Source organism: Syzygium oleosum, unplaced genomic scaffold (genome assembly GCF_021117445.2).
Source record: "Syzygium oleosum isolate NSW1041296 unplaced genomic scaffold, Sole_v2.1 Sole_v2.13, whole genome shotgun sequence".
Classification (NCBI taxonomy): Eukaryota; Viridiplantae; Streptophyta; class Magnoliopsida; order Myrtales; family Myrtaceae; genus Syzygium; species Syzygium oleosum.
This window is the reverse complement of record NW_026607497.1, coordinates 4,531,454-4,603,542: the sequence shown is the minus strand read 5'-3', so window position 1 is coordinate 4,603,542 and position 72,089 is coordinate 4,531,454. Positions and strand designations below refer to the sequence as shown.

General features: G+C 40.1%; 4 protein-coding genes, 1 long non-coding RNA gene and 1 pseudogene across 5 annotated transcripts; all 6 read right to left on the bottom strand.

The window, feature by feature from the left end:
- Positions 1-5,103: 5,103 nt before the first annotated feature.
- LOC115662706 (pentatricopeptide repeat-containing protein At4g18840-like) lies at positions 5,104-7,310 on the bottom strand. The gene has a single exon (XM_030584813.2). The coding sequence runs from the start codon at positions 7,068-7,070 to the stop codon at positions 5,142-5,144; it is 1,929 nt and encodes a 642-aa protein (XP_030440673.1). The 5' UTR covers positions 7,071-7,310; the 3' UTR covers positions 5,104-5,141.
- Positions 7,311-13,069: 5,759 nt separating this feature from the next.
- Positions 13,070-16,008, bottom strand: LOC115662707 (receptor-like protein 6). The gene has a single exon (XM_056317380.1). The coding sequence runs from the start codon at positions 15,998-16,000 to the stop codon at positions 13,076-13,078; it is 2,925 nt and encodes a 974-aa protein (XP_056173355.1). The 5' UTR covers positions 16,001-16,008; the 3' UTR covers positions 13,070-13,075.
- A 4,189-nt stretch (positions 16,009-20,197) lies between these two features.
- Positions 20,198-21,427, bottom strand: LOC130139597 (uncharacterized). Its single transcript, XR_008817692.1, has 3 exons — positions 21,272-21,427; positions 20,888-20,958; positions 20,198-20,373 (listed from the first exon to the last, which is right to left on the bottom strand). It is a non-coding gene; the product is annotated as an uncharacterized LOC130139597 (long non-coding RNA).
- Positions 21,428-34,759: 13,332 nt separating this feature from the next.
- LOC115674915 (pentatricopeptide repeat-containing protein At4g18840-like) lies at positions 34,760-38,191 on the bottom strand (annotated as a pseudogene).
- Positions 38,192-41,390: 3,199 nt separating this feature from the next.
- LOC115675141 (receptor-like protein 6) lies at positions 41,391-44,374 on the bottom strand. Its single transcript, XM_030597751.2, has one exon. The coding sequence runs from the start codon at positions 44,350-44,352 to the stop codon at positions 41,491-41,493; it is 2,862 nt and encodes a 953-aa protein (XP_030453611.2). The 5' UTR covers positions 44,353-44,374; the 3' UTR covers positions 41,391-41,490.
- A 19,672-nt stretch (positions 44,375-64,046) lies between these two features.
- On the bottom strand, positions 64,047-66,142 carry LOC130139755 (receptor like protein 26-like). The gene has a single exon (XM_056317418.1). The coding sequence runs from the start codon at positions 65,387-65,389 to the stop codon at positions 64,157-64,159; it is 1,233 nt and encodes a 410-aa protein (XP_056173393.1). The 5' UTR covers positions 65,390-66,142; the 3' UTR covers positions 64,047-64,156.
- Between the last annotated feature and the right edge of the window lie 5,947 nt (positions 66,143-72,089).

Below are 72,089 nucleotides of genomic sequence, written 5' to 3'. Positions count from 1 at the left end.
CGATGCTGAGTTATCTTTTTGGTCCATAGGTATCTCTAGCTACTGGTTCTCACCATAGTGGGTTCTTTGAGTAGTTCTTCTTGTCTAGACTGATGAGACTTGAGGACAGGTGGGAGGAGCATTCATACATTAGTATCCTAAGGCTTAGTGTTGCAATCTTGACTCCAGATTCTGCTAACTACTGCAATACAAATATGCACGGTCGGGTTGTGAAGGTAGATACTGTTGGCTGTCATACAATCTAACATTTTGATGCCCTTTTTGTAATCAAACATCGGAGCACTTGCGATGACTACAAATTGTATGATGTTTTGTAACTCGCGGTGGAGAATGTATGTCCATTGTTCCTCATCTATACAGAGAAGATCAGGGCGTGGTAGATTTATGTTACTTAGGCTCCGTTCGTTTGGCGGAAAATATTCTTCCGGAAAATATTTTTCGGGTTTTCCGGTGTTCGGGGGGCGGAAAACGTTTTCCGTGGAAAAATATTTTCCTTCCCCCCTTCACAAAATAGCCTAAGTCTATGGAAAATGACTTCCGCTTCTTCAAAAGCGGAAATCATTTTCCGGAGCTTCTTCTTCTTCTTCTTCACTAAGGTCGCCGGCCACCACCGCCTCCAGTCGCCGGCCGCCGCCAACGGTCGCCGCCGCCGCCGCCGCCGCGCCCGCCGCCGCCGCCGTCGCCCGCCGCCGCCTCCGCCGCCGCCGCCGGTCGCCCGCCGCCGCCCGGTCGCCCGCCGCCGCCCGCCTCCGCCGCCGCCGGTCGCCCGCCGCCGCCGCTGTCGCCGGCCGCCGCCCGGTCTCCGCCCGCCGCCTCCGCCCGCCGCCGCCGCTGCCGGTCTCCGGCCGCCGCCGCCGCCGCCCGGTCGCCAGCCGCCGCCGCCACCACCGGCGAAAAATATTTTCCGAAACTTTTTCATATTGGTCGCCGAATACCGGAAAATTATGTTCCGGGAAAACATTTTCCAGGAAAATGACTTCCGGGAAAATATTTTCCAAAAGGAGAATATTTTCCGCCAAACGAACGGAGCCTTAGTCTCCTTCCTTTCTCCAACGATCCATGCTGCAATGTGGAAGTTCGTGGTCCCGGCACAGCTTCTTTTTTCACCTTTACCATTATAAAACTGTTCAATTTCAGAAACAGCAGCCAAGAAAGTGCGGTGATCTGACTTGGAGGATGAGCTGCTGACGGAACAAGTCAGGTAGCACGGTTGCAAATGGGAAGAGATTGCAAAATCTCTTGGCAGGACTTCCCGGGCGTGTTGGTCCCGGTGGAGGATGAGCTGATCATAGAGGGTCGAAGACGTTACGGCAAGTGCTGGAAAGAGATCATTGCTCAGTACTTGAGCAACCAGTTGCCGGATGCCATCCGGGAATGGTGGAATCGGCAGTTTCCTAAGAGAGCGGCGGCCGAAGAGGACCAAGGGGTGATGACAGGAGCTGGCGGGAGGGCTGTGTGGAGGAGGAGGGTAATGCCTCGATCCCTGCAGTCCATTGGGCGAGGAGGCAACCGCGATCGTCACGGACGTCGAGAGAGCATTGCCAAGAGGCTCTGATTAACATCTTCTTTTTCATGATATAATGTATTGTAAAATGAAAATTACCAACGATTTTAATTCCAGCACCGCACCACAAATTGTTGACAAACCTTTTACTTTTATATAATTTCATGCATAGCTCCCGCACTGGAAATGAGGACTAAATTCATGTGACAGAGAATATCCTAAAAATAAGGAGAATAAATGCAAATTTAAACATTCTGGGAGTGTTCCCAACCATGTTGGGAACGTATCCTCTATTTGATTGTCACCAAGATCCAGAACTTCCATATATCTGCAGTTGACAAAGGACCGGGTAATGTGCCTGCAAAATGATTTCGACTCAAGTCAAGAGTCGTCAAGCTATTTCTCCAACAAAATGATTGAGGAATTGTGCCCTCAAGGTGATTCATTTGCAAGTTCAAAACTGATAGATTGGTGTTAAAATTTGTAAAGCATTGAGGCAAGGTACCTGTCAAGCTGTTGTTAGACAAGTCGATGACCTCGAGCTTGGTGGCATTGCATATCAAAGGAGAGATCCTTCCTGTCATCTTATTACTTGCAATGGAATAATAAAAAGTCGGAAGGTGGAAGTGGAATTGGCCCTCTAAACTTGTTGTTTGACAAATCTATTAGAACCAATGAGGTATTTGAGAAAACCTCGGTAGACCACTATCCAGTAAAATTGTTGTTGGAAACATAAAATGCTTCAAGAGCAGGGAAGGAGAGTCCAAAGTTAGTAATTTCACTGGTGAAATTATTGTTGCCGGCAACAAAGTAAGAAGTAGAAGGTGGAGGGATGGGGAGTGGTCCTTGGAATGAGTTGTTCAAAAGGTTAATATACCGCAATCGCTTCCAATACAATTGTTGTATACCTCCCTCCAAAAGGCTATGAGAAAGATCTAAGAGTTCCAATGTATCAGGGCTTATCCCCCAAAACCACTTGGGGATCTCCCCACTAATCCTATTAAAAGAGAGGTCTAAGTGTGTTAATATTTCTAACGAATTCAAAAAATAGGGGAACTTGTTCAAGTTGTAAGAAGGCAACCCCAACACTTCAAGCTTCGGGAACGTGTACTGTAGGTTAGATTTAGTTCTAGAGAAACATTAAGTATTCAGAGATTTTTAAACTTTGCAAAGATTTCAAACCCTACAACCCCACTAAAGTTATTCCCGGCTAGATACAGAACTTGGAGTTGCTTGAGATTCCACAGTGATGAAGGGATGTGTCCTGTGAATCTGCAATCACTAAGACCTAACATTGTTAATCTCTTCATGTTACCAATTGAATCGGGTATTACTCCTGAAAAGCTTGTACCGTCGAGACACAAGTACGCAAGAGGACTAGTCCAATTGGATCAGGGAAGAATCATGAACATGTTGGGATTGGAACGTAGACAGAGTAATAAGGCTAGGTAATCAAAAAACAATATCTAGAAACATTCCCCCCAAGGAACAAGCAGAAACTCTTAAATGTGTCAAAGAAGAAGACAATTTCGCAAATGACATTGGTGAAATCGTGGACATGTTTACTTCATCAAGAACAAGCTCTCTCACTACTGTTAGATTTTGAAGAAGCATCGTGAAGATTGTATTTTCCAATACAAGAGAAGAGAATGAGTTTGTAACATCATAATTGTAAGAGAGATCAAGTGACACAAGCTTGAAGAGGTGAGAGATCTCACTAGGATAGCGTACCAAGAAAGTGTGAATGAGAGAGATTTAGATGAGTCAACTTTGCAAATGCACTTAGATTAGGTGAAATTTGTGAGCCAACAAAATTATTACCGGAAAGATTGAGGCTCCGAAGATGTTGAAAGAGAAGGAGGGAGCTATTGGAATGAAGAGTGCCTCGAAGCCAACTGCAAGTAAGATCGAGACCAAAAATGTTGCCAGTGACGCCATCGCAAGTGACACCATCCCATGAGCAACAGTCAAGGCCCTTGTTCCATGAGTTTGTCTTTGGATAAGATGTGACAGGGTAATACAAATCCTCGTCACAACTAAAGTGGGACGCCATGCTATCAAGCACGAAGGAATTTTTAAGGAGGAGCAAGGCATCGCGCTGATCAGGAGGGCAAAGGGGGCGAGGCAAAGGAAAGGGAGGAATGTAAGAAAAAGAGGAAACAGAGGAGGTCAAGGATTTGATTCCACTCCATTTTGCAGCTTAACATGCGAGTGAGTCAAGTGGTGGGAGAGAGTGCTTCAACTTATACTAAGTTTAGTCTTCTAATAAGCCAGGTTATCAACACAGGTCTTCTCTGAAAGGTCTATCGGTGGGCTCACGTAGCCTTCCAACTTCCTCTCCTCCCATCATCTCTGATAAGACGACTTCTACTTGCCTTGTGGGTTGGGGAATGTTTTTGTATTTTTCCCCTAATTACTACCACAAGTATGCCGTGCTTGCAGGGGGCAACTTGCATCGCGTTGATTGAAGTATCCCATTAATTTGATATTAGTTTCTGTAATTTTTTGCGTGTCTTTTACTTGGGTTGTTGAAAGTTCAGTTTAGAAAATAACTATAAAAACACTTGTCGAATTGGACATACAAAATGCAGCCTGTAAATTAGAACTTGAGATCGTATCTCCTTATTACAATCTATATGTTAACATAAATCAAAGTTTATGGGCTTTCCACTTTTCTGTTTTTCATGAGTTGATTTCGAATTAGGTGGAGTTTTATATGAGATTATTTTCATTTTTATTTCTTTCTTAGGAAAAGATATTTGATTGAACTTAAGAGATTATACCATTTAGATAAAGAAATTGTATCAATCTTATCTCTTTGTAAAAATTCAATTTCAAATTAAGTGGAGTTTAGATAAAATTATTTTCATTTTCTTCTAAACATATTTGTTATTGACAACGCAACCTTTTCTTTTGTGTCAATAACAACGCAACCTTGCACATTCTCTTTTTTGATTTTCAAATATAGAATTAAAAGATGTAATTAGTCACAAAAGTAAATGGACTTTAAACTGAGTTATTATACTCATGAAGAAAGGCTACCTGATGAACAACACATAGCACTGTGAAAGCCTCCAGTATATATATTTGGATCACGTCTAGATATGTATGATAGAAGAGTACTTGAGATTAATTTTTCTCGAAGTTGGATTATTGTGGAGTTTAAGATAAAGTGATAAAATATCTTAAGTCTAATAAAGTGCTCGTCACAAATACGGTAACCTCGCAAAGAGGCAAAGGAAAAGACACGGTCTGGTTGATTTCCATGGATTTTGCTGGAGATCAATTGCTCGAGGACATTACTGGGGTCACAAATTTGGTTTTCTTGATCGTCTTCTTGGTGGGGTCTTGAGCGTGGAAAATTCTTAATGTCATAGAACATATTCCTTGGCAGATATTCCTTGGCAGAATGATTATAAGACGTATATGCATTCTAAAAGGCATCGACAAGAACTCAAAGATGGGAGTACTCATGAATTCGCATGCTGCGATTTCCTTTTAACTGGGAGATGTGCTGTACAGGCATACATATAGAAGCAATTTTTTTTTTTGTTGCAAAACGTCTTCACCTTCAATCCTGCATAATTTACAGAACACGGATCTTCGACAAAATCCAGCAATATGGTTTAGTCTCTCTCTACTCTTGATCCTCCACTACTCTGGAGTCTCTGCAGGACACTCTTATTTGTGAACGAATCTCACTCAACATTGAGTAAATCATACTTCTCTGATGGGGTATGCCATCTCTTGCGGACTCTGTAGATTCGACGCCTCCAAGTTGAATGAGGCTGGACCCAACTTCCTTTTGCAAACCCTTTGCCTTCATCATCAACCTGACATTCTCGACAGCATCCCAATTACCTTCGGCTGCATACATGTTTGACAATAGCACATAGGGCCCAACATCTGTTGGTTCCAACTCGATCAAACGTCTGGACACCATCTCTCCTAGTTTGATGTGAGAATGGGTCCTACAAGCGGAAAGTAGAGCACCCCATAGTGAAGATCCTGCCTCTGTAGGTACTTCTTTAATCAACTCTCCTGAATCCTTCACCAGCCCAGCCCGAGCAAGCAAATCGACCATGCAACCATAGTGCTCCACCTTAGGTTGGATATTGTAAACCCGAGACATCATGTTGAAACACCACCAACCTTCCACAACCATTCCGGAATGTGTGCATGCAGATAATATGTTGACGAAGGTAGCATCATTTGGCATTGGACCTCTCTTCTCCATCTCCAAGAACATTTCCAGGGCTTTCTCGCCATGCCCATGTATTCCATACCCCATGATCATGGCATTCCACGAGACAACACTTCTATCACGCATCCGATCAAACACTTTCCTGGCTAAATCCATAGTGCCACATTTTGCATACATTGTCAATAGCGCAGTCGAAAGCAGCACATCAGCTTCAATGTTGTTATCCTTCATGTAAGAATAAACTAAGTGACCTGTATTGAGGTCCCCTGTATTGGCACAAGCAGATAAAACACTCACAAGAGTAGCCCTATTGGGTTTAATCTCTTCCTCTTGTAGCATACTATCAAACAAACTCAAACACTCCGTATAACCTTTAACACGTACATAAAGAGCCAACAAGGTATTCCATGAAACCACATTTCGGAAAGGCATCGAATCAAAAAAGGTGCGAGCCTCTGACACATTTCCAATCCTTGCACACCCATCAATCATACAATTCCACGACACGATGTCCCTAAACGGCATTCTATCAAACAACCATCGTGCCTCGCCCATGTCCCCTCGTGCAACATAACCCGCAATCATTGAGTTCCAACTGAAGACGTCCCTTTCAGTCATTTCATTGAAAAGTTTGCGAGCAACATCCACTTCCCCATTCTTCACATGACCATCAATCATGGAATTCCAGCTAACCAAATCCAACATTGTCCCTGCATCAAACACCAAGCGCGCACTCTTGGCTTTTTGAAAAACCGAATACATGTGAATTAACGCATTCCTCACGAATAAATCCGACTCTAACCCAAGTTTTAACACCCTAACATGAACCTTCTCTCCTTCAGTCAATGACCCAATCACCACAAACCCTTTCACAACAATGGGAAACGTATAGTGATTTGGCGCAATATCATTCCGCACCATCTCGTCATAATAGAATCTCACAGCACTACACGCATCATTCATATTGACATAAGTTCTAATAATAATATTGCACAGAAAAGCATCGGGCTCTTGGGTACACTTGAAGAACATAGCCGCATGAGCAACTTCACGTAAAGAACAGAGCTTCTTCACGGCTTGGCTTGTGGCAAGAGAGTGTTGACAGAGGCGAGTGACAACTAGCTGAGCATGGACTTGGTTGAATTCTCTGATGCTATTACTCGACTCCAATTTGCGTAGAATCGGATGGGCTAACGTCAAAACTTCAACTTTTTCGTCGTTTGTGATTAAATTTTGTCGCTTGACATCGTGAAGCCAGAGTCTCGGTGTGGGCTTGGAGAGGTGTTTCTGGGATTTGATGAATTTGTCGAGAGATAGAGATGAGAATCTAGTGTTTGGTGTGAGTTTCTGGGCAATGGACATGTCGTTCCTGGCTTGTGTTTGGTTTTTCCGGGAAGCTTTGTGCTTCCGATTTCTTAAGTTTCAAAGCTTAGATCATGCTAAAATGTCATGCACTTGACCGATGCTCTCGAGAGTGCAGTGGCTGGGGTAGAGAGAGAGTTCCCTGTCTCGCTTTCCTGAGTAAAAAATAAAAAATACATGTAATTATTTTTTAATTATACGATGTCACCATGAGGCATGCTACATGCGTTATATGCATGACCATTTTTGCAAAAGCTTTCTACCTTAATTCAGCATCTTAGGCTGCGTTTGGTTATCCGGATTTCTAAACAGGATAGGACTGGATAGGATAGGATAAGAAATCCTGGGATTTCTTTATATCATATCCTGTTTGATGGACTACGGATTTAAAGTCGGATAGGATAATTGTTTTTTTGGCTATTCACGGGTCCGGAGGAGTCGGTGAAGGAAAAAAAGCCAAGAAATTTTTTTGGTGAAAACGCACAAGGTGTGGGGATGAAGATGACGGCGAGTGTAGCGTAGGGTTTCTGGAAAAATAGGCATTAGAAATCCTATCCAGGTCTATCCCACCCCCCCTCGGATTTTTTTATTCGGGCTATATCCGGTCTATATTCGACCTTATCCTATCCTTGACCACCACCAAACACAGGATAGGATAAAACATATCCTATCCTGACTTTTATCTGGTCGATCAAACGCAGCCTTAAGGGTATGTCAAGTGCATGCACCCTTATTTATGCATCTCTCATCAGGATACGGATTTTATATTAATAGGTAATAATTTACTTGAAAAGGAAATATGCAAACAAAAACTTAAGCCCATTTCCTAATTCCTTTCTTTCTTTTTGTTATTTTTTTCTTTATTGAGTAAGTTTCTTGCTCTTTCCTAAGCCTCTATTCACTGTCTTCCTCTAACAGAACGAGAACACACCAGATTTTGTTCAACAGCATGGATTTCGAAACTTCAAATTAGAAGTATCACATCATAGCTTCAAGCCATGAACGCATAAGCTTCATTGTTAACCAACTATATTTATCACCGAACTTCCGCCGTCGACCGCCACAGTTCGTCGGAAACTAACTCCCAATATCGCAGGGATGTAACAAAAGCGAATACAATGCATAGAGCAGTAAGAGAAATCAAACCCAGGAACATCTGTCTCTAGTATCATCAAGCACGATGTTGACTCTACCAAGCCTTCCCACATCAGTGGTCGCAGTCAGTCCAACATCGAAGACACAATGCATAAAACAACCAGAACGTAAGGAGCAGGAAGGCTCTCGGCTACCTCATTGTGCATCCAAACCAGGCTTAATTTTTAACAGATCTACTTATCGCGCACGAATCACATCAACACATACCTTCAGTTTGAACAAAATCGAGATTATCTCTCAATCACATCTCGGAAACATTTTATCGAACAGGTGGTGTGCGTTTGTAGCCAAGGTGTGTTTATGGATAACTAAAACAACGATTCATTCCGAGTGGTCACAAACAACCAAAAACTCAGGTTCAGATCATCAACCCAAACTCAGTCGATGTGAGTATCCAAACATTAACGACATCATATCTCCGTACGTTATTTGTGTAAGAAGACCATAAAGAGGAAGTGAGCGTACCTTTGTTCAAAGTGAATGTACTCTTAGCCCGTGAGCAAACAGAAGAGTCAACGATGAAGAACCACACCGATAAAAGTAGATCGAGCGGGAAACTCTAACACTTGAAGCTCTCGATCCGGAAACAGAGTCGAGCAGCGGATTCGCTTGCTCCGCGCCTTCCACCTCTGTGCGCACGGGCGAGCGAGCGAGCGAGCGAGCGTTCCCGAGGGACGAGGGCTGGCCGAGTCGTTCGTCCAGGCTGGGCTCTCGAAATGGGCTTTCTTGATCAATTACCATTGCCTCCGATGGTGGCTAGGGAACTGGATACCAGCCCACGCACGTAAATGGGCTCCGTGTAAACTTTTATCCAGCGTTAGGCGGTTCGCCCACCGGGGGCCATGAGCGACTACGGCGGCTTTGAATTATGCCATAGCAGCTGTGCCGTCAGAGCCAGAAGAGCAGGAGATGCCACAGACTTATGCACTTGACGCCCTGGCTGATGCATCATGCATCCAACCCCGATTCCCGCAGTCTTCCATGTGAGCACAGAGCATATAGTCTGCTAGAATACTCGCCTCGATTCTTCTGGACGGAGTTTTTAGCATCTGAATGAGAAATAGATTGGTTCTGAAATTTTTTTCTGTCGGGCATCTTCTGCCTCTGCTATGTGAATTGCATGCTGATAGGTTTAATTACTACATGGAAACTGTTGCTTGGAATGGAGTCAATTGTCAACGAGACATGTCGATGCGGAGTTATCTTTATGGTCCATAGATATCTCCAGCTACTGGTTCTCACCATAGTGGGTTCTTTGAGAAGTTCTTACCGTCCAGACTGATAAAACTTTAGGCCAGGTGGGAGGAGCATTATTATACACATTCGTATCCCAAGGCTCATGGATGTAATATTGACTCAAGATTCTGGTTACTGATATACAAATATTTAGAGTCCGATCGCAAAGGTAGATGTAAACTGTCCTACAAATTTAACATGTCGATGCCATTTTTGTTATAGAATACCAAAGCACATGAGATGACTTTAAATCGTATATTGTTTTGGAACATGCGATGGAGCATGACTGTCCATAGTTCCTCATCTATACAGGGAAGATCCGGACGTGGTGGATTTATGTTACTTAGTCTCCTTCCTTTTTCTTTGCCCAACGATCTATGCTGCAATGAGGAAGTTCACCGGCACGATACGGCTTCCTTTTTCATCTTTACTAATTATGAAACTGTTCAATTTGAGAAATAGCCACCAAGAAAGCGCGGTGGTCTGATCAGGAGGATAAACTGCTGAAGGAACAAGTGGGCTTGCACGATTCCAATTGGAAAGACTACCCGGGCATGTTGGTCTATCAGGAACAGGCATACCAATGGGAATAGAGTAAAAAAAGAAACTAAATCCACAAGACCATCACAAAGCCCAATCTCACATGAATTCAAGACGCTTTTGCGATCTACAAGAGTCGTATCCTTTTGAAGCTGGCGTAATCCAAACGAGGACTAAATTCACGTGACAAAGAATATCCTAAAAATAAGGAGAATAAATGAAACGAAAATCTTTAAGACTATCACGTCCCCGATTAGAATCCCTTGGTGAAGTGATAACGTGGCTTAATCTATGCAAGATATGTAATCGCGTAACCAGGATAGGCAAAACAAGCTTTATTCGTAATTCGTTCATAAGCATGCGTGGATCAAAGCAACTTAGAAGTAGAACAGTAGGGACAGTCAATAGGATTAGCTAGGACCATAAGACGGCATGGCGGAGCGACAAAAGAGGACCTGACTTGCTCCTTTCCGACCACTCGCCGATGCCTCTGTATGGAAGACATGCTTGTCCTGCGTCCGAGCGGCTGCAGACTCTGCTAAAAGCTCCCCCAACAGATCAAAGATTGCCCTTTCAGTCCCGGATCCTGTGCCATAATTCCCCTGCCCACAAGTTCCAAGGTCATCATGTCGTCCAACAACGCTCGGAGACCCGGGGTTGAACCGCTTTCGTTCAGGGGTACCGCAATCTCTTCCGAGAGCGCGTGTCCTGGTGGTCGGCAGGGAGCCCGAAATCAGTTATGTACAGATGCATGGCTCTTGCAACCGTGCGGCGTCCGTTGACCCGGATTTGGCCAATATCAATCGGGACTAGAGGCGGCTCTTTCTGGTGGAGGGATTGGGGGATCGGCATTCCGATGTCAGGAAGGCCAAGTTGATTCGCAATATATGTGTTTGAGTTTTAAAGGACTCAAGTCAATTTCAAAGGTTAAAGGAAATTTCAACTGATACAGTTTTGGACATAATGTGTTAGCATGATCAAATCATGGTCAATGAAAAAAAATCATGGTCAACGAGTAAGATTAGCTAGACCCTCTATATCCACCCATTCATAACCCGCTTTCTTCAATTTTAGCTAAAGTCCCGTGTGTTTGTTGTGCTCGCTAGAATATGGAATATTTTTGAAGTGCCTAGCATAAGATGAAAGCCCATGTAAACTTTGCAAGTCGAACAAAGCAGAAGATCAAGTTAGGATACATCTGGAATGACTTTTGCATTTTTACTTTTTATTTTGTTCAAATATTGCGGCACATGTACATTGACTTTATTTAAACTTAAGCATTTCAAACTTTCATCATATAAATGTGACACAAAAATATATATTTCCATAACTTTTCAGATTTAAATGATCATTAAATTTTTTAGCAAGAAAGTGAAATACGATCTTTTTGGAAAGTATGAATACTACGATCTATTCCATATGTGGTTTCGCACCTTACCAAAAGTTTATCTTAGGTGTTTGAATTTTGGACATGAGTTAGCATGATCAAATAGTCATAAGATTAGTTACTAAGAAGGAAAGAAGATAAAATAAGAAGAAAGAAGAAAAGGATATTTATTTGTACAAGTCTTTAAACCTTAGATAAGAGTAGACAAATGAAAAGCTAAAGATAATTCAGGAAGAATCAACAACAAGTGTGTTCTGTAAGGAAATTAAGGCTTAAGATACAGATTTACAAGACATTCCGCCCCCCCGTGGTGTGTGCGCTTGGCATAAATCGAGCTGAAGGAGAGAAATGCATAAGCATGATTGCAAAATTTTAAGAGACCCTCCAAGAAATCAGCATGGGTCGAGTCCTTATTGCAGAGTTCTTCGAGAACAAGGAGTTTCTTTTTGTCGTTCCCTGATTCTTTTGTAAAGCTCCGCACATGAATATCGGTAAAATGACCGATTCTGAAGCGTTTCCCAATTCGCATCGAGGAATTGACAGATGAAATTTGTGATCGTGTATAAAGAAACACAATCAGTAAATGGGTGAAAGGGGATTAGGTTCGAGAAATTTCACTCTAACACCATCATAAAATGAGAGCAGTGGATGTGTCTAAATACTTCAACCAACAAAAGAAGACACGTAAACGAGAAGAAAGGATATAAAACTAACAGGTAAAGGAGAATAGCAAGTACAAAACACACTGTTACGGATTCAGAGTCTTTTTGTTACTGTAGTCATAAATCAGATTACTTGATTGGAAATTTTTTGGGGTGCCAATTCTTGTGCCATAGAGATTTTTTTCCTTGACTCAATCCACAAGAGACGCTGGAGATGTCTTCAAGGCATCGATGTGAAATGGGAATTGGCCAGCTGATCTAATAACTTGGACTTCGCAGGTGAATTCCTTCCATTATCATTCAATTCTGCCCATAACACGGTGGGGAAGTCTGTTCGATGTTCTTATAAGCTATGGTAGCATCTTTTATCTATGAGACAATCTCTAGGCTGAATGTGACCATTAATAAAAACATGCATGGCAATGTCCATAACCTTATGGTAGATAAGTACTTTGGATGTGGGTAGTAAATTATTGGGGAGGGCACTCTCTTTTATTATTTTTTAGTAGAATTATTTGGAGTTTGAAGATACTTTGAGTATCTCACTAAACATTTTCTGTTTCACTTTGACCAATGTTCTCTATCAAAGACGATATATAGTGGCTTCCGTGCCCTATCTACTATTGACCTGCAACTTCAAAGATTTTAGTGTCGATTCTTCTGGACATAATTTCACGGCAAATTAATTTATTAACGGCTTTGGCTGAATGGGTTAAAGTCAATATTCACTTCTGATTCTTCGCGGACAAATAAACGCTACGCACACGGGAAGCTGGAATAGATATGTGTAGAGGTTATTTTGCTTCATTTTTGTTTCTTGGCTCTCTTTTTTTTAAGTTGTGTGATTGATGGATCTCATTACTCATCTTCTCAATTCAATTGATAAACAATTGCGCCAAGAAACAAGAAAAGAAGTCATCAGAAACAAGCCTTATAAGGGAAATGACATTTTTGAAGTTGGTCTAGTGACCTGTTTATTCACTGAATTTACATTCCACATTTAAAAGACAACTCCTCAAACAATTTCATTGTCCATGAAACTTCACGGCCTTCTGCTTTGGCTTCTCCATCCACCTAGCTGCTCTTCTCTCCATCTTTCTCACACCTCGAGTGAGACATTTGGGTCTTCCCGTTTCAAATGCAATGTATGCTATGGAAATCCCAATTGAGATTCCAACTGCATAACCGATCCACACTGCGTTCTTTTTGAACCAACTCCCCTGCCCATCGTGGTCAAAAGTTGACGAGGACGATGACGGAGGAGGTTGAGCATCACCAGGGCATGCTTTCGGCAATGGAGATCCACATAAGCCCGGATTTCCTCTAAATGAATCACTTGAAAATGTGCTCAATTGCTTGTCTTGCGGGATTCGGCCGGTGAGTTGGTTCTTCGAGAGGTTTAAGTACCCAAGGAATGCCAAATCTCCTAGTTCTCTAGGAATTCCCCCACTAAACTTGTTTGAAGATAGATCGAGCCATTCAAGATTAGTCAAGTTTCCAAAAGTTGGAGGAATGGAACCTATAAGGTGGTTGTGTGAAAGGTTGAGTCCTAGAAGAAAGTGAAGATGTCCAAAGACTCCGGGAATGTCTCCTTGAAAAGAATTGTGTGACAAGTCGAGGATTGTAAAGGCAGTCCCAATCTTCATTAGCTCAATCTCTCGCCCTTTCATCATCACAGACACTCGAGTTTCATAAGACAACCATCTGAAATACTGTTCCATATACAAAGATTTGTCTTGCCCACTTTCGCCATCCATCATGGCCTTTAGGTTCATTATCAAGTTGATTGGTAAAGGACCGCCAAAGTGGTTGTTGGAGAGGTCCAAAATGTGTAACTTGACAAACAGGTGAGCACCCCTAGGAATATTGAAAAGACCCTTAAATTTGTTGGACCTCAAAATGAGAACTTTTAGTTCTGGGAGTTCTCCCAACCATCTCGGGAATGTATCCTCTATATGATTGTTATCAAGATCCAGAATTTCCAAATATTTACATTTGACAAGGGACCGTGGCAATGTGCCTTCAATTTGATTTTGACTCAAGTCGAGAGTCGTCAAACTATTTCTCCAAGAAAATGATTCAGGAATTGTGCCCCCAAGGTGATTCATTCGCAACTTCAAAATTGACAAATTGGTGCTAAAACTTGTTAAGCACCGAGGCAAGCTACCTGTTAAGCAGTTATTAGACAAGTCGAGGATCTCGAGCTTGGTAGCATTGCATATCAAAGAAGGGATCCTTCCTGTTATATTATTGCTTGCAATGCAATAAACATGTGTGACGGGAGATGGAAGTGGAATTGGCCCTTCAAACTTGTTGTTGGACATATCTATTACAGCCAATGAGGTGTTTGAGAAAACCTCTTTGGGCCACTGTCCGGTAAAATTGTTGTCAGAAATTAACAAAACTTCAAGAGCAGGAAAGGAGAGTCCAAAGGCAGTGAGGTTGATACTACCATGAAATCTATTGGCTTGCAAATAAAGGTAATGTAGTTGTGGTGCTTCTAGCCAATAAGGGAATATATCACTGAACTCATTGTCATTGAGACCTAGTGCCAATAATTTCACACATTTGACTAGAGAGCGAGGTAATTCCCCTTGTAATTTATTGGTGCTCAACCGTAGATTAAAGAGATTGGTCATATTACCAAAACATGATGGTATATTCCCAAAGAGACTGTTATTATACAAACTTAGCTGCTGGAGTGAACTCAACTGGCAAATCCAAGAGGGGATCTCCCCACTAATCCTATTGGAAGATAGGTCTAAGTTGGTTAATCTTTTTAACAAACTCAAGAAATAGGGGAATTTTGTCAAGTTGCAAAAAGGCAACCCCAACACTTCGAGCTTCGGGAATGTATACTTTAGTGTATTGTAGGTTAGATTTAGTTCTAGAGAAACATTTAGCATTTGGAGATTTTTGAACTTTGTAAATATTTCAAACTCTACAACCCCATTAAAGTTATTCCCGGCTAGATATAGAACTCGGAGTTGCTCGAGATTCCACATTGACGAGGGGATGCGTCCCGTGAATCTGCAACCACTAAGACCCAAAACTGTTAATCTCTTCACGTTACCAATTGAATCGGGTATTTCTCCTGAAAAGCTTGTAAAGTCGAGAGACAAGTACACAAGAGGACTAGTCCAATTGTATTTGGGAAGAATCCCGGACAAGTCGAGATTGGAATGTACATTAAGAACAATAAGGCTAGGCAATCGAAAAACAGTTTCAGGAAATATTCCCGCTAAGGAACAAGCAGAAACTGTTAAATGTGTCAAAGAAGAAGACAAATTTGCAAGGGAGATTGGTGAAACCATGGACATGTCCACTTCATCAAGAACAAGCTTTTTCACTTCTGTTAGATTATGAACAATCATTGTGAAGATGGAATTTTCCAATACAAGAAAAGAGAATGAGTTTGTAACATCATAATTGTCAGAGAGATCAAGCGACACAAGTTTAGAGAGGCGAGAGATTTCACTAGGAATGGTACCAAAAAAGTGTGAACGAGAGAGATTAAGATGAGTCAACTTTGTAAATGCAGTTAGATTAGGCGAAATTTGTGAGCCAGCAAAGTCATTACCGGAAAGGTCGAGGCTTCGAAGATGTTGAAGGAGAAGGAGGGAGCTATTGGAATGAAGACTGCCATGAAGCCAACTGCAAGCAAGATCGAGACCGATAACGTTACCGGTGACGTTGTCGCAAGTGACACCGTCCCATGAACAGCAGTCAAGGCTCTTGTTCCATAAGTTTGTCTTTGGATAAGATGTGACAGGATAATTCAAAGCCTCGTCACAACTAAAGTGGGACGCCATGCTATCAAGCACGAAGGAATTTTTAAAAAGGAGCAAGGCATCACGCTGGTCAGGAGGGCAAAGGGGCAAGGCAAAGGGAAGGGAGGAATGTACTAAAAAAAGGAAACAGAGGAGACCAAGGATTTGATTCCACCCCATTTCGCAGCGTAACATGAGAGTGAGTTAAGTGGAGGGAGAGAGTGCTTTAACTTATACTAAGTTCAGTCTTCTAATAAGCCAGATTATCGACACAAGTCTTCTCTGAAAGGTCTATCGGTGGGCTCACATAGCCTTCCAACTTCTTCTCCTCCCATCATCTCCGACAAGACGACTTCTACTTGCCTTGCGGGTTAGGGAATATTTTTGATTTTTTCCCCGACTTACTACCAGAAGTATGCCGTGCTTGCTGGGGGCAACTTGCATCGCCTTGGATGAATGAAGTATCCGATTAATTCATATCTAGTGTCTATACTTTTTCACATGGATTTTATTTGGGTTGTCAACCGTCGAGTGTAGAAAATAGCAACAAAAACACTTGTCGAATTGGACATACAAATCACAGCCTATAAATTAGAACTTGATATCATATCTCCTTATTACAATCTAAATTTTATAATAAATTAAAGCTAATGGACTTCCCCCTTATCTATTTGTTATAAATTGATTTCGAATTAAGTGGAGTTTTTTTTAAGACTATTTTTATTTCTATTTCGTTCTTAGTAAAAGATATTTCATTGAACTAGAGAAATTATGCCATTTAGATAATAAAACTTGTATCAATCCTATTTTTTTGTAACTCCATTTTAAATTAAGTGGAGTTTAGGTAAGAAAATTTTCATTGTCATTTTCTTCTAATCATATTTGTTTTTGACAACGCAACCTTGCGGATTTTCTTTTTGATTTTCTAATCAAGAATTAAATATTTTAATTAGTCATAAAAGGAAATAGACTTTAATCTGAGTCGTTCTACTCATGAAGAAGGGCAACCTAATAACAACCCATAGCCACGCGAAAGCCTAGAGCATTTATTTTTGGATCACGTCTTAACATGTATAAGACAAGAGTACTTGAGATTAATATTTCTCAAAAGTTAGATTACTGTGAAATTTAAGATAAAGTGATAAAATATCTTTAAGTAAATTTTAGTGCTTGTCACATATTATACGGTTACCTCGCAGAAAGGCAAAAGAAACTACTCGATCTGGTTGATTTCAATGTTTCTTGCTGGAGCACAATTGCTCGATGACAGCGGTGCACGAATTTGAAATGACTTTTCTGGGGTCACAACTTTGGTTTTCTTGATGGTCTCGGTGGGGATACTTAAGTGTAGAAAATTGTAGTGTCATAGAATATCTTCCTTGGATTGACAAATTGGTGCTAATGAGTTGGGTTTTACTGGTGATTGTTTCTTGCAATGTCATATCAATTGTTCTACGTATACACAATGCAAAAACCTTTTTAGCTTTTCTTGAAAGATATATTAATCAAGTCTAACAGATGAGAAATTTATCATAGGTGTACCAGTTTAGGGTTTTTGGTTGTAGAAAAATTAGTTGAGGATAAATTTATCAGAAATGTACCAGTTTGGGATTTTTCATGGTATTAACCCTTAAAATGAATTAGAGCTTAAGGACTTCCTAATTATCTATATTTGAATAAGTTAATTTCGAATTAAGAAGATTTTTAGATAAGATTATTTTCATTTTTAGTAAAATATATTTCATTGAACTAAAGAGATTGTACCGTTTAGATAAAAAATAATTTTATTAATCTTACCTTTTTTTGAGAACTCAATTTCAAATCAAGTGGAGTTTGGATAAAATTATTTTCATTTTCATTTTCATTTTCTTCTAAACACACACACACACACACACACACACACACACACACACACACACACACATATATATATATATATATATATATGTATGTATATATTTTTGACAACGCAACCTTGCAGATTTTCTTTGTTGATTTATAAATAAAGAAGTAAAAGATTTAATTAGTCACAGAAGGAAATAGACTTTAGACGGAGTGTTCCCTTATGAAGAAGGTCTACCTAATCAACAACCCATAGCAATGTGAAGGCCTCCAGTATATATATTTGGATCACGTCTAAACATGTATGAAACAAGAACACTTGAGATTAATTTTTCTTAAAGTTGGATTATTGTGGAATTTAAGATAAAGTGATAAATTATCTTTAAGTCCTATAAAATGCTTGTGAAATATTATACAATTACCTCGCAGAAAGGCAAAAGAAAAGACAGCTGTGCACGAATATGAGATGACATTATTGGGGTCACGAATTTCACTTTCTTGATTGTCTATGTGGGGTTACTTGAGCGTGGAAAATTCTTAGGGCCATGGAATATCTTCCTTGGCCGAATGCATATAGGACAGTGGAGGAGCTTTTACGTTCCAAATGGGCATTGACAAATTGGTGCTAATTAGTTGGATTTTGATGGTGATTTTGTCTTGCAATGTCATGTCAATTCTTCTACAACGTATGCACAACGTGCAAATCTTCTCCGCTTTTCTCGGAAGGCATATTAGTCAAGTTTATAGAGGTATTTTTCATTTAAAAAATATGCGTGACTCTGGTCATAAACATCTAGTACACAAATTCGGACAATCTATTATGAAGATGACAGTCATTTATGAATTTTTTCACATAAGATAACTTTGAATCTTTAAACCCTATTTACTATGGCAAACAAGTGTGATGATAGGTACAACTCCAAGATCAACTATTCACCTCCAAGCTCAAAAAAAATTTAGAGCAGGAGAATGGAATGTCTAGTGTTGATCCTTAAGGGATCTATTCCACGGCGTATTCATTCATTAATACCGGCTGTATAGGCTTCTATAGCTAGGTACTCAAATGAGAATTGATAATTCAAAATTAGTGCCTAATTTAAGTTAACAAAAATTGGTCAGTTGGTCTAATATTGGTTCGTCATTGGGGAAAGCGTTAAATACATACTTCATTTTTTACCCAATGAATATTTACATACCTCTATTTTCGCAAATGCTTTTCATATAGCTCTAAACAAAGCCCTACATTAAAATGACCAAATTGCCCACCTCGCAAACTCTTTTTAGCATGTTTGGATGGGTTGGTAATTAATGGGTTTTGAGTGTTTTTGGTGGGTGTGTGAATTTGGGATTGGGGATGGGCATTTTTGAAAAGAAAATGACATTTTCGTTAATAGGACACAATCATAATTGATGCGAGGTGCAAATTAGTCTCATGACCTTGAAACCTCTTTCTTTTTTCAAAATAAGTGACTTTAAAACTTTACAAAGAAAAGAAAAACAATTGCAATTTGGATTTTTCTTACGAGATAATCCACGAGAAACAAAAACTTTCCATAAAGCATTCATACTTAGAAATTAATACGTTTACATGAAGTTCAGCGTATATATTGTTTGCTTACATCCCGCTTGAGCTAACTCCTTCGAATTTATTAGATCGATTATTTTTGGCGAATTTTGCTATCTTCAAAATCGTTAATACATAGATTATTCAGACATATCTCTATGGGATTGACTTCCAAATTACATTGATTCCACCAGAAGAGCAACTCACTTCTTTGTCAAGAGTGACACAATAAAGAGAAACTTAACACTCTGACGATAAATATAGCAATACAGCAATATAGTTACCTACAGAGAATAAGAAGTCACAAACATCTGTAGCAAAAATGATTTGATATGTAGATGGCTTATTCTTGATCAATTGTCTAAAATCTTTGAAGAGGACGGCTTTGTGATTGCACGGCCACGTGGCACGCATTCATTCTATTTTGATTTGTTCAGAGATAAGAATTCCCCAAAAATTTCTTACGTGTATTTAGTACATGTGAGCCGACTCCATCTCAACAAAGCATCATAAATTAGCATCAACCGGTTACAATTGCACTCTATATAACCATATATTATATGAGTTTCATTTCGGTTGTTTTATCTATAGAGGGAGATTGTTGAGTTAACCCTGAGGCTTTTACTTATGACATAAAGTTGGGTGAAACTGAAATTACCAGTTTACCCAAAATGGAGAGTTATTCTCTCATCGCAATGCATTCGGCAAAATCTAGCCCGTTCCTTCTGGAATGCGTTTGCACCTTGCTCCGGAATATCATTTTCTATTGACAAAGTTCATTGATTCTTATTTGTAGACTATTGTCTAAAATATTAGGGGAGAAGTTCATTTCACAAATCCCGTAAAATTTAAAAGACATATCATAAACAAAAGGGTATGCTACGCTCATGAATTCTTTCATTCGCTTACTAAATGCTTTTTTTTTTTTGGCATGATATCTTCCTTATGACAGTTAGTATTCTCCCAAAGTATTAAGTGAAATCAAATAAAATGCTATTAATTTAAATAAAATAAAACAAATAGTACGCTGATAGAGTTACATGGTGAGTTTGTCTAGCTAATAATTAACGGCTATGGAAGGGCAAGAGCTTCTAATTTCTGCAAAGACGGATGGGAGTCCTTACCATCGCCAAATTTGGATCTGCAGCTGAATGTACACATAAGAATCTCGTGCCATATTGTGATAAAAATGAAATAATGTTGGAACAAGTCAGGCAAATTTAAGAAGGAGACTCCGTAAGCGATCACCAAATCATTTGCGTTCCCCATAAGCGACAATTGTGACAGCTAACGTAAAAAAGTTTAGCAGACATCTCAGAGTGAAGAGTAGCCAGCTTCATGCTCAGGCAATGAACTAAAACAAGTAAAGAAGGAGAACTAATCGTCCAGTCTCAGCCCATGCACCCACTCTGCGTCTACGTGTGACGCTTTAACACTCGTTTCCAAGCTAAGTCGCAATAATCAAACTATTACTATATAGTCACGCAGTATATTTAATTGGGGACAGGAAAAAATGCGCAAAAGGCTTGATACACTTACTTTAAAACACAAGCTATCCATCATTTCCATATAGGCAACACATGTATTTAAGGAGAGGAAGTCAGCAAAATTCCTTCATTAAACTTTTAAACAGAACAGTAACAAGGAACTATATATCATACAGAGAAGCGTTTTGGCTTCGTTGCTCTGCAAAATGCCCTGCCAAATGCCGATCGGTGTCCTCGGGTAGCTGCTGCACAAAGAAGCACGCCGCATTCAGATTCAAAGCACAATCCCACGTTTCCCTCTAACCAAACTAACGGACCTCCTCAAACACGAGTTGAATCTAATGAACCAATTAAGAGCTCAAATCAACATTAGGAACACAAACGGCAATCTCAACAAAGATTTTGAGCAAACATAACTGGTTAAGACACCAATGTGCAGATAAACTAGTTAACAGCTCGCATCACCCTCACAAACACAAATCGCAATCGCAAAAAAACTTCCAATGAAACTCGATCAAAACTTGATTGAAGCACATAAATGTTCAGAGGGAGAGTGACCCGAGGAGCTTTCTTGACGATCTCTTGGACGTAATTTTCGCCCAAACAATGGTGACCCACATTGTAGACTTCGCAAATCAGATAGACTGGCTTGGTTTTGGAAACGGCCGCGACGCGCACATTCTCAGCATGCGCACCAGATCGCTTGGCCGCTTGACAGACTTGGATCCTGAGGGAGCGGAGCGCCACTACAGAAGCGCAACGGTTCTCGGTGGTTGCAACTGCTTGGTGTCGTGTCGCGCAACTGTTATGCCGTTCGTTGCTTTACTCAAGATTTTCCACTTCTAGAGGGGTGAGTGGTAAAATCGAATATAGAGAAAACAAGTGAGAAATATTTTGTGGACGCCACATACTCACATTATCGAAAAATAGGTTGTGGCGCATATGAAGCTCAGACCAGTTACTATGCACTTTCATTTTATAATTATATACATGCATCTATCACTTTCTTGCCGGTAGTGTCCAAAGGCCTAACTTTGGTGCAATATGTATAGTCTTGGGATACCCTTTTTTGCACAAAAAAAGTCAACTTCAGAAAAACAGCAAAAAAAAAAAAGAGACAGAATCAAAGGGGAGATCTGCTACTTCTCACCGCGTCATGTCTATCTGTTTCCTATTTTGGAGTGAAGCGAAATACAGCCCTAAACATATTCTGGGCCTAACAAGCATTTGCATTGACCTTTGTTCGCTGAGATCGAGAATCAGATCTCTCATTGCATGGCTTCTGTCTGAACCAAAGTCAGACCATTTGAATGACGAGTGCAGATCTCAATGCCAACAAGTCAACCTTCTTATGTGCCTACTTTTGTAGCGATCCATCGATGTCACCATCACCCACTTTTTCTTCACTCTGGTCTTATCCCCTTTTGTGTGCCATCTTCTCCATGAAAGAACAGACGAAGATTAACTTGCTGTAGATGTATAATATGCGCGCGCTTGCATTCTAAGGGGAATGAATTCGCATACTGCGATTTCCTTTTAACTGGGAGATGCGCTGTACAGGCATACATATAGAAGCAAGAAATATAATTTTGCAAAATGTCTTCACCTTCGATCCTGCATAATATACAGAACACGGATCTTCGACAAAATCCAGCAATTTGGTTTAGTCTCTCTCTACTCTTGATCCTCTACTGCTCTGGAGTCTCTGCAGGACACTTTTATCTGTGAACCAATCTCACTCAACATCGAGTAAATCATACTTCTCTGATGGGGTATGCCATCTTTTGCGGACTCTGTAGATTCGACACCTCCAAGTTGAATGAGGCTGGACCCAACTTCCTTTTGCAAACCCTTTGCCCTCATCATCATCCTGACATTCTCGACAGCATCCCAATTACGTTCGCCTGCATATATGTTTGACAATAGCGCATAGGGCCCAACATCTGTTGGTTCCAACTCCATCTAACGCCTGGCCACCATCTCTCCTAGTTCGATGTGAGACTGAGTCCTACATGCAGAAAGCAGAGCACCCCATAGTGAAGATCCTGCCTCTGTAGGTACTTCTTTAATCAACTCTCCTAAATCCTTCACCAGCCCAGCAGCTGCTACGGCTTTGAATTATGCCGTAGCAGCTGTGCCGCCAGGGCCAGAAGAGCAGTAGACGCCACAGATGCACGCACTTGATGCCCTGGCTGATGCATCCAACCCCGATTCCCACAGTCTTCCAGGTAAGCACAGAGCATATAGTCTGTTAGAATACCCGCATCGATTCTTCCGGATGGAGTTTCTAGAATCTGAATGAGAAATAGATTGCTTCTGAAATTTTTTCTCTCGGGCATCTTCCGCCTCTGCTCTCTGAATTGCATGCTGATAGGTTTAAATTACTACATGGGAACTGTTGCTTGGAATTGATTCAGTTGTCAACGATGCATGTCGATGCTGAGTTATCTTTTTGGTCCATAGGTATCTCCAGCTACTGGTTCTCACCATAGTGGGTTCTTTGAGTAGTTCTTGTTGTCTAGACTGATGACACTTGAGGCCAGGTGGGAGGAGCATTCATACATTAGTATCCTAAGGCTTAGGGTTGCAATCTTGACTCCAGATTCTGCTAACTACTGCAATACAAATATGCACGGTCGGGTCGTGAAGGTAGATACTGTTGGCTGTCATATAATCTAACATTTTGATGCCCTTTTTGTAATCGAACATTGGAGCACATGCGATGACTACAAATTGTATGATGTTTTGTAACTCGCGGTGGAGAATGTATGTCCATTGTTCCTCATCTATACAGGGAAGATCAGGACGTGTCAGATTTATGTTACTTAGTCTCCTTCCTTTCTCCAACGATCCATGCTGCAATGTGGAAGTTCGCGGTCCCGGCACAGCTTCTTTTTTCACCTTTACCATTATAAAACTGTTCAATTTCAGAAACAGCAGCCAAGAAAGTGCGGTGATCTGACTTGGAGGATGAGCTGCTGACGGAACAAGTCAGGTAGCACGGTTGAAAATGGAAAGAGATTGCAAAATCTCTTGGCAGGACTTCCCGGGCGTGTTGGTCCCGGTGGAGGATGAGCTAAACATAGAGGGTCGAAGACGTTACGGCAAGTGCCGAAAAGAGATCATTGCCCAGTACTTGAGCAACCAGTTGCCGGATGCCACCCGGGAATGGTGGAATTGGCAGTTTTATGATGTAGAACAGTTAGCCTGTGATTATCTTGAACAATGTGATCGCCGTAATCATCGGAAATCTCGGCAGTTTTTCTGATTTTGGGGAAAACAACCATTCAAGCAGTTTCCTATATTATCATTTAGGCAGTTTCCTATATTATCAGTTAGGCAGTTTCCTATATTACCAGTAAGGCAGTTTCCTATATTATCATTTAGGCAGTTTCCTATATTATCATTTAGGCAGTTTCCTATATTACCATTTAGGCAGTTTCTTTAATTATTCGGTTTCTATTAGTATTAGGAGTCCTATCTCTATATATAAGATGTCTGTCTTGTAATCAAGAGCACAGTATTATTGAATAAAAATTTCAAGTTTTTTGGAGTTGTTCCAAATTTACGCTTCTCTCTGCGTCATTTGGTATCAGAGCAGGTTTCTCCTGTGACGATGGTGAATAACGTGAATGTCAATCTCCCCGCTGCTGAGGGCCGTGAGAACGAGCCTATTACGCGGGCTGAGTTCAATCAGTTCGTGGATCAAACCGATCGGAGGTTTCAAGAGATCCTTGATGCCATCCATCGTTTGTCCACAAACCATGCGCCTGGCGTTCTTCCAGCCGAGCGAATTCCTGTCGTTCGTGATCCCGAAGATGCTATGGGGCGTGGAGGAATTCCCCGACATAGGCGTCAAGACTATGTCGAGGATACGGAAGACGAAGACGATGATTTCCAGGAGATGCAGATTCGTGGTGGTCGCCGATACAGGGGACTCCAGGAGGAGCATGTTCGTGGGAATCGACATCAGGGAGGATATCGACGAGATCCTGAGCAATATCAACTAAAGGTAGATCTCCCTACTTTCAATGGGAATTTGGATATTGAAGATTTCCTTGATTGGCTTTGGGAGGTCGAGAAATTCTTCGACGCTATGGATATTGACGAGGATCGCCAAGTGAAACTTGTGGCGTACAAGTTGAAGGGTGGCGCTTCAGCTTGGTGGGAACAAAATTTAATTGACGCGACGTCGACAAGGCAAGGCTCCTATTCAACCTTGGGGTCAGATGAAACAGGAGTTGAAGAAGAGGTTCCTCCCAACCGGACTATGAGCAACTGTTATTTCAGCAATTCCAAAATTGCCGACAATCGAATAGATCGGTCCAAGCTTATACGGAAGAGTTCCTTCGACTCTCCGCTCGTAATAACCTGGATGAGTCCGAGGCACAACAAACTGCTAGGTACATTAATGGTTTGAGACTTAATATTCAGGATCGGGTTTCTTTGCATCGACTATTCTCTGTCGAAGACGCCCAGGATATGGCGCGAAAAATTGAGGTGCAATTGGAGAGGACTAGCCTTAGTACTCGTGGTAGCAATTATTCGGGTCGTGGGTCATTCGGGAAAGGAAGACAGCCTGATATTGCAAGTTCTAGTCAACAAACACCTGATTCGAGCCGAGTTCCAGGGGGTACTAGTGGGACGCCTAAGGAAGCAGTCGCAACAATCAATTGCACTCCCAATTATAATACCCAGAATCCATATGCCAAGCCCCAACCGATCAGGTGCTACAAGTGTAACGAGTTAGGCCATCGTTCCAGCGATTGTCCTCGTCGTAGAATGGCCAATATCGTTGAACATGACGAAGATGTGTATGAGGAAGATTGGGAAAAGGAAGAAGAAGTGGGAGTGGAAGATGAAATGGGTGAGCAAGTTAATTGTGTAGTGCGTCGTCTATTGCTTACTCCGCGGACAGAAGATACCCATCGGAATCAGCTTTTCCGCGCTCACTGTACTGTCAACAACAAAGTATGCGATATCATTATTGACAGCGGAAGTTGCGAGAACATAGTGTCAAAGGCCTTGGTGGATCACTTGCAACTAAAGACGGAGCCGCATCCCGCGCCCTACACGATCGGGTGGATACGCAAGGGAGCAGAACTTAAGGTAAACCAATTATGCCGTTTGCCTATTTCAATCGGAAAATCATATCAAGATACTATTGTCTGTGATGTTGTGGAGATGGATGCGTGTCATGTTTTACTGGGTCGACCATGGCAATATGATGTTGATGCTACACACCGAGCTAGGGAAAATACGTATTCTTTTATGTGGAAAAGGACTAAAATTACTTTGAGACCGAAGAGTAATTCCCCTCAGATTGTGAAGAAGCAGAACGCAGGGGTTATGATGAACATCCGAAAGCGTGAAGGGATGTATATGATTGTGGACAAGGGCGATCAGCAAGTTGTGGTTCGTGTTCCCGACATTCTTAAGCCCTTATTAAAGGTATTCAGTGATGTTATGCCTGAGGATTTACCTGACGGCTTACCTCCTTTGAGGGATATCCAGCATGAGATTGATTTTCTTCCAAGTGCTAGTCTTCCTAATTTGCCGCATTATCGAATGAATCCGAAGGATAATCAGATTCTACAGGAGCAGGTGGGAGAGCTCCTTCGAAAGGGCTTCTTGCGTGAAAGCAAAAGTCCATGTGCAGTTCCTGCGCTTCTCACGGCAAAGAAAGACGACACCATGCGTATGTGTGTAGACAGTCGTGCCATTAACCGGATTACTGTCAAGTATAGGTTTCCGATTCCACGACTTGATGATATGCTAGACAGACTTTCTGGATCACGGATTTTTACGAAGATCGACCTTCGAAGTGGATACCACTAAGTTCGCATCCGCCCCGGCGACGAATGGAAAACGGCCTTCAAGACAAGTGCGGGATTGTACGAATGGCTTGTCATGCCGTTTGGACTCACTAACGCACCTAGTACTTTCATGCGTTTGATGACTCAGGTTCTCAAACCTTTTATTGGCAAGTTTGTGGTAGTTTTCTTTGATGATGATATACTCATATATAGTCCGGATGGGCATCAACACATGGAGCACTTGAGGGATGTCCTACTAACCTTGCAGCAAAATAAATTGTTCATTAATCTGAAAAAGTGTAGCTTCATGACAGAACGCCTCTTGTTTTTGGGTTTTGTTGTTGGCGCGGATGGACTTCACGTTGATGCAGATAAGGTGGCTGTGATTCGCAATTGGCCAGTTCCAAAGAATGTTGGCGAGGCTCGAAGTTTCCATGGTCTTGCAACGTTCTATAGGCGTTTCATTCGAGATTTCAGTACTATTATGGCCCCGATCACTGACTGTTTAAAAAAGGGCAAATTCCATTGGGGAGATGAAGCTTCGGCCAGTTTTGCTCTTATAAAAGAAAAGCTCTCCACTGCGCCGGTATTGATGCTCCCTGATTTTGAGAAAGTGTTCGAGCTGGACTGTGATGCTTCCGGCGTCGGGATTGGCGCTGTCCTTTCCCAAGAAGGTAAGCCTATAGCCTTCTTTAGTGAAAAACTTAATGAAGTTCGCCGGCGTTAGTCGACGTATGAGCAGGAATATTATGCTGTCGTGCGAGCTATAAAGCATTGGCAGTCCTATCTTTATCAGCAGGAATTTGTTCTTAATACCGATCATCAGGCTCTTAAATATATCAAGAGTTAGAAGCACTTAAATCGAATGCATGCACGATGGGTTTCTTTTCTGGAACAATTTAATTTTGTGCTTCGTCACAAAGCAGGTCATTTAAATAAAGTGGCAGATGCGCTGAGTCGACGTGCTGCGACACTCGTGACCATGCGCACTGATGTTGTCGGTTTTGATCACCTATGTTCTCTTTATCTTGAGGATGATGATTTTGGTGAGATATGGGAGAAGTGTTCTGAAACAAGTTGTCATGGCGATATGATAATTCAAGAAAATTTCTTGTTCTTTGGCAATAGATTATGCATTCCACGTGGTTCCTTACGTGAACAACTCATTCGAGAGCTTCATGGTAGTACTCTCGGCGGACATTTGGGGCGAGATAAAACTATAGCCTTGGTGGAGGAGCGGTACTATTGGCCTCAACTGAAGCGAGACGTGGGGCGATTTGTCAGTAAATGCTATATTTGCCAGACCGCTAAGGGCCACTCTCAGAACACTGGTCTTTTATACCCCATTGCCTATTCCTTCGGGTCCTTGGGTAGACATATCGATGGACTTCGTGTTGGGACTTCCTCGCACTCAATGGGGTTTAGATTCTGTTTTCGTGGTGGTTGACCGATTTTCAAAGATGGCGCACTTCATCCCTTGTAAGAAAACTTCGGATGCTTCGCATGTGGCAAGTTTATTCTTTCGTGAAGTAGTCCGTCTCCATGGTGTGCCGAAGACAATCACTTCCGATCGTGACACGAAATTTCTGAGCCATTTTTGGCGTACTTTATGGCGTTTGTTTGGGACTGATTTACAGTATAGTAGTTCTTTTCATCCCTAAACGGACGGTCAGACGGAAGTTGTGAATCGTACTATGGCGGATATCATTCGCTGCCTCTGCAGTGATATGCCTAAGCAATGGGACCGGTATCTTGCTCCTGCTGAGTTCGCCTTCAACAACTCGGTTAACCGCTCTACCGGTACATCTCCTTTTCAGGTCGTTTATGGGCGTACACCACAACATACTCTGGATTTGGTTCCCTTGCCCAAGATTCCAGGCTATAGTGTCGCAGCAGAGAATTTGGCGACCAGAATTAATGAAGTCCAAGCTGCTGTGGCTACTCAATTGGCTGCTTCTAATTTAAAGTATAAGGAGGATGCTGACAAACGGCGACGTTCGAAAATTTTTGAGGTAGGCGATGAGGTAATGGTTTTCCTGCGAAAGGAGCGTTTTCCTGTAGGTACCTATAATAAACTGAAGCACAAGAAGATTGGTCCTTGCCGCATCCTGAAGAAGATCAACGACAATGCCTATATAGTTGAACTTCCGGGTGATCTCAACATTTCCCCTACATTTAATGTAGCAGACTTATTTGAGTATCATGCTTCTGATACACCCCTTTATCCTGATCATAACTCGAGGGCGAGTTTTTCCGAAGAGGGAGGGAATGATGTAGAACAGTTAGCCTGTGATTATCTTGAACAATGTGATCGCCGTAATCATCGAAAATCTCGGCAGTTTTTCTGATTTTGGGGAAAACAACCATTCAAGCGATTTCCTATATTATCATTTAGGCGTTTCCTATATTATCGAGTTAGGCGATTTCCTATATTACCGTAAAGCGTTTCCTATATTATCATTTAGGCGTTCCTATATTACCATTTAGGCGGTTTCTTTAATTATTCGGTTTCCATTAGTATTAGGAGTCATATCTCTATATATAAGATGTCCGTCTTGTAATCAAGAGCACAGTATTATTGAATAAAAATTTCGAGTTTTTTGGAGTTGTTCCAAATTTACGCTTCTCTCTGCGTCATTTTATAATAGAGGGGCGGCCGAAGAGGACCAAGAGGTGATGAAAGGAGCTGGCGGGAGGGCTGTGCGGAGGAGGAGGGTAATGCCTCGATCCCCGCAGTCCAATGGGCGAGGAGGCAACCGCGATCGTCACGGATGTCGAGAGAGCGTTGCCAAGAGGCTCTGATTAACATCTTCTTTTTCATGATATAATATATTGTAAAATGAAAATTACCAACGATTTTAATTCCAGCGCCGCACCACAAATTGTTGACAAACCTTTTACTTTTATATAATTTCATGCATAGCTCCCGCACTGGAAATGAGGACTAAATTCATGTGACAGAGAATATCCTAAAAATAAGGAGAATAAATGCAAATTGAAAAATTCTGGGAGTGTTCCCAACCACGTCGGGAACGTATCCTCTATTTGATTGTCACCGAGATCCAGAACTTCCAGATATCTGCAGTTGACAAAGGACCGGGTAATGTGCCTGCAAAATGATTTCGACTCAAGTCAAGAGTCGTCAAGCTATTTCTCCAACCAAATGATTGAGGAATTGTGCCCTCAAGGTGATTCATTTGCAAGTTCAAAACTGATAGATTGATGCTAAAATTTGTTAAGCATCAAGGCAAGGTACCTGTCAAGCTGTTGTTAGACAAGTCGATGACCTCAAGCTTGGTGGCATTGCATATCAAAGGAGAGATCCTTCCTGTCATCTTATTACTTGCAATGGAATAATAAAAGTCACGGAAGAAGGAAGTGGAATTGGCCCTCTAAACTTGTTGTTTGACAAATCTGTTAGAACCAATGAGGTATTTGAGAAAACCTCTATACACCACTGTCCAGTAAAATTGTTGTTGGAAACATAAAATGCTTCAAGAGCAGGGAAGGAGAGTCCAAAGTTAGTAATTTCACTGGTGAAATTATTGTTGCCGGCAACAAAGTAAGAAGTAGAAGGTGGAGGGATGGCGAGTGGTCCTTGGAATGAGTTGTTCAAAAGGTTAAGATACCGCAATCACTTCCAATACAATTGTTGTATACCTCCTCCAAAAGGTTATGAGAAAGATCTAAGAGTTCCAATGTATCGGGGCTTCTCCCCCAAAATCACTTGGGGATCTCCTCACTAATCCTATTAAAAGAGAGGTCTAAGTGTGTTAATATTTCTAACGAATTCAAAAAATAGGGGAATTTGGTCAAGTTGCAAGAAGGCAACCCCAACACTTCAAGCTTCGGGAACTTATACTTCAATGTACTGTAAGTTAGATTTAGTTCTAGAGAAACATTAAGCATTCGGAGATTTTTAAACTTTGTAAAGATTTCAAACTCTACAACCCCACTAAAGTTATTCCCGGCTAGATATAGAACTTGGAGTTGCTTGAGATTCCACAGTGATGAAGGGATGTGTCCTGTGAATTTGCAATCACTAAGACCTAACATTGTTAATCTCTTCATGTTACCAATTGAATCGGGTATTACTCCTGAAAAGCTCGTACCGTCAAGACACAAGTACGCAAGAGGACCAGTCCAATTGGATTTGGGAAGAATCCCGAACATGTTGGGATTGGAACGTAGACAAAGAGTGATAAGGCTAGGTAATCGAAAAACAATATCTGGAAACATTCCCCCCATGGAACAAGCAGAAACTCTTAAATGTGTCAAAGAAGAAGGCAATTTCGCAAATGACATTGGTGAAATCGTGGACATGTTTACTTCATCAAGAACAAGCTTTCTCACTACTGTTAGATTCTGAAGGAGCTTTGTGAAGATTGTATTTTCCAATACAAGAGAAGGGAATGAGTTTGTAACATCATAATTGTAAGAGAGATCAAGTGACACAAGCTTGGAGAGGCGAGAGATCTCACTAGGAACAGTACCAAGAAAGTGTGAACGAGAGAGATTGAGATGAGTCAACTTTGCAAATGCACTTAGATTAGGCGAAATTTGTGAGCCAATAAAATTATTACCGGAAAGGTTTAGGCTCCGAAGATGTTGAAGGAGAAGGAGGGAGCTATTGGAATGAAGTGTCCCTCGAAGCCAACTGCAAGTAAGATCGAGACCAACAATGTGTTGCGAAATTCAAATTGGCATTAGTATAAATGTTACGAACAATACAGAATTGTAAAGAAATGAAATTACAATAACAGAATTGGAATCGATACAAATGGATACTGAGGCCTGTGTTTGACACAGTTTCCTTAAAACAAATTCGTTCCCTCTAACACGCGTATGAGGTTTCGTGAATATCTGTCTCCCAATATACAACGGTTGACAGCTAAGAAGAAATCGACACTTCAAACTATCGAAAAACAGTGCAAAAATGCAGAGAATTGAAAGAGAGGAATAATTCGATGATTTTTAAAATAGAATGGGAAGGCATCTAAATTAATTCTGTAACAACACAATTTAACGCCATTAACCACTTGAGTTGAAAAATAAATCATAGGCCCACTTTTCGTGTACACGGGACATGCACTCGCGCCCAAGTTTCAGCTTGTCGAGCGTCGGATTTACACCCCCCACGCCTGCGCGCGAGGCATAGTGTTTGTGCTATGATAGTTACCACTTCAAATGAATGTAATTGTATATAAAGCACTCCATAGCCTTCTTTCTTTTTTAATGTGGGACTAGTGTTTTTCCACTTCCCACTTCCAACTCAAGGGTGTTATTTGAGTATCAATTTCTCATTCATTCATCCATCAATTTATCCCATATTTCCAACACAATGTTGCCAGTGACGCCATCGCAAGTGACACCATCCCATGAGCAACAGTCAAGGCCCTTGTTCCATGAGTTTGTCTTTGGAGAAGATGTGACAGGGTAATTCAAGTCCTCGTCACAACTAAAGTGAGATGCCATGCTATCAAGCACGGAGGAATTTTTAAAAAGGAGCAAGGCATCGCGCTGGTCAGGAGGGCAAAGGGGCGAGGCAAAGGGAAGGGAGGAATGTAAGAAAAAGAGGAAACAAAGGAGGCCAAGGATTTGATTCCACTCCATTTTGCAGCTTAACATGCGAGTGAGTCAAGTGGTGGGAGAGAGTGCTTCAACTTATACTAAGTTTTAGTCTTCTAATAAGCCAGGTTATCAACACAAGTCTTCTCTGAAAGGTCTATCGGTGGGCTCACGTAGCCTTCCAACTTCCTCTCCTCCCATCATCTCTGATAAGACGACTTCTACTTGCCTTGTGGGTTGGGGAATATTTTTGTATTTTTCCCCTAATTACTACCAGAAGTATGCCGTGCTTGCAGGGGGCAACTTGCATCGCGTTGATTGAAGTATCCTGATAATTCTATTTTATATAGAGTTTATTTATTATTTTCACTTAATATTTGCTTAGTTTTAATTGAATTTGATGCCTACTTTATTTATTTTAATTAATTTTTGTAGGTAATTGAAGTTAAAGGAAGCTCAGGGACTAATTTTGTAATTTGCCGGCTTTCCACGCGTTTTGTCCTCCTAAGCTGCGTGAAAGTATTCATAACAATCCAATTGTTCCTAAATCGTGTAGAAGCTTCCCAAATTGGAGATCAAAGATATGCAAATCTGAAATCAAGAAGAATCAAGCCTATTTTGGGAAGAAAATCAAAGTCCAAGCTAAAAAAGGAGTTTTATTATTGAGAGGAGTCCTAATTTGGAAGAACCTTTAATTGCAATCCTATTGTGATTAAGGTTTCTTGGAAAACAAGAGGAGGTATAAAAACGTGATTTCAGAAGAGAGAAAAAGAGGAAGTAGAAAGAGGAGGCGACAAAAAAATCAAGCATTTGATTATTCTTGGTGAATCTGTTCTAGTTCTTCATCATGTTTAGTTTAGTTATTGTTTTTAGTTTAATGTTCATTATGTTCTAGACTACTTGTTGTTAGAGCTACGATGTAGCTTAACTATGATTGATTAATTTTCAAGAGTTGTTGATGCAATTCTAGATCTCGTATGTGTGAGTTATATATCATGTTCTTAGTGCATGATGAAACCGAAAGGAGATTCTATGCGAGTGCTTTATAATATATAGCCATGAATTTAACTTAGATAGAGATATACTAGGTTGTTTGTGTGGTTTCAGTAGTAAGTAAATCGAGGGTGGTTTATTGAATCCGGGAATATTCATAGATTTTAATGCACTTAGGTTTACTTAAATTCACATGGACCAAGTGTGGGTTGCTAAATCTAAGTAGGGTTGCTATACCAGACCAAGGATAATAATTTAAATTAGGAAGTTCTACCATCACACTATGATTTCAATTTGATTGCATGACAAGCTTGGTTAATTAATCTTGATTGGTTAAGTGAAATCGGATGCTCTAACGTTTTTAATTCTTAATCATAGTCCTTTGCTTCTTGCTTCTTTATGTTCGAAATTTCTAGGTTTAGTTTGTGAATTTCTATTTTTGATTTTGGTTTACTGCCTTGGTTAATTTAGCTTTCGGAAATTTCAATCGTAATAGGTTAATTTAGTTTTCTTTAGAATTTCGATTGTTTTATTAAATCTTTAATTGGTTAGATAAAGTTGAGAATTGTTCACCTTTAGTAAGTAATTTGATTGATTTGTCTACAATCTCTGTGGGAACGATACTTTAATTCATCACTTTATTACTTGTTCGATACGTACACTTGCATTGCTAATTTAGAGAACATATCCCACTAATTTGATATTAGTTTCTGTAATTTTTTGCGTGTCTTTTACTTGGGTTGTTAAAAGTTCAGTGTAGAAAATAACTATAAAAACACTTGTCGAATTGGACATACAAAATGCAGCCTGTAAATTAGAACTTGAGATCGTATCTCCTTATTACAATCTATATGTTAACATAAATCAAAGTTTATGGGCTTTCCACTTTTCTGTTTTTCATGAGTTGATTTCGAATTAGGTGGAGTTTTGTATGAGATTATTTTCATTTTTATTTCTTTCTTAGGAAAAGATATTTGATTGAACTTAAGAGATTATACCATTTAGATAAAGAAATTGTATGAATCTTATCTCTTTGTAAAAATTCAATTTCAAATTAAGTGGAGTTTGGATAAAATTATTTTCGTTTTCTTCTACACATATTTGTTCTTGACAACGCAACCTTTTCTTTTGGGTCAATAACAACGCAACCTTGCACATTCTCTTTTTTGATTTTCAAATATAGAATTAAAAGCTTTAATTAGTCACAAAAGTAAGTGGACTTTAAGCTGAGTTATTCTACTCATAAAGAAAGGCTACCTGATGAACAACACATAGCATTGTGAAAGCCTCCAGTATATATATTTAGATCACGTCTAGATATGTATGATAGAAGAGTACTTGAGATTAATTTTTCTCTAAGTTAGATTATTGTGGAGTTTAAGATAAAGTGATAAAATATCTTTAAGCCTAATAAAGTGCTCGTCACAAATACGGTAACCTCGCAGAGAGGCAAAGGAAAAGACACGGTCTGGTTGATTTCCATGGATTTTGCTGGAGACAATTGCTCGAGGACATTACTGGGGTCACAAATTTGGTTTTCTTGACTGTCTTCTTGGTGGGGTCTTTGAGTGTGGAAAATTCCTAGTGCCATAGAATATCTTCCTTGGCAGAATGATTATAAGACGTATATGCATTCTATAAGGCATCGACAAGAACTCGAAGATGGGAGTACTCATGAATTCACATACTGCGATGCCCTTTTAACTGGGAGATGTGCAGTACAGGCATATATATAGAAGCAAGAAATATTTTTTTGCAAAATGTCTTCACCTTCAATCCTGCATAATATACAGGACACAGATCTTCGAAAAAATCCGGCAATATGGTTTACTCTCTCTCTACTCTTGATCCTCTACTGGTCTGGAGTCTCTGCATGGCACTTCTATTTGTGAACCAATCTCGCTCAACATCGAGCAAATCATACTTCTCTGATGGGTATGCCATCTCTTGCGGACTCTGTAGATTCGACGCCTCCAAGTTGAATGAGGCTGGACCCAACTTCCTTTTGCAAACCCTTTGCCTTCATCATCAACCTGACATTCTCGACAGCATCCCAATTACCTTCTGCTGCATACATGTTTGACAATAGCACATAGGGCCCAACATCTGTTGGTTCCAACTCGATCAAACGTCTGGCCACCATCTCTCCTAGTTCGATGTGAGAATGGGTCCTACAGGCAGAAAGCAGAGCACCCCATAGTGAAGATCCTGCCTCTGTAGGTACTCCTTTAATCAACTCTCCCGAATCCTTCACTAGCCCAACCCGAGCAAGAAGATCAACCATGCAACCATAGTGCTCCACCTTAGGTTGGATATTGTAAACCCGAGACATCATGTTGAAACACCACCAACCTTCCACAACCATTCCGGAATGTGTGCATGCAGATAATACGCTGACGAAGGTAGCATCATTTGGCATTGGACCTCTCTTCTCCATCTCCAAGAACATTTCCAGGGCTTTCTCGCCATGCCCATGTATTCCATACCCCATGATCATGGCATTCCACGAGACAACACTTCTATCACGCATCTGATCAAACACTTTCCTGGCTGAATCCATAGTGCCACATTTTGCATACATTGTCAATAGCGCAGTCGAAAACAGCACATCAGCTTCAATGTTGTTATCCTTCATGTAAGAATAAACTAAGTCACCTGTATTGAGGTCCCCTGTATTGGCACAAGCAGATAAAACACTCACAAGAGTAGCCCTATTGGGTTTAATCTCTTCCTCTTGTAGCATACTATCAAACAAACTCAAACACTCCGTATAACCTTTAACACGTACATAAAGAGCCAACAAGGTATTCCATGAAACCACATTCCAGAAAGGCATCGAATCAAAAAAGCTGCGAGCCTCTGACGCATTTCCAATCCTTGCACACCCATCAATCATACAATTCCACGACACGATGTCCCTAAACGGCATTCTATCAAACAACCATCGTGCCTCGCCCATGTCCCCTCGTGCAACATAACCCGCAATCATCGAGTTCCAACTGAAGACATCCCTTTCAGTCATTTCATTGAAAAGTTCGCGAGCAACATCCACTTCCCCATTCTTCACATGACCATCAATCATGGAATTCCAGCTAACCAAATCCAACACTGTCCCTGCATCAAACACCAAGCGCGCACTCCTAGCTTTTTGAAAAACCGAATACATGTGAATTAACGCATTCCTCACGAATAAATCCGACTCTAACCCGAGTTTTAACACCCTGACATGAACCTTCTCTCCTTCAGTCAATGACCCAATCACCACAAACCCTTTCACAACAATGGGAAACGTATAGTGATTTGGTGCAATATCATTCCCCACCATCTCGTCATAATAGAATCTCACAGCACTACACGCATCATTCATGTTGACATAAGTTCTAATAATAACATTGCACAGAAAAGCATCGGGCTCTTGGGTACACTAGAAGAACGTAACCGCATGAGCAACTTCATCTAAAGAACAGAGCTTCTTCACGGCTCGGCTTGTGGCAAGAGAGTGTTGAGAGAGGCGAGTGACAACTAGCTGAGCATGGACTTGGTTGAATTCTCTGACGCTATTACTCGACTCCAATCTGCGCAGAATCGGATGGGCTAACGTCAAAACGTCAACTTTTTCGTCGTTTGTGATTAAATTTTGTCGCTTGACATCGTGAGGCCAGAGTCTCGGTGTGGGCTTGGAGAGGTGTTTCTGGGATTTGAGGAATTTGTCGAGAGATAGAGATGAGAATCTAGTGTTTGGTGTGAGTTTCTGGGCAATGGACATATGGCTTGTGTTTGGTTTTTCCGGGAAGCTTTGTCCTTCTGATTTCTTAAGTTTCCAAGTTTAGATCATGCAAAAATGTCATGCACTTGACCGATGATCTTGAGAGTGCAGTGGCTGGAGTAGAGAGAGAGAGTTCCCTGTCTCGCTTTCCTGAGTAAAAAATAAAAAAATACATGTAATTATTTTTTAATTATACGACGTCCCCGTGAGGCATGATACCTGCGTTATATGCATGACCATTTTTGCAAAAGCTTTTCTACATTAATTCAGCATCTTAAAAGGTATGTCAAGTGCATGCACCCTTATCTATGCATCTCTCATCAGGATACAAATTTTATATTAATAGGTAATAATTTCTCTTGCTTTTTCCTAAGCTCTATTCACTGTCTTCCTCTAACAAAACGAGAACACACCAGATTTTGTTCATCAGCATGGGTTTCGAAACTTCAAATTAAAACAATCACATCACAGCTTCAAGCCATGAACGTATAAGCTTCATTGTTAACCAACTATATTTATCACTGAACTTCCGCCGTCGACCACCACAGTTCGTCGGAAACTAACTACGGAGTATCGCAGGGATGTACGACAAGCGAATACAACGCATAGGGCAGTAAGAGAAATCAAACCCAGGAACATCTGTCTCTAGATATCACCATACCAAGAACGACGTTGACTCCACCAAGCCTTTCCACATCAGTGGTCGCAGTCAGTCCAATAACGAATACACAATGCATAACACAACCAGAACGTAAGAGAGCAGGAAGGCTCTCCGCTACCTCACTGTGCATCCAAACCAGGCTTAATTTTTAACAAATCTGCTAATCTCACACGAATCACATCAACACATACCTTCAGTTTGAACAAAATCGAGATTATCTCTCAATCAAATCTCAGAAACATTTTATCGAACAGGTCGTGTGCGTTTTAGCCGAGGTGTGTAAGTGCATAACTAAAAGCCCGATTCATTCCGAGTGGTCACAAACAACCAAAAACTCAGGTTCAGATCATCAGCCCAAACGCAGTCGATGTGAGTATCCAAGCCATCACGACATCATATCTCCAAATTGTTTTTTTGCGTAGGAAGACCATGAAGAGGAAGTGACCGTACCTTTGTTCAAAATGAATGGTGAGCAAACAGAAGAGTCAACGATGAAGAACCACACCGATCAAATTAGATCGAGCGGGAAACTCTGACACTTGAAGCTCTCGATCCGGAAACAGAGTCGAGCAGCGGATTCGCTTGCTCCGCGCCTTCCACCTCTGTGCGCACGAGCGAGCGAGCGTGCGTTCCCGAGGGACGAGGGTCGGCCGAGTCGTTTGTCCAGGCCGGGCTCTCGAAATGGGCTCTCTTGATCAATTATCATTGGCTCCGATGGTGGCTCGTGGACTGGATACGAGCCCACGCACGAAAATGGGCTCCTTGTAAACTTTCATCCCATGGCTTTGAATTATGCCATAGCAGGCTGTGCCGTCAGAGCCAGAAGAGCAGGAGATGCCAGACTTATGCACCTGACGCCCACGCCCTGGCCGATGCATATAGTCTGTTAGAATACCAGCCTCGATTCTTCTGCACGGAGTTTCTAGCATCTGAATGAGAAATAGATTGCTTCTGGAAATTTTTCCTCTCGGGCATCTTCTGCCTCTGCCATCTGAATCGCATGCTGATAGGTTTTAATTACTACATGGGGACTGTTGCTTGGAATGGAGTAAGTTGCCAACGAGGCATGTCGATGCTGAGTTATCTTTTTGGTCCATAGGTATCTCCAGCTACTGGCTCTCACCATAGTGGGTCCTTTGAGATGTTCTTGTTGTCTAGAGTGATGAAACTTTAGGCCAGGTGGGAGGAGCATTCATACAGTAGTATCCTAAGGCTTAGGGTTGCAATCTTGACTCCAGATTCTGCTAACTACCGAGATACAAATATGCACGGTCAGGCCATGAAGGTAGATGGTGTGGGCTGTCATATAATCTAACATTTTGATGCCCTTTTTGTGATCGAACATTGGAGCACTTGCGATGACTACAAATTGTATGATGTTTTGTAACTCGCGGTGGAGAATGTATGTCCATAGTTCCTCATCTATACAGGGAAGATCAGGCCGTGGCGGATTCATGTTACTTAGTCTCCTTCCTTTCTCCAACGATCTATGCTGCTATGTGGAAGTTCACCGTCACGGCGCAGCTTATTTTTTCACCTTTTCTAGTTATAGAACTGTTCAATTTCGGAAACAGCCACCAAGAAAGCGTGGTGGTCTGACATGGAGGATGAACTGCTGACGGAACAGGTGGGGTTGCACGGTTCCAATCGGAAAGAACTGCAAAATCTCTTGTGGCAGGACTCCCCGGGCCTTTTGGTCCCGGTTGAGGGCGAGCTGATCATGGAGGATCGAAGACGTTTATGGCAACCGCTGGAAAGAGATTGCTGCACAGTACTTGAGCAACCGGTTATTGGATACCATCCAGCAGCGGTGGAATCGGCAGTTGTCAAAGAGAGCGGTGACCGAAGAGGGTCAAGTGACAACGGCGGGAGCTGCCAGGAGGGTTGCGAAGCTCACACCGAGGAGGATGGTGATGCCTCGATCCCCGCAGTCCAATGGCTTCAGGGTGATTAACACACGCCTGTCGAGGAGGTAGCGGGGATCGCCACGGATGTCAAGATAGCGTTGCCAAGAGGCTCTGATCAAGATCTTCTTTTTCATGTTGTAATATATTGTAAAATGAAAACAACCTACGATTTTAATTCAAGCACGTACCATGAATTGTTGGGTAATCTTATACTTTTATACATCTTCATCATTATTCTAGTATCTTCTCCAGTGGGAGAATTCATTAGAGTATAATCTAACAGCAACAGGTATGCCAATGGGAATAGAGGAAAAAAGAATTTAAATCCACAAGACCAACACAAAGCCCAATCATACATGAATTCAAGACGCTTTTGTGATAGGAGGACTAAATTCACTCGACAGAGATTATCCTAAAAATAAGGAGAAATTAAAAGCTTTAAGATTATCACGTCCTATTTTAGAATCACTTGGAGTGGTAAAGTAGCGTAATCTTTGCGAGATATTATGAAATCGCGTAATCAGAAGAGGCAGAAGAAGCTCTGTCCGCAATCCGTTAAGCATGTGAAGGTCAAAGCTACAGATAAATAAGGTAAGGAGGGAAAAGTCTATATGATTAGCTAGGATTATAAGATGGCATGGCGGAGAGACGAAGAGGAAATGACTCGCTCCTCTCCGACAGCTTGCCAATGCACTGTGTGTGGAAGGCATGCTTGCAATGCATCCGAGCGGCTGCAGACTCAGCTCGGAGCTCCTTTCAACGGGTCAAAGGTTGCCCCGTCGATCCCGAATCTTGGGCCATAATTCCCCTGCCCCACAAGTTCCAAGGTCATCATCATGTTGTCAGACAACATCACCACCGCAACAACGACACATTCGGAGACCTGAACCGCTTTCATTCAGCTGATGCCACGATCTCTTCTGAGAGCGCGTCCTGGGGGTCGTCCAGGAGCCTGAAATCAGTTAGGCAAGGACGCATGGCTCTTGTGACCGCACGGCGACCGTCGACCCGGATTTGGCTGACGTTGATCGAGATCAGAGGCGGCTCTTTCTGGTGAAGGAATCGGAGGATCAGGAGACTCCCAACTCTAGGAAGGCCAAGTTGATTCGCAACAATCCTCCATGAAGATCAGAGTCACGTTCCTCCCATCTGTAGTCCTCGAAGGGCATCTTGTTTAGACAGAGAGACGATATCCATCACAAATCTTAATGTTAATTTCTAGTAGGACTTGAGCTAAAAAAGCTTTATCAATGATCTTTTTGGAAGTATCGATAGTCCAATCTATTCCCTATGGCTTCGTTTCGTAGCTTACCAAAATCCTGATCGAATCATATCTATTGTTCATTGCCATATATCTATATGTGTTCGACCTTTGGAAGTATGAATTAGCATGATTAAATTATCGTCAATGAGTAAGATTCGCTAGACTCTCTCTCTCCACCCAGATTATTCCCCAACTTTCTTCAAATTTTAGCTAGAGTCCAGTGTGTCTGTTTCACGGCTTTAAAATAGTACTTCTGTTAAGACATAAGTTTGACAGCAGAATTATATTATTGAGCTCATAACAAAGTGAGTCCATCTGTTTTAATTTTAAAAATGAAAAATAGCTTAGTTTTCAGTCCACAATCTACCACTGACCTGCAACATCAAAGATTTTTAGTGTTAATTCTTTAGGGCATAGTTCCTCAGCAAATTGTTTTATTAACAACTTTGGTTGAATGGATTAAGGCCAGTCTTCACTTCTAATTATTCGTGAACAAATAAAAGCTACGCACCCTCGGGCACATGGAAAAGATATCTGAAGAGGTTAATGGCACTTGTTTCCTTTTTCTGGTTTTTGTTTTTCAAGCTGTATGCTTGATAGATTTCATTATTCATCTTGAATTCAACTGATATACGATTGCACCAAGAAACAAGAAGAGAAGACATTTTTTTTTGGGTCAAAAAGAAGAGAAGACATTAGAAATAAGCTTTCAAAAGGGAAATATCATTTCAAGCTAGTCCAATGACATCTTTATTCAATGAATCCACATTGCACAATTTAAAAGACAACTCCTCTAACAATTTCATTGTCCATGAAATTTGATGGCCTTCCTCTTTGGCTTTTCCATCCACTCGGCTAGTCTTCTATCTAGCATTCTCACACCTCGTGCGAGCCATATGGGCCTTCCCATTTCAAATGCAATGTATGCTATGGAAATCCCAATCACTACTCCAGATGCATAACCTATCCACACCGTTTTCTGTTTGAACCAACTCTCATGTTCTTTGCGGTCGGAAGTTGACGAGGATGATGGTCGAGGAGGTTGAGCATCGCCAGGGCATGCTTTCGGCAATGGAGTTCCACACAAGCCTGGATTCGCACCAAATGAGTTGCTTGAAAATGTGCTCAAATGCTTGTCTTGAGGAATTCGACCAATGAGTTGATTCTTCGAGAGGTCCAAGTATCCAAGGGATGCCAAATCTCCCAAATTTCTAGGAATTCCCCCGCTAATCTTGTTTGAAGATAGATCCAACCATTCAAGATTGGTCAATTTGCCTAGTGTCAGTGGGATGGAACCTGTAAGATGATTATGAGAAAGGTTGAGCCCTATGAGAGAGTGAAGATGTCCAAATTCTCCAGGAATGTCTCCTTGAAAAGAATTGTGCGACAAGTCAATGATTGCAAAGACGGTCAAGATCTTCTCTAGGTCAATCTTTTGCCCTTTTATGGTCACGGACACACCATTTTCATACCATACCGACGATTGGAGATACCGTGTCATATACAATGATTTGCCTTGCCTATTTTCACCATTCATGATAGCTTTAAGGTTCATTATCAAGTTGGCTGGCAAAGGACCGCCAAAGTTGTTGTGGGAGAGATCCAAAATGTGTAACTTGGAAAAGAGGTGCGCTCCCCTGGGAATATTCAAAAGATCCTTAAAATTGTTGGACCTCAACATGAGAACCTTTAACTTTGGGAGTGTTCCTAGCCATCTCGGGAACATGTCCTCTATCCGATTGTCACTGAGATCAAGAATTTCTAGATATTTACATCTGACAAGGGACCGTGGCAATGTGCCTTCAAATTGATTTCGACTCAAGTCAAGAGTTGACAAGCTATTTCTCTGAGAAAATGATTGAGGAATTGTGCCCTCAAATTGATTCATTCGCAAGTTCAAAATTGACAGATTGGTGCTGAAATTTGTTAAGCACCGAGGCAAGCTACCTGTTAGGCCGTTGTAAGACAAGTCAAGGATCTCGAGCTTGGTGGCATGGCATATTGAAGAGGGGACCTTTCCAGTAATATTATTACCCACAATAAGATAAAATAATGTGACAGGAGACGGAAGTGGAATTGGCCCGTCAAATTTGTTGTTGGACAAATCTATTACAACCAATGAAGTATTTAAGAAAACCTCTGTGGGGTAGATCCTACCATGAAATTTGTTGGACTGCAAATCAAGGCCATACAATCGCGGTGCCTTTAACCAAGATGGGAAGATATCATTGAACTCATTGTAACTGAGACGTAGTTTTGCTAAGTTTGTGCATTTGGCTAGGGAGCGCGGTAAGGGCCCTTGTAATCTATTGCTTGTCAAGTCTAGATGCAAGAGATTGGTTAGATTACCAAAACATGATGGTATATTTCCAGAGATATTATTATAAGAAAAATACATATACCGGAGTGAACTCAATTGGCAAATCGAAGAGGGGATCTCCCCTCTAATCCTATTGGAGTGGAGGTCTAAGACGGTTAATCTTTTCAATGAATTTAAGAAATAGGGGAACTTGGTCAAGTTGCAATAAGGCAAACCCAACCCTTCAAGCATTAGGAATGTATAGTCTAGTCTATTATAAGTTAGATTTAGTTCTTGAGAAACATTAAGCATTCGTAGATTTTTAAGCTTTGTCAAGATTTCAAACTCTACAACCCCGCTCAACTTATTTCCGGCAAGATATAGAACTTGAAGTTGATTGAGATTCCACAGTGATGGGGGGATGTGTCCTGTGAATTTGCAATCGCTAAGACCTAAAATTGTCAAACTTTTCATGTTACCAATTGAATCCGGTATTTTTCCTGAAAAGCTCGTATCGCTGAGAGACAAGGACACAAGAGGACCGTTCCAATTGGATTTGGGAAGAATCCCGGACATGTTGTGATTGGAAATTACACGGAGAGTTGTAAGGCTCGGTAATCGAAAAACCTTATCAGGAAATATGCCCCCTAAGGAACAACCAGAAATGCTTAAATGTGTCAAAGAAGAAGACAAATTGGCAAAGGATATTGGTGAAACCATGGACATATCTAAATTATCAAGAACAAGCTTTCTCAAATCTGTTGTATTTTGAACAAGCATTATGAAGATCAAATTTTCCAACCTGAGAGAAGAGAACGAGTATGATTCATCATAATTCTTGGAGAGATCAAGTGACTCCAGCTTGGAGAGACGAGAGATTTCATTAGGAACGGTGCCAAAAAAGTGTGAACGAGAGAGATTCAGATGAGTCATTTTTGTAAATGCAGTCAAATTAGGCGAAATGTGTGAGCCAGCAAAGTCATTTCCGGAAAGGTTGAGGCTCTGAAGATGGCGAAGGAGAAGGACGGAGCTATTGGAATGGAGAGCACCACGAAGCCAACTGCAAGTAAGATCGAAACCGATGACGTAATCAGTGACATCATCGCAAGTCACACCGTCCCACGAGCAGCAGTCCACGCCCTTGTTCCATGAGTTTGTCTTTGGATAAGAAGTAACCCCAGCATGCTCGTCACAACTATAATGGGACGCCTTGCTATCAAGCACGAAGGAATTCTTAAAAAGGAGCAAGGCATCGCGCTGGTCAGGAGGGCAAAGGGGCAAGGCTAAGGGAAGCAAGGAATGCAAGAAAGAGAGGAAACAGAGGAGGCCGAAAATTCGATGCCACCCCATTTTGCAGTTTAGCATGCGAATGAGTTAAGCGGTGGGGGAGAGTGCTCCAACTTATATTAAATTCACGGTTGGGTGTAGCCTTCTAATAAGCTAAGTTATCAACATAAGTCTTCTCTGAAAGGTCTGTTGGTGGGCTCACATAGACTTCCAACTTCATCTTATCCCATCTTCTTCAAGCAGACGAGTTCAAGTTGCCTTCCTGGTTGGGAGTTTAATCAAGATCAATCTCGTTTTATTTTGGAGTCCTTCGATATTTTTAATTTTTTCCCCTAATTACTACCAAACGTGCGTTCCTGCTGGGGGAAAAACTTGCTTCGCCTCGAGTTGGTATCCCATTAATTTGAAACTTGTCACGTATTGTTTAGGGTTAAGACCAAGAAAAAGACCAAACTGATACACTGTGATAAATTTATCCCAAATTAATTTTTTGATCATAAAAAATCCCAAATTGATACACATGTGACAAATTCACCCTAAATTAATTTTTTAACCACAAAAATTCTCAAACTGGTACATTTATGACAAATATACCGTCCCTTAGTTTCCGTTAAATTGGATTAACACAACGAAAAATCACAAATTGGTACACCTATGACAAATGGAGGGTCAAACCCCAAACTAGTAAACTCATCAACTGTCACGTGTCATCAAATTCAGTAATTTGACAGTCTAATTTAACGGAAACTAACAGAAGATAAATTTATCATGTGTGTTCTAGTTTGGGGTTTTTAGGGGTTAAAAAATTAGTTTGAGGTAAATTTGTCACAAATGTATCAGTTTGAGGTTTTTCGTGGTATTAATTTTATTGTTTAACATATTTTACAAGTATCTAACATTTTATAATATTACGGTATGTAATTTTCCATGTATTTTATTTAAGTTTGGTAGAATTTAATGATTTTTCCCCGAGCAAAATGGCTGTAGGACGCCAATAGGCATGTGGCCCTGCTGATAAAGGAATTAGGGGTGGGGATGCTAGTGTCATAGTTGAGGAGTTCGACTCTTGCACTCGGCAAGAGGCAGAGTAAAAGTGAGAGAATGAGGAGAGTTAGAAATAAAACATAAAATAAAAATGGCTGTAGGACAGCGGTGCGACTTAATTATAAATGCTAAGGAGTCAAAGTCTTCATACAGTGACATCTATGGGGTAAAAAATTGTGTTCTTGATTGTCATGGTGGGGTTCCTTGAGTGTGGAAAATTCTTACTGCCATAGAATTTCTTCCCTGGCTGAATGCACAAAAGACAACGGAGGAGTTTTCAGGGCACCCATTCGAAATGGGCATTGACAAACTGGTGCTAATAATTTGGATTTTATTGGTGATTTTTTTTTGCAATATCACATCCAACCTGGAATGTGATTGTTTAACATATACACGATGCCAAAGTCTTCTCTCCTTGTCTAGAAAAAATATGTCTATGGTGGCATTTTTTTCAAAGATATGGTAGAGGGTGTCTAGAATGACTTACTCTAAACATATTTTTTTTAACAAAGCAACCTTTCAATTTTTTTGTACATCTTATATATATTTGGATCACGTCTAAACTTGTATAATACAAGAGTACTTGAAATTAAAATTTCTCAAAGTTAAATTATTGTGGAATTTAATGTAGAGTAATAAAACATCTTCAATTTTAATAAAGTGCTTGTCAAATATCTTGCGGTCACGCGGAAAGGGAAAAGAACAGACACAGGATATGATAGAATCAAGATCAATCTCGTTTTATTTTGGAGTCCTTCGATATTTTTAATTTTTCCCCCTAATTACTACCAGACGTGCGTTCCTGCTAGGGGAAAAACTTGCTTCGCCTCGATTTGGTAGCCCATTAATTTGAAACTTGTCACGTATTGTTTAGGGTTAAGATCAAGAAAAAAGCCCAAACTGATACACTATGATAAATTTACCCAAAATTAATTTTTTGACCACCAAAAATCCCAAATTGGTACACATGTGACAAATTTATCCTAAATTAATTTTTTGATCACAAAAATTCTCAAACTGGTACATCTGTGATAAATATACTCTCCCTTAGTTTCCATTAAATTGAATTAACACCACGAAAAATCACAAACTGGTACATTTATGACAAATGAAGGGTAAAACCCTAAACTAGTAAACTCGTCAACTGTCACATATCATCAAAGTCAGCAATTTGACAGTCTAATTTAACGGAAACTAACGGAGGATAAATTTATCATGGGTGTACCAGTTTGGGATTTTTAGAGGCTGAAAAATTAATTTGAGGTAAATTTGTCACAAATGTACCAGTTTTAGGTTTTTTGTGGTATTAATTTTATTGTTTAACATATTTTACATGTATCTAACATTTTATAATATTACAGTATGTAATTTTCCATGTATTTTATTTGAGTTTGGTAGAATTTAATGATTTTTCCCCAAAGCAAAATGGCTGTAGGATGCCAATAGGCATGCGGCCCTAATGATACAGGAATTGGGGGTGGGGACGCTAGTGTCATAGTTGAGGAGTTCGACTCTTGCGCTCCGCAAGAGGCAAAGTAAAAGTTAGAGAGTGAGGAGAGTTAGAAATAAGACATAAAATAAAAATTGCCGTAGGATAGCGGTGCAACTTTATTATAAATGCTAACGAGTCAAAGTTTTCATATAGTAACATCTATGGGGAATTGTGCTCTTGATTGTCATGGTGGGGTTCCTTGAGTGTGGAAAATTCTTACTGCCATATAATTTCTTCCCTGGCTGAATGCACAAAAGACAACGGAGGAGTTTTCAGGGCACCCATTCGAAATGTGCATTGACAAACGGGTGCTAATAATTTGGATTTTATTGGTGATTTTTTTTTGCAATATCACATCCAGCCTAGAATGTGATTGTTTAACATATATATACACGATGCCAAAGTCTTCTCTCCTTGTCTAGAAAAAATATGTCTGTGGTGGCATTTTTTCCAAAGATATGGTAGAGGGTGTCTAGAATGACTTACTCTAAACATATTTTTTTTAACAAAGCAACCTTTCAATTTTTTGGTACATCTTATATATATTTGGATCACGTCTAAACTTGTATAATACAAGTGTACTTGACATTAAAATTTCTCAAAGTTAAATTATTGTGGAATTTAATGTAGAGTAATAAAACATCTTCAATTTTAATAAAGTGCTTGTCAAATATTTTGCGGTCACGCGGAAAGGGAAAAGAATAGACACAGGATATGATAGAATCCCATGTTTTCTGCTTGAGCACATGGCCCTAGGACGGCGGTGCACTTAATCATAAGTGCTAAGAAGTCGAAGTCTTCTTGAAATGATAATACTGGGGTCACAAATTTGAAATTATTGTCTTCGTGGGGTTTACTTGGGTGTGGAAAATTCATGGTGCCAAAGAATTTCTTCATTAGCTGGATGCAAAAAAGCCAGCGGAGGAGTTTTCAGGGCATCCATTCCAAATGGGCATACACAAATTGGTACTATTAAGTTGGGTTTTATTGGTGATCTTTTCTTGCAATGTCAAATCAAGCATGGAACACGATTGTTCTACGTATACACGATATGGAAGTCTTGTCCTCTTTTCTTGAAAGGCATATTAGTCAAGTCTATACGTGGCTCTGGTCATTACTATTTAATAGACAAATGTGAAAAATTTATTGTGAAGATGGTAGTCATTTATGAATATTTTTTAGTAAGATAACTTTGAAGCTCCAACACCCGGTTTGATATGGCAAAACATGTGTGAGGTAGGTACAAGTTCAAGATCTACTATTCACCTGCAAGTTCAACAAAAATTTAAAGAGGGATGATGGAATGTCTAATGCTAATTCTTAAGGGATGTATTTCCATGGTCTCAATGGGCTTCTGCTGGTAAGTACTCAACAAAGAGTGCTTCAACTTATATTAACGTAAGTCTTCTAATAAGCCAAGTAATCAACGCAAGTCTTCTACGAAAGCTCTTATATTTGGGTTGTTAACCATTAGTGTTGAAAATACCAACAAAAACACTTGTCGTATTGTACATATAAAACGTGGTCTATAATTTTGAAGTTGAGACCACTTTTCATTATCCACCATCTAGTTTTTAAAATAAATTAAAACTTATGGACTTTCCACTTATCTGTTTATTATAAGTTAATTTCAAATTAATTGGATTTTAGATAAAATTATTCTCAATTTTATTTCATTCTTAGTAAAAGATATTTAATTGAATTGAAGAGAAAATACATTTAGATGAAAAATTGTATCGATCTATTTTGTTACTCAATTTTGAATTAAGTGGAGTATAAAAACATAATTGTTTTTGAGAACGCAGCCTTTCAGATTTTTCTAGAATTAACAAGATTTAATTAGCCACAAAAGAGAAATAGACTTAAAAATGAGTTGTTCTCCTTATGAAGAAAGGCTGCCTAATCAACTACCCATGTCATTTCGTCAAGTATAAGAGCAAATAAAACCTTAGAAAGTTGACACTTCACTCTAAAAACAATTTGATTATTTGGATCACGTCTAAACATGTACAATACAAGAGTGATTGAGATTGATATTTCTCAAAGTTCAATGATCGTAGAATTTTGGATAAAGCAATAAAATATGCTTATGTTTAATAAAGTGCTTATAAAATATTCTACCGCTACAACTGCGTGGATAGGGAAAAGAAAAGACACATGGTCTGGTTGGATTCCATGTTGTTTTGCTCGAGAGCAATGGCTGTGGGACAGTTGCGCACTAAGAAGTCAAGGTCTTCTTGAAATGACAATACTGCGGTCACGGATTTGGTTTTCTTGATTGTCTTCGCTCGATCACTTGGGTGTGGAAAATTCTTGCTGCCAAAGAATTTTTTCCTTGGCTGAATGCATAAAAGACAAATTGGTACTAATAAGTTGGATTTCATTTGTGATTTTTTTTTTGCAACATGATATCAATCATGGAATGTGTTTGTTCTACGTATACACGACGCGGAAATCTTCTCCGCTTTCTTGAAAGGCATATTTTTTAAGTTTATGGTGTCATTCTCCATTTCAAAAATATGTGTGACTTTGGTCATCACTAACTAATAGATAAATTTGGATATATCCATTATGAAGAGAGTGGTTATTTATGAATTTTGTTCCGGTAAGAAAACTATGAATTATGTGTATATTTTGAATCTCTAATATGCTTAAATTTAATAAAGGGTCTGTAAATATCTTTGAATCTATTATTCAGATTTTTTTTGAATTTATAGAAACTGGGGCTCGGGCTTTGATCAGGTGTCTGTTCTAACAGGAACTCGCCAATGCATGTTTTTTAAAAAGCGCTGCGCAAGAATACCATCTCGAACAAGACAAGAGGCCCATCACTTCTGTCATTATAAAGAGAATTGATTCATCCAATCTTGCCGTGTTTCAGTTGATTCCTGTTAGTAGAATTGGACCTCTTTGTATACTCTTATCTTGTACGAGCTGTGCGAATGATGAGGACTTGTTTTCTAGAAGTCTCTTCTGAGAATTATAAATGTATTCCTCGACAACCCTTGGAATGCAGATCAAGAGAAGAGTAGAAGACAATTAATGCAAAATTCCAACTGCAAAAGCAAAAAGAAATTGTTAAAAGATACCGGCCATTAATCTAAGATAACTATGTCACCTCAATCAAGAACCGAAGTAATCTGTTTTGCAACAGGGATAATTGTACGTACAGTCGATGTTAATGATGTTCCAAGAGTTCATTGACAGATTGTTAGTAATTGTATGCGTATGGGATTTAGATGCAAGCAATGAAGATGACAAGTTTTCAATAATCAAGGTCTCAAAATTCTGTGTTCGTTTTGTTATCTTTGTCAATCAACTTGTTCCGGAACAAATTCCAAACAGTTGAACTTTAATCAAATCTCCTGCTGATGTTTTTCCTTTTTTCTTATTTGTCAGTAATGCATGGAGATTGTTTCAATAGAGCTAAATGTAAACAAAACTTTACAAAGGAAGACCTGAGCGCAGAAGTGTAAGGCCAGTAGCACATGGATTTGGTATGTCATTATGCATTTGATTTGTCAAACGATGCCATAAACTTTATATATTCGTGATCCAAATCCCAAGTACGGGATCCTCTGAGGAAACTTTTGTAGGGTTTCTCAAGTGCTAAAAACGCAGCGGAATCTATAAATCGAAACTCTAGACAAGATCCATGCATATATTGAAATCTAAACAGAAGTTTGACACGTACCTTTTGTAGATCGAAGGTAAATTGACGATCGATTGTGTCTGGATTAGCGCCCCAAGTGTTGCGCCTTTACCGGTATCCATACACACGAACGGAAGTCTCCAACGATCCAAGTGCTAGCTAAAGATCTTGGACTTCTTTTCCTGATCGCCTTTGATCTTCGAGACTCTTTGAAAGATCTCTGAACAGAGAACGATTCTCTTCGTATTCTCTTAGAGGCGTTTTTTTCTCTTAGGGTTTTTCATCACCCACACGCTATATATATATATATATATATATATATATATATATATATATATATATATATATATATATAGTTTCATTATCTACGTGAATTAAAAGAAGTGAGGCTGAGCGATTTTGGGCCCTCCAAACTGTCCACCTTCAATCATACGTTTAATCGTTATTTCATAACATGCACGACCACGTAGATAAGTTAAATAGAGAATAAATTAAAATCTACTTCTTATTATAAATAGATCCCGGCGCACAAAAAATATTAACTCAGTTCGCTATTGTGTGCGACCATGTAGGTTCACTAAACATTAGCAGTGTGTTCAAAACCCTTTTTTGGCCCACAAGTCATAAGCGGTTTCTAGCAAGACATTGTGATTACCTAAGTATAGTGAATGTCGATTTTCCGACACAACCTAATCCACAATTAATATTAGAGTATCAACCTTGATTGATTCCTAGGGCAGATCACTAACAACTTTCCCATTGGATAAGTTCATAGGTTTGCTTTCCAACAATAAAATTTAGCCATACGGTTAACTAAGGATTTCAAAGTCCAGCGAATGAGGAATATTGGACCTGACTTTGTGCATTTGGATGAGACTGCACTTAACTAATGAAAAAGGCCAAAATAATAGGCATATCATCGGCCCATGGCAGTTCCGCAGACTCATTCTTCATCTTGCGATGCAATCAAAAACGGTGGAGATTCTCTTCTTTGATAGGATATACGAGCATTCCTCCTCGACTTCTCTCTCATTTTAGCTCCTCTGCTTGCAAACAATACCACAAGCCATTCAAGTTTTCTAAATTCGTGAATAATGTATCCTAGATAGAGTCCAACTACAATTCCATGCCCATCACCCATCAAAACCAGCCTCCATGCTCTATCATTTTCCTGAAGGGTGGTTACCGGTGCAATTTCTGGTGAACTGTTTGTGCATGTCTCTGGCAATTGGAAATCCGTCTAATCCAGGATTACCCACAAACGAGTCGCTCTTGAATGTGTTTGAGTTGCCTTCCCGAGGAATAGGTCCGATGTGCCAATTTTCTGAGTGGTTCAAGAATTCAATATTGGAAATTATTTCAAGAAAAGGAGGGGGAGAATAGTTGTTTCAGTTTCAAATTTAAATGCGTCAACTCGTTATAAATATCTAAAAAAAAAAAGTTTTTCTCTTTGGGAAAGATTTTGGTGAGCGAGAGTTATTTAAAAAAAAACTAATTTAAACCTCCACGTTAGTAGGAAATATTTGCCCAGTAAGATAAGTTTGCGTACGAGGGAAGAACTCAACTAGAACCACCCGTTCATTTCATTCTCAGACAATACATATATGGATCCAAGTGAAGCATCTCTCCTTTGACGGTATACAAGACATTCCGTCCGTCCACCTATGGTGTGTGTGCTTTGCATTTTCTTCACTCATTTTGCACAAACTAATTAAAAAAAAAAAAACAGAAGGTTCTCTCCACTTCTTCGGAAAAAGTGAATATAGGTTCCGAGTCATAAAAATTCGGGGGTTCATGTCATTCATTCATTAGTCAAGCAGAAGGAGGGAACTCCCTTTTGTTATTTTTCAGTAGAGTTATTTGGAATTGGAATGTAATTTGAACATTTCGCTGAACATTTTTCTGTTCCACTTTGACTTATGTTCTCCATCAAACGCAATGTATAATAGCTTAGCTTCCGGTCCACAATCTATTACTCACCCCCAACTTCAAAGAATTAACTGGTTCTTCAGGACATATTTTCTCGGTAAATTGATTTATTAATGTTAAGATGCACGTGTGAGTTGTGTTAGAAAAATTTCACATCGGAGAATTGGTACGGTATAAAGCAGTTAATATATCATAATTGATCCAAAACTCATTAGCTTAAGCTTTGGAGTGAAAGTGGATCCAACTGGAAATGTTAACAGACTTAGACTTGGGCTCCCTCTTGGTAATATCCCCAGGCGAAAGATATTAGGTTTTTGCAGCGTGGTCCCAAGAAAATGGATTAGAGCCATGGTCGATTGATGGAGTTTCGGTGTTTGGTGGATGAAGTTGGCCATAATTATCAGGCGGTGGGCGCTGTGGTGTAACAATGCAAGCTCGGTGGCAAACCTTATAATTCAGTCTGAAGAAAGACTTTATATATATAGAAGGATTACCTGAATTAAGGGGTAGCAAACCTAACTGAGCTAAAGCGTGAGGGGGAGATTGTTAGTATACATGTATAAGTTGTGCTAGAAAAATCCCATATCGGAGAATTAATGTGGTGTAGAGCAGTTAATATATCCTAGTTGACGCATAACTCATTGGCTTAAAATTTTGAGTGAAGGTGGGTCCAATTGGATCTGTTAACAAGCTCGGACTTGGGCTCCCTCTTGGTGAAATGCTAGTCTTGACTTTTAATTCTTAATGAACAAATAAAAGCTATGTTCTCGGGAAGATGGAAAAGATATTTGCAGAGATCAGTGGCATTATATCCAATTTTTTGTCTTTTGCTTCTTATTTTTTTAAAGCTCTGTGCTTATCATAATCTATTATTTATCTTCTTAATTTAACCGATATATAATTGCACCAAGAAACAAGAAGAGAAGACATTAGAAACAAGCCTTCATAAGGAAATGACATTTTAAGCTACTCTAGTGACATCTTTATTCATTGAAATTACATTGCATAGTTGAAAGAGACAACTCTTCAAACAATTTCATTGACCAAGAAACTTGATGGCCTTCCGCTTTGGCTTCTCCATCCACTCTGTTGCTCTTCTCTCCAGCACTCTGACACCTCGCGCAAGCCATTTGGGCCTTCCTATATCACATGTAATGTACGCTACGGAAATCCCAATCACAATTCAGGATGCATAACCTATCCACACTATTTTATGTTTGATCAAGCTCTCATGCCCTTTCTGGTCAAAACTTGACGAGGATGATGGCGAAGGAGGTTGAGCATCGCCAGGGCAAGCTTTTGGCAACGGAGCTCCAGATAAACCTAGATTCCCACCAAACGAGTCTCTTGAAAATGTACTCAATTGCTTATCTTGAGGAATTCGGCCAGTGAGTTGATTTTTCGAGAGGTTTAAGTACCCAAGAGATGCCAAATCTCCCAATTTTTTTAGGAATTACCCCACCAATCTTGTTCCAAAAAAGATCAAGCCATTCAAGATTAGTCAACTTCCCTAAAGTCACAAGGATGGAACTGGTAAGGTAATTATAAGAAAGGTTGAGCCCTATGAGATAATGAAGATGTCCAATAACTCCTGGGATATCCCCTTGGAAAGAGTTGTGCGATAGATCAATAATTGTGAAGACAGTCAAGATCTCCAATAGTTCAATCTGCCCCTTTATGCTCACAGTGATAGAATTTTCATATCCAATCGCCCTTCGGAAAAACCGTGTCATATATAATGATTTGTTTTGCCCATTTTCTTCATTCATCATGGCTTTAAGGTTCATTATCAAATTGACTGGCAAAGGACCACAAATGTTGTTGTTGGAGAGGTCCAAAATGTGTAACTTAGGAAAGAGGTGAGCTTCCTTGGGTAAATTCAAAATATCTTTAAAATTGTTGGACCTCAAAACGAGAACTTTTAGTTCTGGGAGTGTTCCCAACCATCTCGGGAACCTATCCTCTATCTAATTGTCACCGAGATCCAAAATTTCTAGATATTTACATTTGACAAGGGACAGCGACAATGTGCCTTCTAACCGATTTTGACTCAAATCAAGAGTCGACAAGCTATTTCTCCAAGAAAAATGATTGAGGAATTGTGCCCTCAAGGCGATTCATTCACAAGTTCAAAATTGACAAATTGATGCTAAAATTTGTTAAGCATCGAGGCAAGCTACCTGTTAAGCTATTGTTGGAGAAGTCGAGGTGCTCAAGCTTAGTGGTATTGCATATCAGAGAAGAGATCTTTCCTGTTAAATTGTTGTTTGCAATGCAATAATAAAATGTGAAGGGAGATGGAAGTGGAATTGGCCCTTGAAACTTGTTGTGGGACAACTTTAATACAGCCAATGAGGTGTTTAAGAAAACCTTTGTGGGCCACTGTCCAGTAAAACCATTGTAGGAAATTAATAAATACTTAAGAATAGGGAAGGAGAGTCCAAAGGTAGTGCGGTTGATACTACCATGAAATCTGTTGGCACGTAAATCAACAGCATGCAGTTGCGGTGCTTCTAGCCAATGTGGGAATATATCATTGAACTCATTATCACTGAGAACTAGTATCAATAAGTTCATACATTTGACTACGGAGCGCGGTAATGGCCTTGTAATTTATTGTCGCTCAAATGTAGATGAAAGAGATTGGTCATATCACCAAAACATGATGGCATATTCCCAGAGAGACTGTTATTATACAAAAAAAGATAATGGAGTGAACTCAATTGGCAAATATAAGGGGGAATCTCTCCACTAATCCTATTGGAAGAGAGGTCTAAGCGTGTTAATCTTTTTAATGAACTCAAGAAATAGGGGAACTTGGTCAAGTTGCAAGATGACAACCCCAAAACTTCAAGTTTCGGGAATGTATACTTCAGTGTATTGTAGGTTAGATTTAGTTCTAGGGAAACAATAAGCATTTGGAGATTTTTAAACTTTGTAAATTTTTCAAACTCTACAACCCCACTAAAGTTATTCCCAGCTAGATATAGAACTTGGAGTTGCTTGAGATTCCACAATGACGATGGGATGTGTCCTATGAATCTACAATCACTAAGACCTAATAATATTAATCTCTTCATGTTGCCAATTGAATCAGATAGTTCTCCTGAAAAGCTCGTACTGTTGAGAGACAAGTACACAAGAGGACCTGTCCAATTGGAATTGGGAAGAATCCCGGACATGTGGAAATTGGAATGTAGATAGAGAGTAGTAAGGCTTGATAATCGAAAAACAATATCTGGAAATATCCCTCCTAAAGAACATGCAAAAACACTTAAATATGTCAAAGAAGAAGAGAGATTTACAAAGGACATTGGTGAAACCATGGACATGTCTACCTCATCAAGAACAAGAATTCTCATAGCTGCTAGATTTTGAACAAGCATTGTGAAGATCGGATTTTCCAATATAAGGGAAGAGAATGAGTTTGATTCATCATAATTGTAAGAGAGATCAAGTGACACAAGCTTGGAGAGATGAGAGATCTCACTAGGAACTGTACTAGAAAAGTGGGAGCGAGAGAGATTTAGATAAGTCATTTTCGCAAATACATTCAGATTAGGCAAAATTTGTGAGCCAACAAAGTTATTACCAGAAAGGTTGAGGATCCAAAGATGGTGAAGGAGAAGGAGGGAGCTATTGGAATGGAGAGCGCCACGAAGCCAACTGCAAGAAAGACCGAGAACAATGACGTTACCGGTGACATCGTCGCAAGTGACACCGTCCCACGAAGAGCAATCATCGCCCATGTTCCATGAGTTTGTCTTTGGATAAGATGTGACCGGGTAATAAAAATCCTCATCACAACTGAAGCAGGACGCCATGCTATCAAGCAGGAAGGAATTCTTAAAAAGGAGTAAGGCATCACGCTGGTCAAGAGGGCAAAGGGTCGAGGCAAAGGGAAGGGAGGAATGTAAGAAAAAGAGGAAACAGAGGAAGCTGAGGATTTGATTCCACCCCATTTTGCAGCTTAACATGCAGAGTGAGTTAAGTGGTGGGAGAGAGTGCTTCAACTTATACTAAATTCAGTCTTCTAATAAGCCAGATTATCAACACAAGTCTTCTCTGAAAGGTCTATCGTTGGGGTCACACAGCCTTCCAATTTCTTCTCCTCCCATCATCTCCAATAAGACGACTTCTATTTGCCTTGCAGGTTGGGGAATATTTTTGTTTTTCTTCCCCTAATTACTACCGAAAGTGTGCGTTCTTGCAGGAGGCAACTTGCATAGCCTTGGATGAAGTATCCCATTAATTTGATATTAGTGTCTGTTTCTTTTCGGCAAAAGGACACTAGAAGTGACATAACTTGTGTACGGCGATCACTTTAGTGCCATAACTTTTTTTCGAATCACTTTGGTGCCAACTTTTTTGAAAAACGATCATTTTAGTGCTAATGCTGACGTGGCTCGCCGGAAATCCGATGTGGCGCTGACACGGCTCGCCGGAGAGGTCCAGTCAGCATTAAAAACCAAAAACGACGCCGTTTAGCCCGCTGACGTGTACTTTTTTTTAAAAAAATTAAATTATATTAAATAAATAAATAAATAAATTTAAAAAAAAAAAACTTGTAGCAGTGGCGAGGGAGCCCTCGCCACTGCTGCCGCCAACCCACCACCGTCGGGAAGGGCCGGCGGTGGTGGGGGCAGTGGTCGGCGAGGGCCGGATCCGGCGAGGCGAGACCTCGCCTGTCGCGACCCAGTGTGACGGCGAGGTCCGGCCTCGCCTTCGCCGGCCGAGGCGAGACCTCGCCGTCGCCTTGCCGGGCGAGGCGAGGCCAGACCTCGCCATCGCCCGGGTCGCGACGGCGAGGTCTCACCTCGCCGGATCCAGCCCTCGCCGACCACTTTCCCCACCACCGCCGGCCCTTCCCGGCGGTGGTGGGTTGGCGGCAGCAGCGGCGAGGGCTCCCTCGCCGCTGCTGCAACTTTTTTTTTATTTTTCTAAAAATTAAAAAATTCGAAAAAAAGCCACATAATTTCCACGTATACAAGTCAGACCATTTTTTTTAAATATAAATGCCAGGTCAACTTTTTGGCCGGAGTCACTAAAGTGATCTGTTTTCCTCCGACTTGGCACCAAAGTGATCCGAAAAAAAGTTATGGCACCAAAGTGATCGCCATACACAAGTTATGGCACTTCTGGTGTCCTTTTGCCGTTTCTTTTCACATGTATTTTATTTGGGTTGTTAACCGTTGAGTGTAGAAAAAAACAATAAAAACACTTAGTCGAATTGGACATACAAAACTCGTCCTATAAATTAGAACTGGAGATCGTATCTCCTTATTACCATCTAAATTTTAAAATAAATTAAAGCTTATGGACGTCGTACTTTTCTGTTTTTTATAAGTTGATTTCGAATTAAGTGGGGTTTTAGATAAGATTATTTTCATTTATATTTCATTGTTTGTAAAAGATATTTGATTGAACTAAAGAAATTATACCGTTTAGTTAAAAAAATATTTTATCAATATTATATTTGTAAGTACTCAATTTCAGATTAAGTGGAGTTTGAATAATTATTTTCATTTTCATCTTCTTCTGAGCATATTTGTTTTTGACAACGTAAACTTGCATATTTTATTTTTTGATTTTCAAATCTAGAATAAAAAGATTTAATTAGTCACAAAAGAAAGTACATTTTAAACTGAGTTGTTCTACTTATGAAGAAATGCTACCAAATTAAAAACCCATAGCAATGTGAAAGCCCCCAGCATATATATTTGGATCACGTCTAAACATGTACAATACAAGAGTACTTGAGACTAATATTTCTCAAAGTTAGATTATTGTCGAATATAAGATAAAGTGGTAAAATATCTTTTAAGTCTAACAAAGTGCTTGTCACCTAGTATACGGTAGGGGTGAGCATGATCCAGGCGGGCGGTTCCAATATGAAACCGAGAACCGCCCACTAAGCACCGGTTCCGAGAAATTGGAATCGGGAACCGCCCACTAAGCACCAGTTCCGAGAAATTGGAATCGGGAACCACCTGGGAACTGGACCGCCGGTTCGGTCCGGTTCCCGGGTAGGTCTGTGGAACCGGTCCCACTAAGTTTCACGCAATTGGAGGTGATCGAGAGTTAGAAAGGGAGGTGATGAACAACTAGAGGCGCAGCCATGAGTTGATGAGAATTGAGAGTCGAACTTCAAATTAGGTATTTTATGGTTTTCATTTTTCTAAAAATGTTTTCTTTTTTTTTTTTGGTTGAAATTTTTCTTAAAAATTATATATATGCATATATATTACCAGTCCGGTCTGAGTGGGCGGTTTCACGCCTAGAACTGGGAACCAGACCAATACTCACAAGTTCTAGTAAATTAGAACCGGGAACCGGACCGGTTCTCATGAGAACCGCCGGTTTCGAACCGGTCTGGTCCGGTTCTGGGTGGTCCAGGCGGTTCCCGATTTTTTTGCACATCCCTAGTATACGGTTACCTCGCAGAAAGGCAAAAGAAAAGTCAGCGGTGCACGAAGTTAAGATGGACATTACATGGGTCACAAATTTCGTTTTCTTGATGGTCTCGGTGGGGATACTTGAGTGTGGAAAATTCTTAGTGCCATAGAATATCATCCAAGGCTGAATGCAAATAAAACAGCGGAGGAGTTTTTACAGCATCCGATCTAAAACGGCATTGACAAATTGGTGCTAATAAGTTGGATTTTATTAGTGATTTTTTTCTTGCAATGTCATTATCAATTGTTCTGTGTACACGCGGTGAGAATATCTTCGCTGTTTTTTAAAGGCACATAAGTCAAGTCTATGAAGGCATTTTTCATTTTAAAGATATGCTTGATTCTGGTCATCACTATCTGGTGAAAAAATTCGGATAATTTATAATGAAGAGGGCAGTCAATTTATGAGGTGATGATAACTTTGAATCTTTAATACCCTGTTTACCATGGCAAACCAGGTGATGATAGGCACAAGTCCAAAAATCTACTATTCACCTGCAAATTCGACAAAAATTTAGAGTGGGAGAATGGAATGCCTAGTGTTGATCCTTAAGGGATTTATTCCATGGCGGATTCATTCATTAAGACTGGTTATATGGGCATCTGTTGGTAGGTACTCAAATAAAAATTGATAATCCAAAATTAATGGGTAATTTAAGATAACAAAAGTTGTGAGTTGCTCTAATATTGGTTCGTAATTGGGGAAAACGTAAAATACATACGTCACTTTTGACCCAATGACTATTTTTACATGCCTGTATTTTTTGCAAATGCTATTCAAATACCTATAAACAAATAAGCCCTACATTGAAAAGATCAAATTGCCCCTCCTCGCAGACTTTTTTTAGCATGTTTGGATGGGTTAGTTTTCAATGGGCTTTGAGCGTTTTGGGTGGGTGTGAAAATTTGAGATTGGGGATGGTCATTTTTGAAAAGACAATGAAATTTTCGTAAATAGGAAGCAATCATAATTGATGCAAGGTGCAAAATGGTCTCCAAAGGTAAACCTTTAGGTATGTATTAGGTATTTTTGGAAGTAGAGTTACATAGTGTTCATTGGGTGAAAGGCAAGGTATGTTCTTGGTATTTTTATTTGATATTTCCATATAAGAGTTTGTGAATTCAAGCATTTTGTAATTAAAATAAATTTTGGCAAGTTAGTGTGAAAATTGCTGTTGTTGGTAAGTTGCAAGACATTTCCTCCATCTGTTGTGTGTGTTCTTGACATTTTCTTCAATGATTTTGGACAAACTAATTGGGCCCTAAATATCAAGGTGTTTTCTTTATCAAAAGAAACGGAAAATTAATTTTAAAAAAAAGAAGGTTCTCTACTTTTTATTTTTTATTCATTTTTTTCTCTACATTATTGATTTTCGGCCAAAATTAATCCGAAGGACTACATTGGCAAATTGTCAAAAGATTTATGACTAAATTAGCAAAATGAAAGGTTCATGACTGAATTGACATTCAAACAATTGGCTTATGACTTATTTTTGGTAATTATCCCTCAGTTTTAGATATATAATCTATGAATGTTCTTCTCATATTCGGTGCGCAATTCGGTTCATTTCTGCCTCATTCGCATCCTACACACCTGCCGGGAATTACTCATTGTCCGAGCCCTCTTGGCCCAACGATCACTCTCCATCCTTGTTGGACCGGGTCATTATATGAATAATTATATGCAACCTTCAGCTGAAGGCATCAAGCAAAAGTATTTCATAAACAAGGCATGTGCAACATGAATTTATCTAAACATTTGAACTTGGCAAGTCTCGAATGAATATTTTGTGGAATCCCACAAATTTATACGATCTAAAAATAGGTTGTGGCGCATATGAAGCTAAGACCAGTTATTATGCACTGTTTTATTTTATAATTACGTATATGGTCCTATTTTGTGGAATCCCACAAATATATAGTCTTGTGACCTCAGCGTGTCTCATCATCAATTCTTATTCTATGCTTCGGACTTCTTACGACAAACTATTATCAAGTAAAAAGAAAAATAAAAAAAATTAATAGACAATGCATTTAGGGATCATATTTAGGTCATGCATACATTGTTTGGTCTTTATTTAACATTCTCCAAAATATTTGGAGAATTGGACAATAATTAGGCTTTGCTTTTGATTTTCTTACCACATTAAGGTTTTCTATCGCCTTAAGCAATTTATTTATCGATTTAATCATTGAGTGTTAAATTATTGTTTGGGCAGATGTAGGATCACACATCTTAATGGTCTAAGAGTAAAATTGATCAAGACTGCTCTCAAAACATTTTTTTGAAATAAAGAGAAAATATACCGAAAAAACATTAAAGTTTTCTAGTGTAACCAAGTATCCATATCCATAAAGTCCCTAGCCCGTAGAAGTAAAGTTTACAATTGAACCAAATTAGATTAGTAGCAACTTTAAAATGAATTGATTTGTATGATTAAATCAAAACCCTAAAGTTGCGATTGAAATGAGTCCGCATTAAGTGTTTGCTTAATAATTCATTAGCTTTCCTTTGATGGTTCACCTCGAGGGAGGTCGCCACACCAACTGCAAGTAAGATTGAGATGAATGACGTTACCAGTGACATCATTGAAAGCGACACTGTCTCATGAGCTGCAGTCTACGCCCTTATTCCATGAGTTTTGTCCTTGGATAAGAGGTGACCTTGGCAAACCTATCACAAATATAGTCGGACGACTAGCTATCAAGCATGAAGGAATTCTTAAAGTGGAGCAAGGCATCTCGCTCGTCAGGAGGGCGAGGCAAAGGGTAGGGAGGAATGTAGGAAAAAGGGAGGCCGAGGACTTGGTGCCACCCCACATTGCAATTTTGCATGCGAGGGAGTTGAAGTGGTGGAGGAGGAGTGCTTCAAACTTACGTAGCCCTTCTAAAACTGCGAAGTCATGGACGCAAGTCTTCTCTAAAAGGTCTATTGGTGGTGGGCTCATAACATGTGTTAGCTGTTCTAAAAGCGCATTAGATCAAGTCGCACAATTCCATCCTCCAACACGATACACCACTTAACTCACTACATCTCCGCCACCGCGTTGACCCCACTCCCCTAAGTCAACACAACGCAAACATCCTGACACGTGTGCTATGATTAGCCACTTGGAACATTCAATTACGGTTAGACGGGGAGTATCAGATTTTTCAACATTCGCCAGTGCAAGCAAAATTATATATAGCTTTTGAAAATGGTCCTTTTGATGGTCGTGAAAGGATGACCAACAGAAAGGGGACGCCTGCACTTCTCTTTCCTTTTTCTCGTCAGACCAGAATTTTGTGTTTTTTTGTGTACGAAACTCTTGTCTTTTGTTTTTCCCTCATTCCTTTCTTCTATATACATACGTGGCGATACTCACAGGAATTAAATCCCAAATCTGGTACTCTCTGGCCCCATCTCCCATTCCCTTTATCAGCAGGGCCGTATACATCTTGGCTGAAACTCGTTGTCTGGACTCCAAGTGTTTTGATCCAACGGCATTGACGGATTCCAGGTGTGGGGACACTTTGGCACTTGTCGTCGCAAAATTGCGCAGAAAGGGCAAAGAAATGACACAGGACATGGTAGAATTCCATTATTTTTTGCTCTAGGACAGCGGTGCACTTAGTTATAAATACTAAGAAGTCAAGGTCTTCTTGAAATGACAATTACTGGGGCCACAAATTTGGTTTTCTTGATTGTCTTGGTGGGGTTACTTGAGCGTGGAACTTCTTTGGGACATAGAATTTCTTCCTTCGATGAATGCATAAAAGACGGCGGAGTGGTCATCAGGACATCGATGTAAAATGAGTATTGATAGACTGATCTCATAACTTGGATTTTATTGGTGAGTTTTTTCCGTTGTCGTCCAATCTTGCCACAAAATACACGGCAAGGAAGTCTTTGTTTGCTGTTACTGAAGGCATATTAATCAAGTCTATTTTAGCATCTTTTATCCATGAGACAATCTAAGGGCAGAATGTTAACATTGATAAAGACATGATGGCAATGGCCATGACCGTACCGTAGACGAAATACTTTGAATTTGGACATTTAATTATTTGGGAGGGCAACATTTTTAGTTATTATTTAGTATATTTTTTTGGAATTTGAAGATACTTTGAATAATTCCCTGGACATTTCTCTGTTCCACTTGACACAGTGTTCTCTATCAAAGACAATGTATACTAGCTTCCAGTGCACAATCTACTACTGACCTGCAACAGAGAAACGTCCACAAATTGCGCAGAAAGGGCAAAGAAATGACACAGGACGTCGTAGAATTCCATTATTTTTTGCTCTAGGACAGCGGTACACTTAATTATAAATACTAAGAAGTCAAGGTCTTCTTGAAATGACAATTACTGGGGCCACAAATTTGGTTTTCTTGATTGTCTTGGTGGGGTTACTTGGGCGTGGAACTTCTATGGGACATAGGATTTCCTCCTTCGATGAATGCATGAAAGACGGCGGAGTGGTCTTCAGGACATCGATGTAAAATGAGTATTGATATATGGATCTAAAAGCTTGGATTTTATTGGTGAATTTTTTCCGTTGTCGTCCAATCATACCACAAAATACACGGCAAGGAAGTCTTTGTTTGCTGTCATTGAAGGCATATTAGTCAAGTCTGTTTTAGCATCTTTTATCCATGAGACAATCTAAGGGCAGAATGTGAACGTTGATAAAGACATGATGGCAATGGCCATGACCATATGGTAGACAAAATACTTTGAATTTGGACATTTAATTATTCGGGAGGGCACCTTCTTTTGTTATTTTTTAGTAAAATTTTTTGGAATATGAAGATTCTTTGAATAATTCCCTGGACATTTCTCTGTTCCTCTTGACCCAGTGTTCTCTATCAAAGACAATGTATACTAGCTTCCAGTCCACAATCTACTACTTACCTGCAACTTCAATGATTTTAGTGTTGATTTTTCAGGGCATATTTCCTCGACAAATTAATTTCATAACAACTTTGGCTAATGGGTCAACGCCAGCCTTCACTTCTAATTCTTCATGGATAAATAAAAGCCATGCACACAGGAAGATTGAAAATGATATTTGTAAAGGTTAATGGTACTGGCTTCAATTTTATGTTTTTTTTAATATTTTTTTCTTAAAGCTATGTGTGCTTAGCAAATTAAATATAATTGTTCATCTTCTCAATCTAATTGATATACAACTGCACCAAGAAACAAGAAGGGAATACATTAGGAACCAGACTCCACAAGGGAAATGACATTTCAAGCTAGTCTGGTGACATCTTTATTCACTGAATCTACATTGCACGGTTTAAAGAGACAACTTCTCAAACAATTTCATTGTCCATGAAATTTGATGGCCTTCCGTTTTGGCTTTTCCATCCACTCGACTGCTCTTCTCTCGAGCATTTTCACACCTCGCGAGAGCCATTTGGGCCTTTTGGATTCAAATGCAATATATGCTATAGAAATCCCAATTACGATTCCAGATGCATAACCCATCCACACTGCTTTTTGTTTGAACCAACTCTCATGCCCTTTGCAGTCGAAACTTGATGAGGATGATGGTGGAGGAGGTTGAACATAGCCAAGGCATGCTTTTGGCAATGGAGTTCCACATAAGCCTGAATTACCACCAAATGATTCGCTTGAAAATGTGCTCAAGTGCTTGTCTTGAGGTATGCGTCTCGTGAGTTGGTTCTTGGAGAGGTCCAAGTATCCAAGGTATGCCAAATCTCCTAGTACTCTAGGAATTCCCCCACCAAGCTTGTTTGAAGATAGATCAAGCCATTCAAGATCAGTCAAGTTCCCTAGACTTAGAGGGATGGAACCTGTAAGGTGGTTATGAGATAGGTTGAGCCCTATGAGAGATTGAAGATTTCCAATAACTTCCGGGATATCCCCTTGGAATGAGTTGCACGACAAATCAATGATTGTGAAGAAGGTCAAGATCTTCACTCGCTCAATCTCTTGCCCTTTTATGGCCACAGTCATGGAATTTTCATATGACGTCCTTCTCCATAATCTTTCAAAAGACCATGCCATGTACAACGATTTGTCTGGGCCAATTTCTCCATTCATCATCGCTTTAAGGTTCATTATCAAGGTGGCTGGCAAAGGACCACCAAAGTTGTTGTTGGAGAGGTCCAAAATATGTAACTTGGGAAATAGGTGAGCTCCCCTAGGAATATTCAAAAGATCCTTAAAATTGTTGGACCTCAAAATGAGAACTTTTAATTCCCAAAGTGTTCCCAACCATCTCGGGAACGTATCCTCTATATGGTTGTCATTGAGATCCAAAACTTCCAAATGTTTACATTTGACAAGGGATCGGGGCAATGTGCCTTCAAACAGATTTCGACGCAAGTCGAGAGTCGTCAAGCTATTTCTCGAACAAAATGATTGAGGAATTGTACCATCAAGGTGATTCATTCGCAAGTTCAACACTGATAGACCGGTGCTAAAATTTGTTAAGCATTGAGGCAAACTACCGGTTAAGGTGTTGTAAGACAAGTTGATGATCTTGAGCTCGGTGGCATTGCATAACAAAGAAGGGATCTTTCCTGTCATCGTATTACTTGCAATGGAATAATAATATGTGACAGGAGATATAAGTAGAATTGGGCCTTCAAACTTGTTGTTGGACAAATCTATTGCATACAATGAGGTGTTTGAGAAAATATTTGTAGGCCATCACCCAGTAAAATTGTTGCTGGAAATAAATAAAGATTCAAGAGGAGGGAAGGAGAGTCCAAAGGTAGTGAGGTTGATCCTACCATAAAATTTGTTGGACCGCAAATCAAGGGACATTAGTTGCGGTGCTTCTAGCCAATGCGGGAAGATATCACTGAACTCATTGTGACTGAGATCTAGGAATTGTAAGTTCACTCATTTCACTAGAGCGCGCGGTCATGGTCCTTGTAATTTGTTGATGCCCAGGACTAGATATGTGAGATTGGTTATATTACCTAAACATGGTGGCACATTCCCAGAGAGATTATTGTTAGACAAATGTAAAAATCTGAGTGAGCTCAATTGGCAAATTGAAGTGGGGATCTCACCGAAGAAACCATTGTCAGAGGCAGAAAAGTAAAAAGTAGAAGGTGGAGGTAAAAAGAGTGGTCCTTGGAATGAGTTTTTATCAAGGACAATCTTTAATAATAGCTTCCAGTACAATTGCCAAATACCTCCCTCCAGAAGGTTATCAGAAAGATCTAAGATTTCCAATGTATCTTGGCTTACTCCCCAAAACCATATCGGGATCTCTCCACTAATCCTGTTGGAACTGAGGTCTAATTGTGTTAATCTTTTTAATGAATTCAAGAAATATGGGAACTTGATCAGGTTGCAAAAAGGCAACCGCAACTCTTCAAGCTTCGGTGACTCTAAAATTCAGAAAGTACGATGACAAATATTAGAAAACATATTGACTAGGTAACAAGTTTATTTCCAAATTTGGTGTCCTCAGTAGTACTTTTGGACTTAGCATTAAATGATCTTCGCATGAAAATGAAAGAATCTGGAGTTGATTATTCTGTGGATGATTTCTGTGAAAGCTTTTATTAACTAGTGAAATATGGGATATCGATGCCTTTACGATGGTGTCATTTCTATATATTATGGATAGTACAAGAAGAGTTACTCCCAAGGCAAGAATAAACAGAAATATCGCAAAAGATCTTAACCGAAATTGTTGCCCTTCTGTCCTACTAATGTGGTGGAACCAGCTGACACTATAAGATAGTGGAGAAATTCTTGTCATTTATAACTCGGTGCGTGATGATTCTTGCTCAATAAAATAACCTTAATCGGACGACAGATTCACATTCCTAATGCCAAGATTTGAGATTTCACGTATAACAATTTTTTGGTATCATGACAAGTATGAATCAACCCTTATTTCTGCTTTTGAAATAATAATTTATTCAGGCACGTTACAATTGAGGAGAACGCAATGAATACACACATGTATATATTTCACAAAAATTTCTTATTTTGTAGACAGATGTGACAAATATTCAATTTGACAATGGATATTTCTCATACCTCATTCTAAAATCCCGAAGTTGGACTTGTGCACCAATACTCTCGAAGCATTTACCACCACCTAAAAGTTTCCTACAATAATCCAAGCATGTTGTGCAATCTATAGGCAAGAGTACCCCACTGCAAAGACTGTGGCCATAGCAAATGCTCTGAGGCTCTAAAGGCAAGAAGTAATAATAGTCATACCCATTATATGTCGTCGCCGGGCGCAACTCTTCAAGAACCGATTCTAAGTCGTGCTTGAAATTGTTCTCATGGTTCTTTTCGCCATTGCAATCATGTTCGCAATTGTCGCATCTGGATCAGCTCTTGCCTTACTACAAAAGTAGATTTAACTGATTGCACTCGGAAAATCAACCATCGATATCTTTTTTGCTTTCTTCATCCTTTAGGACCTTTGATGGGGTCGCTAGTATTAACTCCCACTAGCTACTTCACCAACTAGCTCAAAATGCATGCCTCAACATTATCTAATACAACCTCTCATTCTCCTTTTTTCGATTCTTTTCGACTAGTTATTACTCATTGCTTAGTTTCTATAGGGCATGCACTTTCTCGGGTTATTCAAAACTTCGGCATCTAATGCCAGACTAATGCCATTACCGTTAGTCCTTGAACTTTAATCAGATAAAATGAAGGACTGTTATTTAGTTGTCGTTTCTTGTCTTAGTTTCTAGAATGAATTCATACTATTTGGCAAATGAATGTTAAATGTCAAATCTTTAATGAGGAAAGAATTCAGTGGAGGATTTAAGAACATGGTTTAGAAGAGGCGACATAAAGTAAACTCCAGTATCTAGCTCTGAAGGTGAGATATAAAAATTTCATCCGACGATTTCACGGGAAAAGTGTCTAAAAAGTCCTAAACTTTTTGCATTAGTGCCAATTTAGTCCTAAACCTTTTGCATTGGTGCCAATTTAGTCCTAAACCTTTTTTTGGTGCCAATTCAGTCCCAAACCTTTTAAATTGGTGCCAATTCAGTTCTAAACTTTTTGTTTTTGTGCCAATTTAGTCCTTCCGCCCAATTTTGACCGGAATTTGCCGACGTGGACGCTTGCCAGCCGGCGGCCAGTCACCGGCGCAGACGTGGACAACTTTAATAATATTTTAATATTTTTTTGAATTTTTTTTTTTCCTTTTTTTCTTTTTTTTTCACTTTTTTTTTTGTCCCTCCCTCCTTCCTCTGGCCGGTTGCCGGTCCGGCGACCGGCTAGAGGCCGGCGAGCTTGACCTCGCCAGCCATTGGCGAGGGCGGCCTCACCCGACGAGGGCGAGCCTCGCCGTGATTAGGCGAGGCTCAACCTCGCCAGATCCGGCGAGGTCGGGCCTCGCCCGACCATGGCGAGGCTCGAGCCCTCGCCGGAGACCGCAGCGAGGGCGAGCCTCACCATGGTCGAGCGAGGCCCGACCTCGCCGGATCTGGCGAGGTCGAGCCTCACCTAGCGACCTCGCTAGATCCGGCGAGGTCGGGCCTCGCTCGACCATGGCGAGGCCCGACCTCGCCGGATCCGGCGAGGGCTCGAGCCTCGCCCAGCGACCTCGCCAGATCCGATGAGGTCGGGCCTTGCCCGACCATGGCGAGGCTCGCCCTCGCCGCGGCCTTCGACGAGGGCTCGAACCTCGCCATGGTCGGGCGAGGCCCGACCTCGCCGGATCTGGTGAGGTCGAGCCTAATCTAGCGACCTCGCCAGATCAGGCGAGGTCAAGCCTCGCCCGACCATGGCGAGGCCCGACCTCGCCGGATCTGGCGAGGTCGAGCCTCGCCCTCGCCAGGTGAGGCCACCCTCGCCAGTGGCCGGCGAGGTCGAGCCTCACCCTCGCCAATGGCCGGCGAGGTCGAGCTCGCCGGCCTCTGGCCTCTGGCCGGTCGCGAGACCGGCGACTGGCCAGAGGAAGGAGGGAGATAACAAAAAAAAGTGGAAAAAAAAAGAAAAAAAGAGGAAAAAAATAAAAATTCAAAAAAATATTATTAAAGTTGTCCACGTCGGCGTCGGTGGTCGGCCGGCAGGCATCCACGTCGGCAAATTCCAGTCAAAATTGACCAGAATGACTAAATTAGCATAAAAACAAAAGGTTTAGGACTGAATTGGCACCAATTTAAAAGGTTTAGGATTTAATTGGCACAAAAAAAAATTTAGGACTAAATTGGCACAAATGCAAAAGGTTTAGGATTGAATTGGCACCAATGCAAAAGGTTTAGGACTGAATTGGCACAAAAAAAAGGTTTATGACTAAATTGGCATTAATGCAAAAGGTTTGGGACTTTTTTGGCACTTTTCCCACGATTTCACAAATCACGATATATATTTTATGTAAGTCAGACAAAAAACCAAGCGGTCCTAAGGGGTGGCGGTCCCTGTCCCATCAACTCAAGCATACAATCAAGATCAACAATCACCAAAGATTAGGATTAGCAGTTATGGAATCGTCTCACGTTATAATCAAGAAATCTTAATCGGCATTTCCGGCAACTTTCTTTTTCCTTCCACCAGAGAGTCTAGTTTAGCTTCAATTTTATGGCAAAATCAAAACGTCTCGAATTGGCCACACAGCTTGTATCAAAGGTCCTTTTGAAATTACTAACTTTTACAATGACTTGCCAATATTTACTTTTGGACAACCTTTTAAAGTTCCCAACTCGTTTATCAAATTGTCAAACTTTAATTTAAGGTAATTACTAACTTTTTTTCCTATTAAGTTACGCACTAATTTTAGGTTCCAAATTTGAGTCACTTATCAACACTTAATTGATCGTTTGAAAATTATCGACTTTTATAATGACTTATCAACATATATTTGAGTCAAATAAATGTTGGTAAGTTGTTGCAGAATTTGAGATTGAAACCAGTTTGGATTAGCTCTATGATACAAAACGTCCTACAATAATGTACTTCTTTGACATGAATCTTGAATGTATCAATACTAGTATATATAATTCTCCGGACCTAAAGAGTATATGTGAAGTAAATACAGTTTACTCTTCATAGGATGTCTTGTCTAGGAGATGCAACTTTCAGGTCCTCTGGTTCTGAAGACTTGGTCTTTGAATCTTTATTGACCAGAGCGACAATTGGCAATCGATTGTCGACGATCATCAATGAATCATAAAGAGTAAATTTTGAACTTCATGTTCAGCGATAGAACTGATAGAAGTAATTTTGTGTGTCATATTCAACAGAAATGACCAAATACCGAATAAAGCAGTAACATTTCTCGTCCAATATGACATACAAAAGGAACGAACCTGATCTTGATTCGATGAATCAGAAGCGTGGGGCCTTCGTCATTAGGAATCAGAATAGCTAGATTCATAGGATTAAAACATAGACCAAGATAGAGCTAGTCCTAATTAAAAAGATGGAATTAGCCATGTTCTCATTCAATTATTCCATGAAATTTCTGGTCCTAGACAGTGAATAATAAGCCAACACACTCATTGATGAATTTCTAGGCACAAAATACGATAGAAGAGGTCAAAGATTGCTCGCGTAATGCCTAACAATGCTACACTAAATCGTAGATTCTCTTGGCCAATCTACAGTTACTTGAGACTGCCTTCTTGAAATCAATCTATCCATCATACCGTGTGATTAATTAGTACATTAATCTAATGTCAGGAAATTTGGCCGAATGTTTAGAATATGTCATTTGTTGAGATGTTTTGCTGTCTACTTAGAGCAGGGAATGAGCCAATTCAACGACGTCCAATCTTGTTTAGTAAGGTGCACCGTGTTCATGTGGTCAAGCCAGGAGCCGGCATGCTTGGTCAACCTTATCCGCGAAGCAGATAAATTATGTACTCAACCATTGTGTCCTCAAGTCTCGGGTATCTAATAAATATGGTTGGAGTAGTAATTCTAATATGATATATTAGAGATGTTTATGCAATAAAAGGTTTTCAATTTATTAATTTTTAGAGTGATTAAGATCAAGTAGCATGACCATAGTAACCCACAAGAAATAAGTACATTAAATGTTATTGGTTCATTTTCTTAAGTCATTATGTCCCGTGCAAGAAACGGGTCTCATTCTAGTTATAATGTATAATTTTTTGTATGTCAAATTGAAGTGTACAACATCAAATGAAAGTCCATTTAAACCTTACAAGATGAACAAAGCCAAAGATTAAACTAGAGGGTGACTAGAATGACTTACATTTTACATTTTACTTTATTCAAATATGGCAGTTAATGCATTTTGACTTCATTTAAAATTAAGCACTTGAAACTTTCATTATATGATTGTGAGATTTAAATAATATTTGAATTTTTAGCAAGAAAGTAAAACGTCACCTTTTTATTTTTTTTCAAAAATCTTAACAAGAAGAACCTAAAAGTTAACAGTAAAGTTCACATTATATACCTACCGCTATATAGTGATTTAGCCAGGCAAAAACAAGAATTTGAATAAACCGGTCATCAACGGAGTAATTGCTTGTGTTCTTGTGATTTTGAGGAGTTGGAATCGTTGCACATTTGAATCTGCTGGAATATTTCGACCAAAAAAAAGATCTGCTGGAATAGTTTATGATACACAAGGATAGATGGCGTGATCAATTTGAAGGTGGCTAGTTGCGTAGCGCAACCAAAAGTTGTAATATTTGTATTTTTTGCAACTTCAACGACAGATATTAAATAAAGAAAAGGAAGGGGAGACTAGCTGTTTCAATGTAAATGCGTCAACTCACTTGCCTAAAAAAATGCGGCAACTCACGATAGCTTTCTAAGAAAAATACGCTTTTCACTTATGGAATAATTTTTGGTAGATGAGTTTTGATCCGAAAAGAATTATTACCAAAGAACAAATAAATTTAATCCTCCACTTTAGTAGGAAATATTTGACTAGAGCTAAATGGTGTTTTTAAGTTTCTTCGGGCATATATATAGGTGTCACAGTCTCCGGTAATACATGTTGGATCCAAGTGGGAACAGGCGAAATAGTGCCACAAGTGAACCATCTCTTCTGACAGTATATGTTGTGTGTGTGTGATTGACATTTTCCTTTCCCTTATCAAAAGTAAAGGAAAAATAATAACAAAAAAAGAAGGTTCTCTCTAGTTTTTCTGTGAAAAAAAGAAATACAATGATAGGTTCCGAGTCCTAAAATATCGAGGGTTCTTGTCATACATAAGTCTAGCTGAAGGAGGGAACTCTCTTGTTATTTTTCCGTAGAGTTATTTTAAATTTGAATGTAGCTTGAATATTTTACTAAACATTTTTCTAT

Bases quoted from the DNA above. Each gene is read 5' to 3' on its own strand.
- LOC115662706 (XM_030584813.2), bottom strand. From the start codon at position 7,070: ATGTCCATTGCCCAGAAACTCACACCAAACACTAGATTCTCATCTCTA.
- LOC115662707 (XM_056317380.1), bottom strand. From the start codon at position 16,000: ATGGGGTGGAATCAAATCCTTGGTCTCCTCTGTTTCCTTTTTTTAGTA.
- LOC115675141 (XM_030597751.2), bottom strand. From the start codon at position 44,352: ATGCTAAACTGCAAAATGGGGTGGCATCGAATTTTCGGCCTCCTCTGT.
- LOC130139755 (XM_056317418.1), bottom strand. From the start codon at position 65,389: ATGACAGGAAAGATCCCTTCTTTGTTATGCAATGCCACCGAGCTCAAG.